At 40.1% G+C, this 60,948-nt stretch overlaps 2 protein-coding genes and 4 non-coding genes across 10 annotated transcripts; all 6 read right to left on the bottom strand.

Moving 5' to 3' along the window:
- Window positions 1-11,988: 11,988 nt before the first annotated feature.
- Window positions 11,989-22,557, bottom strand: ncl (nucleolin). 5 transcript variants are annotated; one of them, XM_031307236.2, is made up of 16 exons: window positions 22,348-22,557; window positions 21,212-21,310; window positions 20,861-20,972; window positions 20,193-20,292; window positions 19,518-19,555; window positions 18,467-18,601; window positions 18,143-18,226; window positions 17,839-17,962; window positions 17,308-17,444; window positions 16,721-16,847; window positions 15,640-15,776; window positions 14,469-14,598; window positions 13,990-14,129; window positions 13,580-13,706; window positions 12,990-13,279; window positions 11,989-12,765 (listed from the first exon to the last, which is right to left on the bottom strand). In XM_031307236.2, exons 1-16 carry the CDS (start codon window positions 22,363-22,365, stop codon window positions 12,701-12,703), a joined length of 1,863 nt encoding a protein of 620 aa, XP_031163096.1. In that variant the 5' UTR covers window positions 22,366-22,557; the 3' UTR covers window positions 11,989-12,700. The 5 variants fall into 5 exon arrangements, with proteins under 5 accessions (XP_031163096.1, XP_031163094.1, XP_035863168.1 ...); XM_031307234.2 differs by having other exon boundaries at window positions 19,518-19,754; window positions 20,179-20,292; window positions 22,348-22,556; XM_036007275.1 differs by having other exon boundaries at window positions 18,467-18,469; window positions 19,518-19,754; window positions 20,179-20,292; window positions 22,348-22,556.
- Window positions 14,226-14,359, bottom strand: LOC116055500. The gene has a single exon (XR_004106303.1). It is a non-coding gene; the product is annotated as a small nucleolar RNA SNORA75 (small nucleolar RNA).
- On the bottom strand, window positions 14,783-14,917 carry LOC116055513. The gene has a single exon (XR_004106315.1). It is a non-coding gene; the product is annotated as a small nucleolar RNA SNORA57 (small nucleolar RNA).
- LOC116055512 lies at window positions 17,036-17,172 on the bottom strand. Its single transcript, XR_004106314.1, has one exon. It is a non-coding gene; the product is annotated as a small nucleolar RNA SNORA57 (small nucleolar RNA).
- Window positions 19,870-20,004, bottom strand: LOC116055501. The gene has a single exon (XR_004106304.1). It is a non-coding gene; the product is annotated as a small nucleolar RNA SNORA57 (small nucleolar RNA).
- Window positions 22,558-27,847: 5,290 nt separating the features above from the next.
- nppc (natriuretic peptide C) lies at window positions 27,848-31,187 on the bottom strand. Its single transcript, XM_031307323.2, has 3 exons — window positions 30,966-31,187; window positions 29,531-29,824; window positions 27,848-27,903 (listed from the first exon to the last, which is right to left on the bottom strand). The coding sequence occupies exons 1-2, from the start codon at window positions 31,056-31,058 to the stop codon at window positions 29,552-29,554; spliced, it is 366 nt and encodes a 121-aa protein (XP_031163183.1). The 5' UTR covers window positions 31,059-31,187; the 3' UTR covers window positions 27,848-27,903; window positions 29,531-29,551.
- Window positions 31,188-60,948: the final 29,761 nt, after the last annotated feature.

Raw genomic sequence — 60,948 nt, 5'->3', positions numbered from 1 at the left:
AAACAATTGTGTACTTAAAAATGTTTTATTAGCAGCTGTAACCCCATCGGTCAAATTTTCTCTGTTGTTTGGGGTGCTGGGGGTCCAGATGGTGGCAACATCTGCGTGTGAATGGGGGGTGACAAGTAACGTATTGGTGGAAATTCTTCAAAGAAACACAAGCTACGCAAGGGCGTTCTTGTGTAAGAAGGAACCAAATTTTACTTCCATTTTGAAATTGGGCTGCATCTCATGGCAGTTAGAAGTTTCTTTTGAAAGGAGATCCCTCCCAGATATTAATACAAAGTCAGTTAACAGTAAGCAAAGTGCCACTGTAGCTCAACTCATTGAAAATGCATTACCTAAAATCAATTAGGTCTTACGGGTCAATTAAAATGTCTATATTCCAAATGTATTTTGAACTTCCTGTACTTTAAGCAGTTCCTGCATACACACATTATGCACGAGTGTTAATGATCAGGGCTCAAGTGTGTACTGTATGTGTGTGTGAGATACTATTTACATATTCATAGTGTTCCCACTTCCTAAAAGATCTGTCTAGAAAACCTGCAAGTAGAGAGGAACCTAAAACCCCATACCCAAAAAATCCCAGCCTTAAAAAACACTGGCTTTATTCAATCTCACCATGCCCTGTAACTGGGTTATTTGGTATTACACCTGAGTCTAGCCATCTAACTAAGGCACAATCTAATAGCATTGCATTTCTTACTCTCGTCGCTAGATGGCTGATTTTAATGAAATGGAAAGACAGCAAACCTCCAACATTTACACACTGGATCAAAGATGCCCTTTATTTTCTCAAACTTGAAAGAATTAGATACTCTTTGAAAGGATCAGTAAATAAGTACAATAAGATATGGGGACCTTTCTTAGATTATGTTAGGGAACAAATCACATTGCCTGACTCCCAGTAGAATGAGTAGCGACATGCTTTATATTTGATTTATGTATTTTTCACTTGTGGATATGTATGGAAGTTCCGTAATGTATGAGGCAGTAGTGTTAACCATACTGCAGTGATGGGTTTGTAGACAGTGGTCACTCCCTTTCCTTCGTGTGTGATTATCCTTTTTCTCTCCTTCGTTTATAATTTTTTTTTTATTGTATCAGTGTTTGTTAGTGGTGTCAATACGTTCAATGTAAGAATGTCTCCTTGAAATGAACAACCTGTCATGTCCATGTTGAATTGCAATAATAATGATAACTAGAAAATTCCACAAGAAATTTTGACAGTATGCCTACTACTTGGTGCACATCCGAATAACACTGGCTAACAGTAAATCTGCTGTTTGACATGTCCTGAAAAGAGAGGACAAAACGGCCTACAGTAAAGAGTCTCCATGATAGGAGGTGTGTGTGTAAGAAGTTGTTGCTATGGTGATTTCCACAGTGAGGGAGTAGCGGAGGGAGGAGGAGTATCTTCCATGGGTCAAACATTTAATGATAATTATACCTCTTAAGTTTGTTTAGTAATTCAAAAACGGTGGGTCCAAACGGCAAAAATATTATCATTACAAGAAAACTAAAGGTCTGGCGAACGCATTGATGTGGTTTTTATGTTTGTGGTGTCAAATATATGCGACACAGAGCAGGTACAACAACAACAACAAACAGGGAACCGTCTGCATCTTTCCAGATATTTTTTTTCATTGTTTCTATTGGCAGTTGGTATAAACAGAGCCAAAAGTTTAAGTCCGGGGAATTCCATCGTTACATGTCTGTGACCGGCACAAGATTTCCCACATTTTGACCAACGGTGATGTATGACGAGTGAAAGCTGTAGGAGGGAGAGCAATGTGTTTGGAAAAATTTCAGAGAATCGTACTGCAGCTCCACCCTCTGTCTTTCCCATTCTGTCCCCATACACACACATTGGGAAATGTGAAACGGTCTGAAAACTGGACGATACATAAACTGTGATTTGGTAGAAACCATGCTTGATGATGCCCATTCAGCCCAATAAAGGCCAAAGTCTTGTCTTCGGTTTAAACTTTTAATTATTTTTCTACATTAAAGTATGGCGATACAGTATGGCCCCAAAGAGGAGTTGTTTTGAGCTATGTTAAGCTATTTCCCGAAGCTTTCCCATTAAAGTCTAAGAGAAATTTTGCGCTGTCTCATCTCTGTGAAAACAGCTGTTGGTGTTGAGGCCTGAAGTCAGTTAGGAGTCAGTCAGTTAGTCAGTTAGTCCATCATGACATCATGTTAGCTGACAAATAATACCTCTTCTCCTTTCTTCATCTCCTCTCCTTTTCTTCTCCTCCTGTGGCAGTATGTGTTACTAAAGTGATTTGTGCACTGAAGGAGTGGAGGATGGAGGGGGAGACTGTATGTTTAAAAGGTGAAAAATGTCCATTTAATGATGATTATACCTGTGAAGTTTGTGCTTTAATTCAAAAACCGTGGGTCCAAATGGAAAAATATTATCATCACCAGAGAGATAAAAGCAGGTAATAAAAAGGGAACCATCTGCATTCTTCCAGATATTCTTTTTTGTTGTTTCTATTGGCAGTTGGTATGAATAGAGCCAAAAGTTTAAGTCCGGTGGATTCCATAGTTACATGTCTGCGATCGGCAAAAAATGTCCTACATTTTGACCAACCATGATGTATGAAGAGTGAAAACCGTAGGGGAGAGAGCAATTTGTTTGGAAAGAAATTCAGAGAATCGTACTGCAGCTCCATTTTTTTTCATTGTTTCTATCGGCAGTTGGTATGAACAGAGCCAAAAGTTTAGGTCCGGTGGATTCCAAAGTTACATGTCTGCGACCGGCACAAAATGTCCTACATTTTGACCAACAATGATGTATGAAGAGTAAAAACTGTAGGGGAGAGAGCAATTTGTTTGGAAAAATTTCAGAGAATCATACTGCTACTCCCCCCTCTGTCCTACCATCTAACTCTCAACATTCCAGCCTCATACACACACATTGGAAAATCTGAAACAGTCTGAAAACTGAACGATACATAAACTGTGATTTGGTGGAAACCGTGCTTGATATCAGAATGCACATTCAGCCAAATAAACGCCAAAGTCTTTTTAAAATTATTTTTCTACATTAAAGTATGGTGATACAGTATGACCCCAAAGAGAGGTTGTTGTGAGCTATGTTAAGCGATTTCACAAAGATTTCCCATTGAAGCCTATGCGAAATTTTGCGGCCTTTTTTGCCAATTTCGTGAAAACCGTGCAGCAAATCTTAGAAAACACATAGCATACCATTACCAGTCATTACACACGTTTTGATGTATTTTGTGTGCACGTGTTGGCAACGCTCGGTGACTAGTATCACGTCAAAATTTGGCAGAAGATGAAAAATAATAACTAGAGAATGCAATTTCTGAAGAAATTGCGGTGTGAATGCTGTATATTTAAAGGCTGACTCTAAACTGGATTGCTGGCTTAATTTTTGTAGGCTTGAAGAAGGAGAAGCATTGAGAATAGTTCAAAAAGTGGGAATGGGTTTAATTAGCATGAATGTCTTTGAAAAGTTGAATAATACCCAGAATGTTTGAAAGATGTGGAATATAATGATTTAATATTTGTAGTTAATTTTAAGATGATGCTAAATGGGATTGCTGGCTTCAATTTGGATGACACACGCACACATTACACAGGACATATATTAATCTTACAGTGAAGCTATGTGACGGAGGAGTGATCGGAATGAAAATAAGAGCTGATACAAAAAGAGACGTTTCTATTGTTCAGGTCTAACATCAGGAATCGCCAGCAGTCTGAACAGGAGGAATGCTGCAGGACACACACACACACACACACACACACACACACACACACACACACACACACACACACACATACAGACGCAAAAAAGGAGGTGTTAATTGTCAGCTAACATGATGTCATGATGGACTAACTGACAAACTGATGGACTCTGATAACTGATAAGGCCTCAACACCAAGACAAGATTCTGGCACACCCTCGATAGTCCTACTTCTAGCTTGAAAACCGTAACTCCTATCACTTAATGTTTAATACTATGAGAGATATAACACCCTGCTGAACATCCTGTGAAAGAATGGTGTGTGTTGTGTAAGAAATGTGAGGACAGTAGCTGTCCAAAAAGGGCCTGTTTATCTTTTTCTCTTGGTATTTCTGGTATGATTTAGTACAGGAGGCAGTGCAGCAGTTGGTGGACATGGCTTCACTTGGAAGCTCACTGTGCCTCATGTGAAAGTCAGAATTGCCTCCCTAAGAACATTGTTAGAAAGGGCACACTATTCCCTACATTTTGATGTAAAAGTAATGTATGAAGAGTTAAAACTATGGATAGTATCGCAAGGTAAAGATAATTTTGCTTCTGCCTCTTTCCACTCTGTCAGTTGTGCCCTGCCCTCTGAGTCTAAGCATTCCATCCCATACACACCAATGTAAAAATGACAGAAAGGCATTTTTTCTAAGCCTCGAAGAAGACTGAATATTTTAAAAGGTAGCAATGGGATTTTAAAGTTGAATACCAACCCTGAATGTATGAAAGATGTGGAACGTTTTAAAGTTTGAATGGAGTTTCTATGTATGAATGAGTAGCTAGCAGTTGAAAATGTATGAAAATGTGTCAACTTTGAACATTCAGTCCATCCGCTTTAATGGGGCAAAAATGCCGGCTAAACGTTGAATATTTCGGAAATTATGAATGTTGATGAATATAATAAATAGTAGCAATCAATTCTGAATCGAGCTGAATGTTTTGACGTTTGAATGTAGTTTCTATGTTGGAAAATGTGGAAGGAGTTAATGTGCAAAATAAGTGGTGGAAGAATAAGAATAAATATGTAGAATAACATAGTTGTGAATGCCTTCAACATTCACACCAACTAGAGAATGCAATTTCTGAAGAATTTGCGGTGTGAATGCTGTATGTTGAAAGGCTGACGCTACACTGGATTGCTGACTTGAATTGTGTAAGAAGGTGAAGTAGTGAGAATAGTTGAAAAAGTGGTAATGGGTTTAATTAGCATGAATGTCTTTGAAAAGTTGAATAATACCAATAATGTTTGAAAGATATGGAATATAATGATTTAATATTTATAGTTAATTTTAAGATGATGCTAAATGGGATTGCTGGCTTCAATTTGGATAAAGAAGCAGTTAAAGGAGAATGAATGAGTTTGAAAGTGGTAAATATGTCAGATTAGGGAATCTCAATCAACTGACACAGACACACACATACAAATGCGCACACACACACACACACACACACACACACACACACACACACACACACACACACACACACACACACACACACACACACACACACACAGGACAGCTTGGCCCCGTTTGGTCTCAGGGGCCAAAAAACACCCTTTTTGGGAAAAGCTTCTGGCCGAATGATGTAATTGTGAATATTAAGGTACTGCAGCTACATAAGTGGTTTATTAAAAGATTCTGGGGATTGTTGCCTTTTTGCTGTCAAATATCACCCTCAACATACCCCAAAAGACAAAAAAATGTCTAGACCTTAGTGGTCCCCTAATACTGTATCTGAAGTCTCTTTTATATAGACCTTAGTGGTCCCCTAATACTGTATCTGAAGTCTCTTTTATATAGACCTTAGTGGTCCCCTAATACTGTATCTGAAGTCTCTTTCCCGAAATTCAGCCTAGGTGCAGAATTACAGCCACTAGAGCCAGTCCCACAATGACCGTCAATTTCCACTGGATGCGGAATGTCTGCGGAATGTCTCTGGAACGTCGACGGAGTCATTAGGTTTCCATTAAAGTCAATGTGTGTATTTCCACTGACTGCGGAACGTCTGAGTACCTACTCCGTCCCAGCTCTGGCGGTCCACAGCACTCCAGAGCAGATACGCAGAGCTTCTATTTTTGCCGGATGCCGGAGAGCTCCGCAGCAATTCAGCACACGGCAGATTGTGCGGGACAGGAAGTCGAGCACAGAAACAAAATAAAAATCTGGTTAATTTAGTAGTAAAGTAAAATACACCGTGCTCACGGCGGATCATATTTCCCTGCACTACACCTTGAAAACACAGCACAGAGTTGTTGCCCCTCTACTCCTCTGGATGGAAACAAACTGTTGTTGGTTTTGTGGTTCCTCGTGACTACAGCTGTCAGTCATGGCCGCAGCTGTGCCGCAACAAATCCCGGACCTAGTGGGTATTGACGGACGGCGGAGCACGCAGCCGTTCCGCAGCGGAGCCGGTCCGCAGACGTTCCGCATCCAGTGGAAATTGCCGGTGAGCTTTCCTTAGGATGTGCCATTTCTGTGTCTGTAGCTATTGAGGAGGTGAGATGGGGCAAGGTGGAGGGTGGGGGTGTGGCCTTGACCAACTGCCACTTTGCTTGTTTGCAAGCCATGATATCTCTTTCTCATGGGTGGGCCAAATTCTCTGGGCGGGCAAAGCAGAGAAAGGGGAGGTAACCTTTCCCCTTATGACATCATAAAGGGAAGATTCCTGATTGGCCCATCTGAGCTTTCATTTTCTCAAAGGCAGAGCAGGATACCCAGGGCTCGGTTTACACCTATCACCATTTCTAGCCACTGGGGGACCATAGGCAGGCTGGAGTGAAATTTTCATGCCATGGGACCTTTAAGATATTGTTCATGTGGCCAGGATTGCTAAGTTGGTAGAGCGGGTGCACATATACAGAGGTTCATGCCTCGACGCAGAAGGTCCGGGGTTCGAGTCCGACTTGGGACAATTTCCTGCATGTCTTTCCCCTCTCTCTCCCTCTTTCATTGCTTTCCTATCATTAAAGGCAGAAATGCCCAAAAAATAATCTTAAAAAAAAAAGATATTGTTCATATGCAAAAAAATATGCTTAATCCCATATGGAATGGTAATGCCTGAAAGTTCTGTTTTCTCCAATTTAAGGTACAGTGGAGAACTTTGGTTATACCAGCTATAATCCTCTAGCTAGAAAGGTCATGTTGGACTTAAATTGAAGCTTATAAACTTGGGAAGTTTTTCATGTACATTTGAGGCAGTGATATCTATAATAAAATGCTTGAAAATGATCACTTTTGATGACAGTTTGTCAGGTGGACAGACATTTCTTTGTCTTTTGGGGTATGTTGAGGGTGATATTTGACAGCAAAAAGGCAACAAGCCCCAGAATCTATTTCAGCTAGTTCCCCCTATGTGTCAGGATACACCATGCAAAATCTTAGGGTTATATGACCATTTATGTAGCTGCAGTACCTTAATATTCACAATTACATCATTCCGCCAGAAGCTTTTCCCAAAAAGGGTTTTTTTTGGCCCATGAGACCAAACGGGGCCGAGTTGGGGGTGGTCGTTATCAACTTGTGATGGCCCAAGGTATAAGATAATTAGTGAATATAATAATAATAATTAGCAAGCAAAAAGCAAAAAACATCCTGAGGAGTGGACCTGGCTCCTGGTCTAAGGGTAGAGACATGACCAACTGCAGTTAAAGGTTGCCATGACGACTCCTGTCTCTCTTCTTCTCCTGGTATTTCTGGTATAATTTAGTACAGGAGGCAGTGCGGCAGTTGGTGGAGATGGCTTCACTTGGAAGCTCATCGTGCCTTGTGTGAAAGTCAGATTACCTCCCTAAGGACATTGTTAGAAAGGGCACAATATTCCCTACATTTTGATGTAAAAGTAATGTATGAAGAGTTAAAACTGTGGATGGTATTGCAAGGTAAAGAGAATTTTGCTTCTGCCTCTTTTCACTCTGTCAGTTGGGCCCTGCCCTCTAAGTCTGAGCATTCCATCCCATACACACCAATGTAAAAATGGCAGAAGACTGAATATTTTAAAAAGTACTGATGGGATTTGAAAGTTGAATACCAAACCTGAATGTATGAAAGATGTGGAACGTTTTAAAGTTTGAATGGAGTTACTCTGTGAATGTATGAATGAGTGATGAACTTTGAACATTCAGTCCATCCGCTTTAATGGGGCAAAATTGCCTGCTAAACGTTGAATATTTCGGAAATTATGAATGTTATGAATATTATAAATAGACACGCACCATTCTGAATCGAGCTGAACATTTTGATGTTTGAATGTAGTTTCTATGTTGAAAAATGTGGAAGGAGTTAATGTGCAAAAATCTGGCGGAAGAATAAGAATAAAAATGTAGAATAACATAGTTATTGTGAAATTTGGGGTGTGAAACGCCTTCAGCATTCACACCAATAAGTATGCAGGATAATAATCATTCTGCCAATTGCTGCTATTGCAGCACATCGGCACACTGAATAAAGAAAATAAACAACTTAAAGAAAAACACTGGCTTTGTGGCTGGAAGAAGTCACGTATGAACTACCAGCCAAAACTGACTATCATCTAGTGTAAATGTCCCACTCCAGTGATAGTTGACTGTATGAACCCCACACCCAGCTTTCCAACCTGCCTGCAGCAGACCAGGAGCTGCATATTTGTTGACACTAATTGGAGGAAGCTTTTGATGTCAGCATGGCCAATGGGGTCGGCTGGAAGGGGCTACAGGCTTTCACACTAGCCCTCTATTTTCTTCAAAGGCCTCTGGAGTATCATCATCGGCATGGCTAAAGATGGGAATGTTGTTGCTTAGGCTTAAATTAAAAAGAACATTCCTCAACCTACAGGCTGCTGGCTATAGCCTCTCTATCAGCTCAGGCATCACAGAACATCTCATACAGCATGATGAGCCAGTTATTACAAATCATGTGTACTGTGAATTACATTACTGCTGATCACTTAACGGAATATAGTGTTCCAGATCACCAAATGTGACTTTACATCCAATATTATCAATAGTTTGATGGATGGAGGATCACACAAATATTCAAACAAGCCAAATTTTGTCCTGTAGAGAAACACATGACAACAAATCTGCTGTCTGGAGGATATGACAAAAAAACAAAAGAAAACACTTACATTATCCCTAAGCAATCATTTGGAAAAAAATGGATTTAGGCTAAATAATCACTATTACCATTAGGAGAGAATGGTGTATGAGAAATGGGGGAATAAGAGGCTAAGTAAAAACATTAATTACAAATGAATAATAAGGTTGTGTCCAATGTACAGTATAATGCTGGGAAACAAACATATACCTCTATGCTGCGGTTACAGAAATAATTTTGCATTTTAGGAAATACACTAATTCTCTTTCTTGCCAAGAGTTAGATGAGAGGATCAATGCCAGTCTGGGTGGTAGTAGCTTAGTCCGTGGGGACTTGGCTTGGGAACCGGAGGGTTGCCAGTTCAAGTCCCCAAACGGAGTTGCCAATTCAATTCCTGGGCACTGCACCCCCAACTGCTTGGGGTGCCTGTCCATGGGCAGCCCCCTCGCTCTGACATCTTTTCATTTAATGCATGTTTATAGGTCCTGTTTGCATGTTTTTCAGGCCTGTGTGTAATCTGTATAATAAAGTCTTAAATCTGCATACTTTAATAAAGTAGGTATTTAATACTTAATCAAGTATGTCTACTTATTCTGTCTTTATGCTAAATATGAAGCTACAGCTTAGCTTAGCACAAAGACTGGAAATGACCCATGACTCTTATAAGAATAGTTTTGGGAAACACAATTTGTTTTCTTGCTGAGAGTTAGATAACAAGAATGATACCTATTTCTAAAATAAATATGTAGCTGGAGCCAGCAGCTGGTTAGTTTAGCTTAACAAAAAGACTGGAGGCAGCTAGCCTGGGTCTGTCCGAAGGTATAGTCTGCAAAATACTGCGTGACAACCAGCAGTTTATCTGCATGGCGAGAGGCCATAAGATGTCAATACAAAAAATATGTGTGTGTAATACAGTGTGTACACAGTAAACATAGGACACTGTGGTTCACGTCAACATACAGTATATCTATAACTCAGACATGTAAATGAACGTGTACATGTGATTTCCTCAAACCAAAACTATCCAGCACAACAAAGGAACTACATCTTACCGGTCATTGGTGAAAACTGATCTTACCATTGGTGCATAATGAAATATTAGGAATATAAACATCGGTTTTCATGTTATTCCACGATAAAACAAAGCACACAATAATGTCTTCTCTATTACATACATCCCAGAAATGTGAAGATAAATTATTATTTGTATGCTCACTCAGCAGATAAGGAGAGTGTAGTGCCCGACTCTCCATATCACACTGGAAAAGAGGCCAAGACAATGCGACTTCATAGTGCATCTGTGCTATAGGACACCATGTACTTGACAAAGATCCATTGTGAAGAGGACTCTGAGCTGTATTCTCCCATTTAAAGAGGGTCCTATTTAGATCACACTAAACAAATGAGATAAAGTATCAGTCCTTGTCCTCTCTCCTCTTCACAAAGCCCCATTGACTCAGCGTCAAAGCTTTATTAAAAGATGCTTATGGCTTGGCATTAGTGGGTAAAAATCACAGCACTCTCACCTACCTTAAACATTTTGTCCTATAACTTTCTATATTATGCTGAAAAAAATAAAATACTTTTCATAGAGCTTCTTCCTTCTATAACTATTCTTAGAAATATTAGAACTCGATGCTGGCTGGCTTGCAGCTAGATACGAAAGCCTATTCTATTGTAAACTCTACTGCGACTGAGGCTGAATGTTGAATAGGAAAACAAACAAGAGAAATAATATACCAATATGACAGTGAGCTGAACTGAAAAAAACAGCAGGTGAACTCAGAGATAGAAAAGAAAGCACACAGGTCATTCTAGACGGCTGACATAACGCCACAGAGAAAAGCTAGTGTGACCTCTGTCACTGTTCAAGGCAGGGGGGCAACAAATCTCTAAATGGAGGTATTCAGTGGTGCCATCATCATCAGGGCCTCCAGCCCAGGCACCTTCAGGAACAAAGATCCCTGTTGAGCTACCAGGGCCAAGGGATGACAGCATACTGCTGTCCCCTGTCTGGTAGTGTCACTGACAAGAGAGACCTGCCCAGCAGCTCAGGGTCACTGTTAAAGTCACACTGAGTCCCATTGCCATTGCGAGATCAGGAATTTAAGATTAAGATTTTACAGTAAGACCTGTTTTCACCATCTATGCTTATCTCCCTGTACATTTGTTCTTGGCACGGTGTAAGTATACCTAAAGTACAGCTACTAACCGCAGTTAAATACCATGAATGCCTAAGCATACATGAACCATAAAGCTTATTCTGATTTTTAAAATGCTGATAGGGTTGTACCAAAATCTTGATTGTTTTCAGCAGTTTTATAGCTCTCTCAGCCAAGTCTCAAAGGTATCACCAAAGCACTGGATATATCAACAATGGCATACAAATAAGAGTTTCTAAAGCCTCTCAATTTCCATTCAATAGGAGTCTCCACAATGTATATGTCATCTGCTTTACTTTTGCACCTAAAGGGTTTTAACCACCGGAATTTACAGTGAATAAAGTGATAGAGCTCCCTTGCATGCTTGATGGTTTTAGAGTTTAACAACTCTGAGGGCAGTTTAGGTCAAGATAGTAGCCTTCAGTTTAGGGAAAGTACCACTAACAATGTCCAATTCAGCATCACTTGATTACTCAGGAGGCAGTTTCCCCATTTAAAGAACACTGACCTTAGTCTGAGCTGTCATTACACCAAAAGGTTACCTGACAGACACTGCCACCTTGTGGAATAAATGAGCTCATCATCCAGCTATTTCCTGCACATAACAGTAGACCTACGTTTTTTTAGGCTTACAAATATGACCTTCCATCCATTTATGTATACATCATAAACAGCAGGTTTCAAATAATCTGTCCATTCCCATTTATGTCAGCTGGGTTGAACATTTTTTATAAACACCTAACTTAATGCAATACAACAGCACCATAAAATCATTCTCCATAATTACTAGAGTAGAACCAACAATTGTCAGTCCTGACAAATGCTTCAAGTTTCACAAAGTTAGAATTTATTGCAGGGATGTTGTATTGCATAAGATTTAGTTAGCTGTAGCGGCTGCCATTCTGACAAGCATTTCAAGCCTCTGGGAAGCTGCCGATACTTATTCAATGCTTCAGATTTACACGGGTGCAATTAGGACAGAAATTTAAAAATCACCACCTACAAGGTTTTATTTAATCACGTGAAAATCTTAAGATTCTCAGATGGGGAAAAAAAAAATGTCAATGCACTACAAATATTTTATGTTACATAGAGAAGAGGTACGTCATCCTCTGTGACACTGACACGGACTGTGCCCCACCAAAACAAACATGACAGAACATCTTTGCCATTTCCATAACATCCAACTCTTGGAGCACTGACTCAAATCATCCATCTATCAAAATATGTTTTGCACATTACAGTAAAACTTGGCAGCTAAAGCAAACTAAATGACAAAGTAAAAACAAAAAAAAAAATCATATGGATACAAGTGTATTTTTTTTTTTACAAAAAGGTAAAATGAAATCATACAAACTGTTTAAATTTACACAATGTATCTGACATAGACAAGCGTATTTTATTACAGCAAACTTGTTTGCCAGACCCGTTCCATTTTACTCCTTCGGAAAAGCAAGTAAACTAATGAGGGACAGGTTCGCATTTGGGACATTCAGTACTCACAAAGCACTTCAGCTGAGAAGGTCAAAAGTACCATTCTGGCACACAAGGATGGGGAAGGTTTGAGGGCTCTAAATAAAGGGCTAAAATGCCCATTAACAGTTAAATATATATCAATGACGCTTTCTGGAATGTCCAAAAGCTCTGAAAAGTGATGAAACCAGAGTCCATTCAAAAAGTAAAATAGACTAAGGATTTAGTCATCAAACTTGATTTTCTTCCCCTGGGGTTTGGCTCCAAATCCACCGCCACCTCTTCCACCTAAAATAAAAACAAAGGCAAATTAGTTCACTGGCCAGCATCTTTAAGTTAAACTCAAAATATTAAGTTAAGTTGGCCAACATCAGCTCCTTAACTTTTGCCAAGATATTGATTGACATTTTCTGATTATGAGAACTATGAAACCTCAGATTGCTTATATTGCTTTTCCCCACGTTTCAACACCTAAACTTTAGCTGCTCAGACATTAGCCGGTGTTTGATTACCTCCAAAGCCACCACGTCCGCGTCCACCTCCACGGGGGCCTCCCCTCCCTCTGCCACCACCTCGGCCGCCAAATCCACCTCCAAAACCGCCGCCAAAACCGCCACGACCACCTCTGCCACCGCCACGGCCGCCAAATCCACCACCACCGCCTCGACCTCCACGGAAGCCGCCTTCACCCTTGGGCTTGGCGTAGTCCAGGGTCACCTTGCTGCCATCGATCTCGCCGTCCTCCATGGCCTCCTTGGCTGCCTTGCAGTCGTCCTCGTTGTGAAAGTCCACAAAGCCAAAGCTGCCGGGGAAGGCGGAATTAAAGGGCTCAGTTATACTTCACTAAAATGGTAACATGGAGACTAATTGATTTGGCATTAGAACAGGAATTCCTACCAACATAGCTAAAATTACACATTGCGATTGGTTTAAATAATCAGATCAAATTGGAAAACTGATTTATACTTCCTAAGAAAGTAGTAATGCATTTCACAATACTTTAAGTTCAGGTCGCCCATATTGTGTTGTTTCACATAAGACATGAGGTGCTCACGAAAAGATTGAACAGCCACAGAAAATATTTAAAATTCTACAAACTTACCCTTTTGATGACCCCGTTTCTCTGTCTGTGACTATCCTGGCTGCTGCAGCGCCCTCAAACGCATCCTTGAGGGTCTGGTCTGTTGTGTCCTCAGAGAGACCCTTGACGAAGAGGGTTTTTGTTGGACCTGATAGCAAAAAGTTTTTTTATTTTTTTTATTATTACAGCTGGTTTAGATTTGATCCACTACACTGATCATCTGGACAAATACTTCAAGCTCAAGCGTCATGCACAGACCAGATCAAGACTTGACTATCTTTTATTGTCATCGTCAGTTTCAGGGGGTCAGATTTTCACCACATCTGGCCATGGTGACAAACTTTCATGCTACCACTTTCTTTAAATCGATTTGGGATAATAATCAACCAGACCACATTTTAAATGTGCCTTGATAAAGTTTGCAGACCTACCAGAGTTTCCTCTGCCCCCGTCCCTGCCACTGTTCTGGCTGTACTCCAGTCGGATCGACCGGCCTTCAATATCTGTGTTGTTGAGGTTTTCCAGAGCGTCCTTGGCATCATCTGTACTCTCAAACTCTACAAAAGCAAAACTAAGGAAAACATGTATAACATTAGTAAAAGGTAAACACTTAAAAATAAATACAAAATGCTGGGGGAGGGTTTAGTGGTAAGATTCCTCAATTTATACTTGTTGCACAACAGACATAGGCAACACCCATATGAGAGTAGAGTGAGCTTGTTCTAACTGTACATTGACTCTGCTTCTCGTGCGAATCCATGCATAATCATGGGTAAGATTAAGAGGAGCTCATGAGAAGGTGTAGCAGTTTAAGATGTAATTCTAGTTTTAAGGATGAAAAATGACATGCCATAGAAAGATAGTAAATCCTCCTTGGACCCATCAACACAGCATCATTACAGACACTTACCCTTTAGGTCTGCCATCTCTCTGTGGAATCCTAATGGAGACTGCCTTCTCAAATGTGGATTGCAGGGCTTCCTCTGTGGCAGTGAAGGCCAGATTATTCACCACCAGTGTTTTACTGGCTGCTCCTGACGCTACAGGGATGAAAAGAAATCAGACCGGTGAGAAAGTTTTTTTTATTAAAATAAAAAAGTTTAGACTGCCAAAGTTGGGACTCCTCTAGACCCAACACACACCAGAGAATCATTAAGTTCAGCAAGAAGGTAAGTGCAAGGCAATTCATTTTGAGAAACTCCCTAAAAAAGCCATAAAAGACAAGAATGTCACAGCGATTGAGGATAGAACCGGCAGACATTAAACACACCGGTACCGAAGACATAGCGCTGCATTTACTTTTCCTCCGTACATTACACACATGAGTACTGGATAAACATGCATGCCAAGAAATGGAGGGTGTGTGGCAATTTTCTTAGAATGTAAAGGGAAGAAATTTTAACCTGCCAAAGTTGACTGCTTGGAACATCCCAGTTTTTACTTTCCTTAACATACATAGATAGCGAGACCGGTAAGACAAGGATGGAGAGGCATTTTCTTTGATCTAATTATAATTTGATGTAATAAATGATTTGCATCATAACCGGCCACAAAGAAAGGCAGCTTCCCCTTTTAATTAAGATACATAACCACAGTGACATGTGAATACATGTACAACATGGTATAGAGCTTTATTATAGTTAAAATAATCCATATATTAAGTTATTAGTCTTGATTTGAAGCAAATAATTAACATTTCAACGTTTTAATTTAATTAACGTTTCAATGACACAAAAACACATTGGAGTCAATTATCAAGCTGCGTGTTTACCACTACAATAGGAGCACAAATAAACATATATGGAGCAATGCAGTAATCATTAGCATAGAGGGCTAACTATGTTCCTGCAGGAGCTGCTTCATAGTCAACCCCTTAAAATAAATACATTTTAAAAATAAAATCTCACCCACACTTCAGTCATGCCCTGCTTCCGATTCTCTACTATAAAACCTAACATTCTGCTATAATCACAGAATAACTTTTATAATATAAATTGCATACAAACTACCACTTTACTTAAGTCTCATACAGTTTAAATACCAATGCTAGCTTCATAGCTTTACAAGATTTAAGGAATTACCTGCCACCATGGCCCCTTTCTGGCTCTTATCTCCAACATAGTCGACCATGATGGACCGCCCCTGTACGTCGGCTCCCTGAGCCTCCTCCAGCATCTTCTCCGCTTCAGCTTCAGTTTTGAACTCGATGTAGGCAATGCTGTCAAAAGGAGAAAAGAGTTTATTTGTCTAGAACAAGTATAGTGTAGCCCCAAACCAACCCAAGTTCTGGTCAACTGTATATTAATAGCAGGTTTGAGTACTAGGAAACAAAAAACTAGACACGTGAATGCTACAACTACAGCCTAAAAGGTATGGACACGCTGAGCCGATAATCGGCCGTTGGACAGTCTGGCGAGGTCAGTGACTCGAGTCTGTTCGGTGTGTTCCGTGCCGTTGTCCGTCCGAGGGGCCGTCAGCCTTTATTTTGGCCGATTTTACATGTATAATCGGCGGGGCAGGCACTGCTGGACTTAAATGACCCATCTGATTGGTTGAGTGCTAATCTGGAAACGGGGAGCGGAATGAGCGTGGCTAGAGTCCCAAAATCTGACGAAAACCTTTTAAACTGACCTTTGTTGATCTGAAATGAAGACAGATTCAGCAACTGCATGGCCTATTTCGCTCTTAAAATGTTTTCAGAAACACGTTTCGGTGAACTATTTTAGTACAATATAAGATCGTATTCTGAACAAGCCGCCATGACAGTCTGTCTTTGAATTTCCGGAGAAACCAGACCCACGTGACGCATTCATCCAATCAGCTGCCTGTTTTCATTTTTGGGCGACAATACAGATTAGCGTCGCCTGCTGTTATGGAGACTTATTGCGTCTCGTCGCTTTGGTGTGTTCCCAAGGCACTTTTTTGACCAATTTGGGGAGACTGATCAGTCCAACTGTCTTTTCTGCCAACATTTGGCCGTCGGCTCTGTGTGTCCACACCTTAAGGGTAAGTCAGTTTCCTACACTGTTCAGGATTTTTCCATCCAAGGTTAGCTTGTAGGGTTCACATGGCACTCTTGTGTTCATTTTCTCTAGCAACATCATCTGGACTAAGAAAATAAGCCAACAACTACTTCTCTATTTAATGCTGGCTTGTTCTTACCCCCTGTTTGAACCATTCTGGCCTGGAGGTAACCTGACGTCAACTGCATCTTCAAAGACTTCCTTCAGGTCATCAGCCGTCGCAGAGAAGGGAAGGTTTTTCACAAACAGTGTCCGTGCATCCCGCTCTGTGGGATAAATGTCAACGTCAATATTGGGACTACCTTTTTTTTGCAATCTTCTGAGAAATTTTTAGACTGCCAAAGTTAGGACTCATCTAGACCCAACACACACCAGAGAAACATTAATTTCAGCAAGAAGGTAAGTGCATGGACAATTCATTTTGAGAACTCGCACTATAAGCCATTAAAGGCAAGAATGTCACAGCGATTGAGGATAGAACCGGCAGACATTAAACACACCGGTACCGAAGACATAGCGCTGCATTTACTTTTCCTCCGTACATTACACACATGAGTACTTGATAACCACATGCATGCCAAGAAATGGAGGGTGTGCGAGTATTTTCTTAGAATGCAAAAAGGCAGACATTTTAAACTGCCAAAGTTGACTGCTTGGAACATTCCAGTTTACTGTCCTTAACATACACTCCGATAGCAGCCTTTTATTATTATTTTTTTTTTTTACCTTTCTTGCCCTCCTGTGAGCTGTCTTTGCTTCGGGCCCTGTCCAACTTCAACTCCTGACCCATGACCTTCTTGCCATTGAGCTCCAGTGCCTTCTGCATGTCTTCCTCAGATGCAAAATCCACATAACCAAATTTCCTGTTGAAGCAAGTCATGCAAGAACCATTAGACATTCCAGTTTCAAGATAGAAAAGATTCCCAGAACTTGCTTAAAGCCAGGTTAAAAGCAATGTATTGGGTTGCATCAACATATCAATTTAATTTTTTTGGGGTGGGGGATACATTGTGAAGTCTGCCAAATTAAAAATGTCTACCAAAAGCTAACTACTAACACAAGGGTCAATTTAGAGTATTCAAAATGTAATAGATAAAACAACTCTTAAGCCAACGTTCTTAGATGACGTCCAGCAGTAATACTAGATTTTTTACCAGTTTAGGTATTCCACAAACACCTCTGTGCATTACAAACAAGTACTGACTGACAGTATGTACGACGATGGGGCTAAGATTTGTTTGGCAATTGATCGCTTACTTGGATCCACCCAATCGGACATCAGCGACCTCAAGGCTGTTCTTGGAGAAGAATTTCCTCAGGCCTTCCTTGATTTCTTCAAAGTCTTTGTTGGAGTTCAAGTTTCCAATAAATAGACAGAATCCTGGTGAATGGGAAAGTACATTTTCATTTAGTTACATTTTGTGTGCCATTTGTTGAAATTAATTTAGCCAGGCAGATTCAGAATAATAAAGGTGACATCACACATCAGTATTAAGTCCCTTGTTGATCATCATAATGAAATATGTTGAAATTTGATTGACTGTCAGTGGATTATTCCTACCGTCCCCTTCTGCCTTTGCTTTCTTGGCAGCAGGTGTGTCCTTCTTGCCCTCTGCCTTCCTCTTTGCAGGGGTCACTGGGGCTTCTGTAAAGACAAGAGTGTTGCAAAATCTTAAATTCAATGACATTGATTCAGCCAAGACAGAGGAAGAAAGTCTGTAACAGGCAGATGGTGTTAAACTGTACTAAAGGGTTAACAAATAATCTTTCAGTTATGTTGATTTCATTTAAGAAGACGCTGTATTAAGTGTAGGTTTCCATTTGCCCTTATCAATATGGCAACTTTAGCCTGGTTTTTGCAGCCTTTCGTGTCACCAAAACTCACCCTCTTCCTCCTCCTCATCATCGTCGTCGTCGTCGTCTTCATCATCATCATCATCAGATTCTTCCTTGGCCTTGACCATGCCGGCTTTCTTTGCCTTTGCTGGAGCAGGGGTGGTGTCCATCTCCTCTTCAGAATCTGGAGAACCACAATTATTGTTGTTAAAAGTTCTATAAGTCATTGTGACCAAATTAAAACAACTGACAACCTGCATCAGATCCATATAAAGGTGACATCACACAAAATCAGTATTAAGTCCCTTGTTGATCATCATGTACTCTATTGGCATTTTTCCAGTACATGGTACCTGCTCGACTCGCCTCTACTCGCCACACTGTGCGTGCGTTTTCCATTGCAGATTTTAGTACCGCCTCAGCGTGGCTGGTCTTTATGCCGTATCGATGCACACACCAGCGCACAAGTATAAACATCAGGCCACTTGAGTTTGTTTTACAGTTCTGTGGAGGCTCCACGCAGAGCTTTCGGCGTAGCCTATGTAAAAGTGGCCTGATGTTTATACTTGTGCGCTGGTGTGTGCGTGGAGTCGGCCATGTGTGTGTGTGTGTGTACGTAGGCTACGGCGAAAGCTCTGCCTGGAGCCTCCGCAGAACTGTAAACAAGTGGTGCCGCAGTAAACTACTGTGACCTAACGCGACACACACACAACGTCGAAGGTGTGTTGCCAGAAGACACATTTTGTTTCAAATTAAGCTGGAGGCAGCAAAAAAAAAAAAAAACAGCTGGCTAAACAGTTTAAAAATAGCGGGTTTGTTCAGGACACCCCCGTCTGTCGCTTTCACGTCACCTTTTCGGATCGCCTCAGCTCGCTTGGAACCTCGACTGAGGAGGTACTAAAAAAAGTACCCGTTAGCAGGTACCAGGTACTTTTTTTCGTAATGGAAAACCAAAAAAGGCGAGTCGAGTCGAGCTGGTACCATGTAATGGAAAAGCGCCATAAGACTGCAGCTCACAAGTCAGTAACTCCAACAGTATCATCAATATAAAAAGATACACTACAAATAAAAGATTAAAGTAATCAACAGTTTGTTCTAACCATCTTCATCATCATCGTCGTCGTCGTCATCATCATCAGACTCCTCTTTGGCAGCCTTTGCAGCTGGTTTGGCAGCTGGTTTAGCTGGAGTAGTCTTTTTGGGAGGTGGGGCCTCTTCCTCTGAGTCATCATCCTCATCAGAAGACTCCTTTGCAGGTTTAGCCTTCACTGGGGGCTTGGCAGCTGGTTTAGCTGCAGTAGCCTTCTTGGGTGGTGGGGTCTCTTCTTCAGATTCATCTAGATATAATACAAACATGAGAATCATGAATTTTAGCAAAAAGGGTAAGTGCATGATAATGTATTGAGAAAATCTGCAGGAGTGAAACCCCTTTTAGACCGAGCCAAAACCCAAGAATGTAACAGCGATTGAGGATAGAACCGGCAGACATTAAACACACCGGTACCGAAGACATAGCGCTGCATTTACTTTTCCTCCGTACATTACACACATGAGTACTGGATAAACATGCATGCCAAGAAATGGAGGGTGTGTGGCAATTTTCTTTAAATGTAATAGTATGCGAGTTGGAATTATTTAATCTAATTCTATGACCAACGGTTACTTTAACATAGCACAAAAAACAAACAAACTTAAAAGCCACTGTACAAAACACAATATATTTTCCTCCTGAAATTAGCAATGTAATGCTGTAGGTCCTACCGTCGTCTTCATCATCAGACTCCTCCGCCTTTGCAGGAGCTGCTTTGGCTGGTGCAGGTTTAGCCTTTGCAGGGGTCTTTTTTGGTGGGGGGGTCTCCTCTTCAGACTCCTCCTCTGTAGAGTGATTGACAAAGCACAATAGTTAACTAAAATCCAAGACAACGCAGGAAGTCCACATTTGTAGCGAGTGTGAATGTGTCCAAATACACCTTTATAGTATTTACTGTGGCAAATGAACAATAGGCTAAGGAATATTGGAGCAAATAGTGTGTTGACCAATACTGTGTACAGACACATGGCCATTGCTTTCAAGTTAAAATCTCAACAAATCACTGGAACTAATTGACAGTATTTCATGTTACATGAGACAAACATTATTTAAACTTCTAAATGATTTATGGTCTTGCATCACAAGGTTATAACTTAGGGAATCACCATTTCCCATACATTTGGATGGCCCACCCAAAAAGGGTAATTTGCACGTTTTATTTATTTTGTCTATAGAAACAACTACCCCCATCACAAACCAGCTTATGAATGCAATAACATTTGTAACCGATACACAGAGTGCTTCAAAGGAAGATTGTGCAATACAATCAGAAGCTCCTAAATGGACCTTGTGGTTAGACTTTTGTAGGTTCTTACATCCAATTAATATGATGTGCTGAATATTATTACTTACCAGAATCGTCATCATCATCCTCACTTTCTGCTTTTTTGGCAGCAGCACCATTTTTAACGACTGGTGTAGCTTTTGCTGGTGTGGCTTTCTTCACCACTTTAGGGGGAGGAGTCTGTAATATAAAAAAATATATACAAATATTTAAAAATTACATTTTTTATTTAGGTGTTAAGAAAGATCCTTTAATAATTTATATTGACTTAATCTCTCAAAATCTTGACTTGGTAACTCTGAATATTGACTAAGAATCCCAAAGTAATGAGAAACTTTAAAATATGGACTTAGAATCTAAATATATTGACTTGATTAAGACTTCAACAAACATAATACAATACAAAAAATATACAATACCTCCTCCTCATCACTGCTGTCCTCTTCACTAGATTCCTCCTCCACTTCTTTGGGGGGTGGAGGGGCTTTTTTCTTCTGTGTTGCTTGCTTGCTTGCTGCCTGCAAGGATAAAATGTAAAAAAAACACTTAAAAACTTTGCTGAGTCAAAGCACAGGTTTCGCTACAGAATTATAAAAAAAAGTCAGGGGTATGGTACTCTGGGTCTCCTGCTTCAGCACGCTTAGCAACATTGGGGTTTAAACACCATGGGGTACTTTAAAGTTAACCCACATCGCCACCAAAAATGATGATTTAATTACTGTACTAAATACAATCATTTTCGTGGGTTAAACATGAGCCACGTTTAGTGTCTGGGCGGTAATCTGGTTTCTCGGTTTTGGTTGTTCACCGCGTGTCTCCGAGCAGGCGCACAAACCACGTGGAGCTAAGGAGGTCGGGCTGCTAGCATGTTGGCTACATTTAGCAGTTTGTAGACGCGGTTCTAAACGCATGCTGAGCAGATAAAGAAGACGGCTGTAGGAAGAAGGGCGACCAACTTTAATGTAAACTGTTAACCTCAGTTAAAGAAAACTCGGTATATTATGCCAACAACTATTAAATAAACTCCGGCTTTGCATTTGATCTTTTAACCACCATGCTAACAATTTACTACACGTTAACGTAAAAATATAGTAAATGTCATGTCTTCAAAATAGTTCATTAGTAAATGTTGGTATTAGTTGGCAAACGTGTGTGGCCATTATTTGATCCGTCTTCTATGCATCGCTAAACTCCATGCTTATCATCGAGAACGCGCATGAATGCCATCTTGAGTAGTCGGTTAAGCGTTAGCAGGCCAGAAAACCAACAGGAAGGCACAAACATGGCCGATCACGAACAAGACAAAACGTTTAATACGTTTTCGATATCACCGTGCATTTTCGACCACTTAGACCCTTTCAGAAACTGTGTAGCTAATTAATGAACATAAAGCATTAGCAGCGAGATATGCGCAGACACATCCCCCCGGTGTCAGTTCCGTTTTTCACACAAACGCAGCAACTTCTTCGTAAAGGCCTCATGCGTAGCACAACACAGCTTTTTATCTCAAACACACACACTTGAAACAATAAAAATTGATGCCACTTGGCCTTACCTTTGCTAGTTTCACCATGGTGCTGTTGTGTGTTTCAATGAAACACAAGTAACTGGACGTTTGGAAACAATTTACGAAATAGCTAACGTATACACGTGGATCAGCCTGCTCTGTGGGACATTGGACAGGAAAGACAGAGGAAACGAAGTCGCGCTCGTTACTCTCCTGCTCTGCGCGTTCACGTCGACCCGCCCACACGACTGTTTCCACCAATCACAAGGTGGAACATTTGCACCGTGCCCGCGCCTCGCCTACATAGTTTTTTTTTTTTTTAATTAACGGTACCTATAAATAAATAAACAAATGAATACACCAAATAAAAACATGAAATGGGTAAACACTTGCTAATTTGTTATTGTCCAAGCGGAATCTTTCGTTTCTGAAGACAGTATGACATGAATTTATTATCTAGGTTATGTGTTGTATGGACACCATAGACTAAATAACAGTCTATGATGGACACACTACCGATCTACTATGGTAGGCTACAGCGCCTCTTTATGTCGCATGCAGCTGTTTAAATGAACCACGTGGTTTGGCCAGTTGCCATCACCGATCAACCACGTGTAGTAGTAAAGCTACTCCTTATTTATACAGTCACTGCTCTCTACCTTCTAAACCCCTCTAGTAGGCTAGCTACCATGACGAACGCTTGCACCAGTTGCATAGAGCGTAGAGTCATGGGTACAGTAGGAGAACCCAACTTGATTAACTCAAGTAGTCTAATTTACAACTTTGAGGTAGCCTACTACTTTAACGAGAAATTAACTAGGCTATTTGCTCTAGGCTACATTGATTTTCCATGAAGTTGCCAGTTACGCCTACCTTGTAGATTAAGATTTTTACTTTTGATACTTTAAGTACATTTTGCTGATAATACTTAGGCCTACAGTTTTACTAAGTAGGTTCTGAAGGCAGGACCTTTACCTGTAGTAGAATATTTTCACACTGTGTCATTGGTACTTTAACTCAAGTAAAGTATCTGAACACTTCCACCACTGAATTTTACATCATAAAATATGATGCATTGTTAAATGTTAGCCTAATCTACTTAACAGTATAAAGTAGATAAAATAGTCCCAGCTCGGCCACCAACAACAATCAAATCTGCTTTTTAATGCATCAGAAATAGAAATAATGTTTGAGTGAATGAGTACTTTTACTTTTGGCAGTTTAAGTAGCCTACATTTTGTTCATAATACTACTATAATACTGTATTTATACTGGTGGTATTAGCGCTTTTACTCCAGCAAAATATCTTAATATGTTCTTCCTTCATTGATAAAAAAAGAAACTAAAGTAAAACAAATATGGGCTACAGAATGGACAGCCACCAAGGCAGGACACATGTTAAAGTAATAGACAAAAGCCTATAAGGTCCATTTAGTCACAGTTCTGGAGCTTGAATGTATCACTCAATCTTCTTCAGCAGATGGTTTGCCCAGTTGTCATAAAATTGAAGATTTTCCATTTTTTAGGACTTGTCATCTAGAGTTGGTTGGCTTAAATGTTGAGATTGAAAGTTCACTCTTGACCAGGGAAACAGCAGTTGACATCTCACCACAGATCCATTTACTAGCTGTCCTTGAACGTTTGATCAAATTAGACAAATTTCATTTCAACAGTCTGTATAGCCTATGTGTGTATGTGTGTGTGTGTGTGTGTGTGTGTGTGTGTGTGTGTGTGTGTGTGTGTGTGTGTAGCATTTCATCTAAGACTCAGTTGAATCCCAGGGGACACCAACAGCACATTTGAGTAATTAACCCTCAACACCACACAGAGGCAGCATTGCATTTTACATCCCTCACAGAGCAGTGGGTAGAGAAAAACTTTCCATTCCAACAGGCTTAATCTCTCTTTCATAGTATGTATTACTGGAGTCTCACAGGGTACCCATCATTTTATTAGTGAGGAGTAATATAACTTATTAGTTTTATTTTATTAGTTTTATTCATTAGTCTTATTCTTCTTTTTTTTAACTGAAAAGACCGGTTGAGGTTAAAGGTGATTCAGGGGAACATTTGTTTGTGTAAAGTGTGAATTGTATAAATAAAGAAATTCGGGATGTACAGCAAGTTTGATTTGGAACCATGTAGTCAACATCAGTTGTATGTTTCAGCATTTCAATTTTATCATCCAACATAAAAATCAGGCCCTGTTTTAAGTGTTTGGATTGTATTCCACCTGGCCATTGAACAGGACATCTGGTTTAGGAGTCCTGTCACCTTCACACGTTTTATTAATATGTTCTTGCTGTCTTTCAAATAAACTATGCTGAATTTATGGAATGGACAAAGCTATTCTCCTGCAACTGTTAGTCACTGCTGTTTTGCATGGATGGATTAAATTGATTGAATCCAACAAAGAAAGTGCAGGGAGAGAAATAGATGCATCCTGGGATTTTAGGTAAGAAGGGATTTCCGTTATCACTGGGAAATGCACATTTATTTCTGGGCAACCACCCAAAACGGAGCCAGAGTAAGATTTAAACAACTGTAAATTGTTGGTTATAGCATACATTGGTAAATCTTTGGCAATTGAATTAAAATGTCAATATTTTTTGTCAGTGTTCGCATCATTGCTGATGGAGTTAAATACTAAAAACTCTTGTCTGCTGTTAAGAGTTTTTGACTTTGAATTCTCAATAGGGTCAACGTGTAATACACCAACATCCCAAAGTCAGTAACAAGAGCTACCCATTGTCTTTAGAGCACTTTCATATTCTTTCCTGGACTTGTATATAGATACTGGTGTATTTTTTCAAGGAAGAATATCCTTGAGTTATAAAGGACATCTTCACACACTCTACCCATGACCTTACTATGAGTGTTCAGACATAAAAAATAACATAAAATCTGTATAAGGTGCATTTTATACAACAATTCAGCCCCAAATGCTTCAAAAACACGGTTCAGAACACTGATAAAGGGCAACAACAGAAAGATAATTGGTGTTGTGAAAAATATAAAGAAGTTTTGTCATGAAAACCTCAACAGAGATGTTCCACTGTGGTGTCAATGAATGAGGCTTTCAGTGTCATCCCATTAATGTTTGGTTTTTGAATTGTCATCAATTAATCTTATAAAATATGCAACCATTCAGAGCAATTGTCAGACTTTATAGCTTCTATAAGACGCCAGGATTTGCGCTCTCACACAAAGTTATTTATCTTTGTATACTGGCCTTTGATGCAACTTTAATGGATGGCAGTCCAGTCACGAACGTTTAACAAAGCTCACAATGTGGAGCATTGGGTTTGACACAGTGGTGTTGATTAAGTTCTGTGGGGCTGCTATATCCTGTTCAGTGTAGTCCCTTTATCCATGTTTAACAGGTGTTATCATGTTTTGCACACTGCTTCCTTTCTCAGGTTTTTGTGACTGCAGTGTTCCTGCAATTTGGACACCAACTACGGTATGTGAGGTGTGTGTGTGTGTGTGTGTGTGTGTTGCCTTTGTTTTTTCAGTGTGAATGTAGCACTTACCCTTTAATGTCACAGTTCTCTGTACATTATTAGTTTTGTTCTTTTCAATTAATTCCTGATTGTGTGTTTGGATGTGTGCTTTTTTTGAGCCACTGACATTCATTCAAAAGGTTTTGCTATGTAAAAAAATCTAACACAGTGGACACAAAGTCTCTCAACTGAGTCACTCAACCTTTACAAATGTAATATTTTTCATAGATTGGTAAATTATGGGGTCCATTGTGTGATTGTGCAACAGGTGTCTTTCCGTTTCTTCGTTTCTTCTCCGTTTCCCTTAGCTCAATGCTTCCCTCTAGTGTGGGAGTATATTAGTGCAAGTCATCTATGTGAAAGTACTTGGTTGAGCACTTTTTTGCATTCTGTAAATATTACGTTTAAGTAAGTTTGAAAAGCGTTTCTCAAAACTATTTGGACCTAAATAGTTACATTTAGCATAGACAGATAGTGTGCTACATGTGACCACAGTAGCTTACACTTGTCATGAAGGGTAACAACTCTTTAAAACACATTCAACACCAAGGTTTGACTCTTTCCCCGAAAGGAATCAGAGCCTACAGATCTTCCTCTATGGCCTGTCTGGCTCTCAACTGCCTTCTGGGTGATTATACCCCGAGACCTTGAAACAACCTGTCTCAGAAACCTCAATTCATTATCATGTTTTCCTTATAAACACACTTTTATGGACTTGCTTTTATATGTTTCCATCTTCTTTCTTTGAATATTTCACATATATATGTCCTTATTTGTACACTTTACTGTTTTCTTTTTATGCCTTTCACTTTGGAAAATCTGCTCTCCATATAAATAAAGATAGGCATTATTATTACCATCATCATAAAACTTAAAACTGTGGAAGAAAAGGCTTGAATTTCTTCCAAGTTCCAAGAGTTACTGCAACAAAACATGAAAACTTACTGCTTTAAGAATCTCTTCAGTTCCTCTGCCCCCTAAATCCACCCATATGTATTCTTCATATTACATTGGATGCTAAAACTCTGGATTACAGGGACATCATGAACATGTCTGCTTTTAAAGGCTTTGTCCCACTGACTTCTTTACAATTAGGGATGAACATGGTTGGTGATTTGGAGAATTAAACCATAGTGTGACTATACAAGGTAATGTTATATTTCAATTTTCTTTTGTAATGTTTGTCTCTATTTACCTCAGTAAACAATTTTCAACTTGGAGTATAACTGTGTCTGTAGGGTACCTTATGTTGATAAAAGAAGCTTAGACAGTTGCTCTGCACCAGCTGTAAAAGTGGCACTGAATAAAGGTAGGTCCTATGATGCCAATAATACTGTACATTTCCAAATCTGTGATGTGTAGGTCCCCTATTGGTGTGGAAAGTTGTGTTACACTCGCTGCCAGGGAAACCTTTCAAAATCTGATCTGCATAGAAATGAGTGGTGGTTGAGCTGACAACAAGGCAGCTTTTTTCTTAGCTCCTGACAAGCTGACATATCCAAGATACCACTCTCTCACCTGCAAGCCATACAGAAAATGTTCAGTCACTCAAATTTACCGACTTCGTTAAAACATAAAACCCTGAGAGGATACATGTAAGTGCACATGGAATGTTCTTTTTATCATTTTTGAAAACATTTACAACTATTTGAGACAAAAGAAAAATGTTACAAACAGAAATGACCTGCAGTTTGCATCCATTTTCAAAATGTTACATAAATAAAACTCATATTTATAAATATCTCTTTTTATAAACATATAAATAGTTTTTTAAACATAAATACATTTATGCACGGGAAGATGAAGTACATGAATGTACAGCAGCAGCAGCAGCAGCAGCAGCAACAATATACAGCTTTGCGGTTTGTAGTTTTTACACCATTGTCCGCCATCTTGTAGTATGCGTCTGTTGACCATTTGTATGGTATACACATATGTATGTATATATATATATATTTATTATATATATTTATATGAGAGTTTTGTAGCATTGTCATCTTAGTCTTTGTTTATGCTGGTCGTGTTGACTTTTTCGTACCGAAAAAGTCTCCCTCAGGTGAGAACAAACTGAACCTTTGTTATCCAACCCATCGTCCAGAGATCTAGAGAAAGAGAGGAAACAGGAAAGGTAAGGTTAGACAGAGCATCCTGAAACAACTCAATTCACACAAGTCCATTTATTCAGTAATTTAGCAGTTTTTATTGACCATGTATTCGTGTAGTGTAGCGTAGCCATCTAGCCTGTCATCATCATTGAATCTCCAAGTGTACTTTTCAGTTTTATGCTTAGTTAGCGTGTTGCCCTGACTCTTCACTTAACCATTTCATCTCAATGAACACTTATCTAACAGATCGCCACATTTACAATACATTGCAGCCCTGGGGAAAAAAAGACAGGTGTCAGCTGATGAAAAACACACACACACACACACACACACACACACACACACACACACACACACACACACACACACACACACACACACACACACACACACGCACACACACACTCAAGTTAGTCACTAAATCACACTCCCCCATCAGGATTTCACAGTTTGTCACAACCGCAAAAAAAGGCCTCAAGCCTCAGGTCTAATTGTGCGTCCCATAGCTTCCTCATTACTTCATTCAGCACCACATCCCCTTTGTTGGTTTGTTAAAATCACTAACGGGTTTCCCAGAAAGATCCTGGCCACCGCAGGGTGCCGTGTGTTTATAATGTGTGTGAGTAAGCCTGTCTGCATCCCTTCTTCCCACCTCCCTCCCTTTTGTCCTCTTTTTTTCTTAAACCTGATATATGTTATATGTTTAAATAAAGCAGATGGGATCATTCATGATGATGTGTGTAAATACAAGAGTGGACTTCCTAAATACCCACTGGATTGTTTTCAATACATCACTTTACATCAGATTAAGTGGGCTTTCCCGCTGTCTTATTAAGGGAGTTCCTGTCTGAAGAGGGAACACTGCTAGACTATAGGTCAAGGTTTGATGACATCACAAGTTTAAGACATCATGTTCTCTTAATATCATCTCAAGTATCAACTCCTCCCACAATGAAGAGACAGTCAGCCAGCTGATGTTAATGACATAGGCTATAGTGGAATGTGTTGTGCTTGATGCGATTTCTTACATCAAGATGACCTTTGACCCTGACTGTAAATTCATCACCTGACAGAATACAACCATGCATGGTCATCACTCTACACTATATTGCTGCCACTCTGATGTGATGTTTATTCTAAACTGGCCTAACTATGGATGCAAAGCACACACTGTCCTGCGACAATGACGATAAACGAGAAAATTACTTGAACATCTTTTCTTTGTTTGTTCTGTCTTTCTTGCTTGCTTGCCTTAGTCCTTTCTGCAACTATACACATTAAGGACGTTGGATGAAACAGGAAGACTTCCATCTGTCACCTAATGGAGTCCTTACTTGACCATTGACAAAAGAGAAAATGTAAAAAAAAGAATGCTTACCTTCTTTCTGTCCTGACATTATCAATTGTTTTTTCCTACTGTCCTATCCATTTTGCACCATATTTCTATACACAGGACCCTCGTCTTTGCACTTTTCTCCTTGTCTCTTTTTCTCTCCCCCACTAGTCTTCTTTTTCTACACATTCTTTCTTCCTTTTTGCCCTCCTGGTTCTGTTTATATGTCAGTATGTCAGGTCATAGTCAATCTAAGTGTGAAGTGTGACCGTGACTTTGAAGAAAACTCACCATCACAGCGCTTCTCCAACCCTAGCAACCCATGCCGCTGATGGTTCCTATCCTGTCCATCTTGTGTCCAAAGCAGCCACTCCGCGACGTGGAACCCCCTTTCTTGTTTCCCGATTTGTGTCTCCTCGGTGCGGGTTGATCGTTAAGGAGACGAGCCCACATCCCTCTGGCCTTGGTGTCCATGCGTAAATCTCGCAGTAACCGCATCCGAGAGCGCACATCGTCTAGCCGCCTCTCCCTCTCCTCCGACTCCAGAAACTCCGCCAGCTCCTCGCCCAGCAAACTTCTAAGAGACTGGAACACAGATTGAGAAAATAAATATCCCTTGAGCAAACACGTTGTGCAAATAGATATGCTTTGTATACAATTGAAATACTCGCTGCCTCTTTGAGCAGAGCAGTCGTTTGGCTAACTGATTTTAACTGTGGGGGGGGGGGGGAGAGAGACTCAACTTGGTGCGTATTTAAACTCTTTCAAACACCACGTGAATTGGCCAAGAGGGAAATTGTAAAAAAAAAAAAAAAATCCCAGTTTTACGCACGCCGCTATATGATTAAATGAGATAGATAGGCTAGTGGTCTTGTCTACTACTACTACTGCTACTACTACTACAACTACTGCTGCAGTTATTCAATTCAAACCTCAAAGGACATCCTCAATGTAGTTTGTGTCCTGTAAGGGTTCTTTAGTTTCATTTTTACTGTTTAACAGTTCAGCTCTGACACACCTCGCTGCCTTCAGTGAAGGGTCATAAGACAGGTGCCTGTAGCCCACTCCTCTGGTCTGAAGGCAGGCTGTGGCATCCACTTGCAGCCATCCTAAATTCTAGCCATCTAAGCTAATAACTAAAACTTTTATTTCAAATGATCATTTCTGAAGTTTCGGTGTTTTTCTAGAGGCGAATTCTATGCGTAATGGAGATTTTACGCACAAACCCGTTTAGTTTATTTTAGTTTAATTTTGTTTAATTCCAAGTTGAAACAGAATATTTTAATCGTGTAAAATAGCTTCGTATATTGTTTTTTTTTTATTGTAATTAAATTGCTTTGGTTTCTTTCTTCATTGGAGAGCTTGTCAAAATGACTTTTTTTGGCGCTTAAATGCTAAAACTGACAAATGTTTATGAGCAAAATATGGGAGTTATAATGTCTAAAGGGGTTAATATTAAACATGCTATCTGTTTAAGAGATACAGTGATAGAATCACAATTACTGGGATGTTTTAGTTTCAGGGTGTGGGAAAAAAGCCCTCGCTGAACTGCTAAGCATGTCTAAAATGATATGAAATATGATGCGTAAAACAACAGTCATGAGCGCCTGGACCACAGAACAGCTGTTCACTTCTGAAGCTGCATTGAGCTCCCAGCGGTTAATAGTGCGAGGCAAATAAACTGCTTTATTTCTCAGTAATAAGAATATAAGTGACTTCTTCTTACCTTCTGCTGCGTCTGAGATAAAGGTTTTGCCCCCATCCTTACTGAAAGCAGGGTCACCATAAGTCCACACGCTACCAAGTACGACAAGTTCATTTTGACAAGTCTTGTATTCTTAAAGGGATTCCTCTGCGCTGAAGTTAAGAAAGAGGGACTGTATTAGCAGCCAATCAGCTGTTAAACATAAGATTCTTCAGTCCGTTCTTTACTCCAAAGCTCCTCAAGTGCTCTTCTAACTCTGTGTATTAGTCCTCACCGCTTTATAGCCAGCCCGTGGTGATGTCATGATAACCTGCGTAATGGTCCTCCTTCCTCGCCAATTCTCTGTTTTCTCTACCTGCCTCTTAGCACGTCATGCCAGGGATGCATTAAATGATAAAAGCTCCGGTCATCGGTGCTTTGGAGGAAATGAGATAGGCTATGAGGTATCAAAATGCCCAGTTTTTTTTTTTTTTTTTTTACTTTTAGACCTCTGGCTGAGATGCAGCGGCTGAAATTGAAGGTGGTTTCAAAGGCTGCGCGTCAAGAGCTGAAGAGCGACTTTGGCAGAAAAATGACTCCTAAGATGCCAGTCACATATTCTACTGTGAGAGTGTGAATGACATATTTTCTTTACAGAAGAAGTGAGAATTAAATTCTGTCACTGGAAATAAATCATTTCTCTCATTGTCAGAGAAGTTCCAGGGAATTATATGGTCAAGTGTGAAGTGTCATTTGCCAAACAAACCCTTTCTTGCACACATCTTAAACAAGTGAAATCGCACTAGAAATACGTAGATATGTTTGCCTCGTTGCAGCCCCGTCATTCATTTAATATAAAGAAAAGTTAAATTTTGCGATGTTTGTGGTGTGACACAAATAATCAGATCGTGTTTCAGATTTAAGTATCTGTGCCCAAAGAGCTCACTGGAAATTTGACTTTATATAGAGCGATGACATCTGTCATCATGGAACATTCAATGTTAAATGGATCTGATGGTTCATACGACAGAAATGATTCACATTAAGAAGGGAGCGTCATTTTTAAAGGAATTATGAATGTGTCTCGATGTGAATGACATGCGCAGAATCACATACATCATTAGTTCATGTGAATTGTGGATTTGTAGACGTGTGGATCTTGGAGATATCTTATAGTGTGGGTTTCATTCAAAGCTGTCACATCGCACCAGGGACTCACAGTGGAACCACACAAAACAGACACATGCTGAGGCTACTCTGAGGCACAGCCCACCATAATGAGTGTTTAGACAGAGGACTCTTACGATGTGTGCGAGCCTCTGTACAGACAGCCACCTGCCCACACTCAAAAAGGAGGCTGATTGAGACTCCTTTGGTTTATAATATTAGGTTACTAATTAGGTATTATGTTATAGCTGCATATAGAAACACAGACAATTGAACCCTAGTTTAACAAGAATTACTACTTCAATGCCAATTCAGAATATATGTTGCCAATTTACCATATTGATTGTCTTTACTGCACAATTAAAATTAAATAAAATAATTCAAGATTATTTTAATGCTACATGATCTCTCTGAAAAAGAAGATATATTGTTTTAAGCTTAAGACCCCCCTTGTATAGCACCAGAAAGGGTTCTTTGGACTAGCCTTCATTTCAGGCTTACAGTATAATGAACCTTTTCAGAAAAAAATATAGTATAGTAATGTATAGTGAAGAAACAATTTGAAACTTAGAGATGGTTTTACCACAGTAGAGCCAAGAAGAAACCTGAAAGAACCATTCTTTAATCCAGTTTTGAGCCTGATGTTCATGCTTAATTGCCTGGTGACATTTAATAGCATTTAGTGTCTAATCTTATGAGATGCATTGCCTATTGAGTTATCTTTTTATTTGATATGGAATGTCATAATTCCATTCATTTTTTAAAGCTTGACTAATGAATGCAGGGATGTTCTAGAAAAGCCACATGTTAAAATAAATTACAGTTGGCACATTACTTAATCAGTGTCAAGAGAATGACATAACATGGAAAAGACTTGAACTGAACTAGTTTAGCCCACAGACAGGTGGTTTCACACAGTTTTAGAAATATGCGCATTTAAGGTGAAAAAAAGTTAGTAAAAACTAATATTTTTTGCAGTGTGGAATGATTCTGGACCAGTCTGTGTGTGCAGAGCAGAGCTGCAATCTCAGGCAGCACCATCTGTTTTGGAACACAGAGTGGCAGTATTTGCTGTGCCGAAAAGGGAATAACCCTGGTTGTCACTTGTTTACTGGATCAATACCATGCTGTGAAGATAACTCATTATTCACAGCAGATCAGGAGTAGACCTACATGAAAATCCCAATAAGACTGTGCAGAGCAGATTAGGCAATGTAATTAAAGATTATCAATACATCCCTGAGTTTATGTGGATTTTTCATATTTATCTATCAACCAGCCTTAAAATGTGCATCTAGAAGGTGTGTTGGATTTGTACTGAATTGTGTAGCAAAGGTGATGTTTGGATACGTTTCGTCACAGCTGACAATCACTTGCTTAAGCCATTGTGTTTATGCTCACATTGCTCTCTCTCTCTCTCTTTGGTTGCACACCAGGGCTTCACTTATATGGACAATAGTCACATTCTGTATGTTACAATAACTGTCTGTGAGCTTAGTGATTTTCTTTTAAAGCAAAAACCTTCAAATGTTTAGTGAATCATTGCCCACAACCATACTCTAATGACTGGGTGAAAGTGTCTGAAACAGCATTTGGTGTTAAAATACAAAATGAGTTTCTGAATTACAAAATAAAGTGTTCAAAACCAATTTGCAAACAGGCCAACATCAGTCACCAGGAAAATGGATTGCTCAAATGGAACACACTCAAAACTAAGAATGCATTCCTTCCTGTAGCCCCCTGTATTGTAAGAGCCGATATACAGAAGGGCTCCATTCAGCCTCTATTATTTGAGGAAAAGCATCTATCTGCGAATGTCTCGCATATGCAATATTTTATTCTTTAAGTCTTACAGCATCAATGGATTTAGCAGTCAGTGTTTCTGCACTGCACTTCTATAAGATAATGTATGAATAAAACAGTGTGGCATCTGCCTTGTAATTCTCTGACTAAGTTTGAGTTTTAGTACCTGGCACTCTTTTCTTCTGTTTCTGCTCAGTCGTGGTGATTATCATTACTCATACCAACTACCCAGTTCGTCTTCTATTCGTGCCTGTATGCTCAGGCATAAGTAGACACATTGCTGGGCAGAATTTTCCCAGGAAAGAGCAACCAGACACTACAACAACAGACTGACAACCTCTTGTGAACTGGAAAACACCATTGTGCTATATCAATATGCAACAGTATGTAGCAAACCAAGCATTTACTGATATGAAAATATTGCAGAGTTTTAATATAAATGATTGTGTAAGGAAAATTTGACTTCCAAAAACTGCATAAACGTGTGGGTCTGTAAGCACAAAAGGGTTCACGTCAAACAGCAGATTAGAGGTGCATTTATTAATTCAGGGAATGTTGACTGAACATGCATGCTCTTTTTTTTCCTATGCTTTGCCCTCTTAACACAGCACGGAGGGACATGTAAGCAGTCCTCTACCTTAGCTTCACCGGGGAAGTTTCAGGGTAATGTGCCTTGCTCCAGGGCACTTTGACAGTCAGTTATGAACATTTTCATTTATTTCTTGGCCAGATCCTCACAATGATCTGGGATTTTAACTAGAGGCAATTGTACTTATTGATCAAAGTGATCCTAATTATGATTCAGCAGATGCCATAAAGATTTTGATGGCTATTGTTTTCTGCCAAAACCGACTGCAATCAAATGAAAGCTGCTGGAGGAAAGTCAAAGGAGAGTGGGCATAGTAATCACTTCTTAATGGGCAACTAAATCATCTAAACTAAACTAAACATGTGCTACCAACTTTGCTTCATGAAAAAACAAACATAAAACGCTATTTAAAGACAACTGTTTCCTCAATCACCAACAACATGTAGCTATCTGACATGAGTTATATAGCCTTACACCGCAACGGCAATACTTTCACTGACACATCATTACTGTACAATGAGCAAAATGTTTTGGCGCATAATTTATCTGATGTTTTTCTTTAGTTTTAATTAAAGGGGCGCTATGCAGTTTGGCCATTTCACTTTTTGCTTGCAGGTTTCTCTATAGAGCTCCCCCTACAGCTTTGGAATAGATATTTGGCAGTTCCTATGTTTACTTGTGTCGGACTCCTCGCTCAGTCAGTCTGCCGTTTCCTCTTTCTCTGTTCCTCTGACAATGCTTTCCTAGCTTTCTGCTTCTTTTTTGCCGGCTCAGTCATGACGATAATGTGAAAAACTCCATCGCTACCTTGTAAGCCGGTTCCTGAATGGGCGTATGTGTGCAGTGCCATGAAGCAATTTGTTACATCGCGAGACCTGATATCACGGGATACTTCCTGATGCTGAGGCCGGCGGCTCGCCGGCTGAAAGTTGCAAGGGTGGTTTTTCCACTCACAGGTGCTAGGGGGGAGCGAGACGACCACCATTCAACTGGAAAAAAAGTCATATAACCATTCCAATGACTCCGAAGCTGTTCAGTTAAGGTAAATTAAGGTAAAAAAACTGCATAGTTCCCCTTTAGCAAGGATGCATAGATGGAAATTTAGTATCTTCCTCAATTACACAGCTGTTATTGGAATCAAACTTGTGACATTTTTGTTACCTAACAGTCTCTTGCAATGCACAGAACCTGCCTATGGAAGCCTTGCTCTTTTGTGCAAGAATATGCTGTTAAAATGGACAGTTTGTCAGTTACCACATTATATCCCTGTACATTTAATGTACTTACTGACGCTCATACTGTTTGTGGCGAGCTGGGAAAATTGGATGCAAAAGGCCAATGAAAAATTCTGATATGTTAAAATTTCCAGACTGGTGCTTGCCCTGTCATCAAGTTTTTGTTTTTCCAAAAATGACAGTCTCCCTGCTCTTTTTCAGCTTTTTGTGGCAATAGGGTGCCGCTATGCCAGCTATCATCAGGAGAGATGCTTTTGTTTCCCATACTTAAGACGAAAGGAAGTCTCATTGAGTTCATTCTATGAACTAATTGAGGGTTTGCCCCTTTCAGTAACTGCAGCTGGAAAAACCCGCTCACACTCTACCTGCAGTGAGAGGGAGTAGATGATGCTGGATCTCGAGTCACTTCATATCTTAACTTATCTGCAGTCAACTTCACTTTCACAACAACAACGTTGTGGAACTGCTGAACTCTGTTGACCTTGTGTCCGTGACGACTTCTCTGGTTTTTGCAGATCATTTTTCTCTGATTGCTAATTCCTTTATTTTGAATTTTAACAAGTGAGCGACACAGTCTTCCTCAATGCCTCAAGTGTTATGTCACAAGTTTGTCTTTCTTTGTATTGTTTAACAATGTTACACACTTTTCCATATGACATCATACGGGTTACTGAGAGCACCTACTTTGCTGTCCTTTTGTTCCCCCTTTTCTTGCTCTGCCTTTCGAGTAAATTCTTATCCGCTTAATTTTCAATAAATCTTTTAGCTTTCATGTGGCTAAAAAAATGAAGCAATTTGACTGGTTTGCATCAGGAAGCTATACAAACCAGCAAAGGGGCCATGTGTTGCAAAAGCCTTAGCAGTGAGTGTCTATGGGAGGATTGAGTGTCTTGGTTCCTCCACTGGGGTTTGTGTAAGACAAACTACAAGGCTGTTACAGTCCTATAAATAACCGTTTTATTGCATGGAGAATTTTAATGCTTTTTACACGAGTGCTCTGAAGGCTTTCACATGTGCCAACAACAGGCTTGCCTTCAATGGCAAGGGAATGGATAGTTCTGTATACACACATAGCAGGGTCAAGGAGGTCAGGAGGTTGGTTTTGCCTCTTGATCTGATGTTTTGTTGCATTATTGCATTATTTTTATGTGGCATTTTTAATAAACTTTGAAATCTTTCAGAGACATTTTCTTTACTATGGAGCAAAATATTTGCATATGTTATTTTTACATTTTATAAGAGTTTCAAATATAAAGGAGGTTTCATGAAGTGAAAATAAATTGAACTGGATCTCTCTGTTGTGAGTTGTACAGATCTTCATTTGTGCATTTGTCAGTATCATCCTGTACATTCAAACCCACAGATGTTTTTTTGCATTATATTTCCACGGGAAGTTGCGAAAAAGTTACATCGCTGTTCCTGTAGGGAATCAGAGAGCAGTGACACATAACCTCCATAGATCCATGAAGATCTCTACATTTCTGCACAGAAATGTAAAATATGAATTTAATCTCTTGTGCACATATATTCAAGCACAAGTGTAAATTGTTTTTTTCACTTCATGTAACCTTGTTTACATTTGTAAATCTTATAAACGCGTGTAAATAACATACCCTATTTTTGCTGCAAACACATTTCTTTCAGTTTTCTCTTTCAGTTTTAGTATCCAGTGTTTGATTTAAGTTATGATACATCACGCATCACAACCCAACCTTGTTTCCAACTTATGGAAAGCAGGCCCAGGTCCTCTCTCTGCAGCAAACCAGTCCATAAATTAATTTTAAATCAAAAAGAAGCTCTTATAATATTGTGATTGCCAGTGACCCCTAACAAACAAGCAAGGATGCCTGCAGATTTTCCACAGAAAGATGCAATCCCTCCAAAATATTGTTCAGCGTTGGTCATGCATGAAGCCAAATACAAAGGACGACGAAGCCACAAGTGGAATATACTCATATGAACAATAGAGTTTTATTGCCCATTCCAAAGCATGCACTCGTGTTTTTACTTTATTGTAATTCCATAACCAAAATATACTCATGATTTTTGAGCAGACACTGAGATGACTCAAAAAACAGAAAAAGTTCAGTCATCTACAAATAATTCAAATTGTCTGTGAGATTTTACATCTCATTATATCACAGCCATGGCATTGCACTTTAAAACTGTGGGCAAATTCCAAGCATGCCATCTTTTTAGATGTCTAAAAAGGTAAAGTGAACAAAAAAATGCCTGTTCCCTGTGAAATTTTTAATATAGAAAATGATGCACTACTTTTAATGGAATGACAATGCTGACCATTCAGCCTCATATATTCAACTCTTGCGCCAGCAATACTCCGCAGATTGTTTCCCGTGTGTAATCTTTTGCTCTCATAGCATATTGCCTCAGTTGGAAAAAGATTTCAATCTGGGGGCACAAGGAAAGAACATATGAAAGAAGCTCTTAGGTCAAAAGCTATTCTTGCACAGATATTTTGTGTTCTGGACCACAAGATGCTGTCTGGGATTTATTTTACTGGGTTTGTGTTGAGCAGTTGAAATGACTGTATAACTGCATATGAACACATTGCTAAGATCACCAAACACTGGGCCAATGATATCAGTGTGACAGCATGTCTCTCCTCAGGCATCATTTCAAAAAATAGCTACAATCATAATAATTATTCATTATGTAAAACTAACTTTAAATCACCCCCATTATTATTGATGTCACTGCCAATGTTACCATTATTATTAAAATCATAAAAGTGAATAATATGCAGACCGTTTTAAGAGCATTTATTCCAGTGTTCACAGCATCACCACACATACTTGGTGGCAGAAATGTTTTTTCTAAGCCACTCTAACACTGGTGTGTCACTTGTGTTTTTCAAACCATGTGGAAAAACGCATGTTTGTGGTTTGGGTAGCACAAGCTGTGACAAAACCACATGGAAACAGGACATTTAATCACAGATATATAGTCTCGAATCACGGTTTCAAATAATTTGTCTGTAAATGAAGAGTCCTATTGCTAGACAAATGCCACTGCACAAAGACACTCCAACACACTGTTTCCCTAATTATTTCTTTTTATTTGAGAACAGTATATCCCCGATATGTAATTTATGGGCAATTGCTTTTAAAACTCACAATGAGTCACAAGGATGTAAAATATGTCATTCATGGTTTTGAAAGTATTAACAGCCATATTATCTGTGCTCTACAGAATGACGTGTTGCTGCAGTACACAACTGCAAACCATTCCAATGATCCTTTAATGGTGGTGTAGAGCATGGTACATACAAGTATACTCATAGACTACTATGTAGCATAAGTTAGAATATTCCATTAAAAGGTTCGTGCACAGCATAATTTCATTGGTGCTCATTTTAACCATTGTTGAGTACTGACAGAGGTCTGAAATAAAGACAGTTGTTTAAAGGAAGGCCACACCTCACATTATGTGGTACAACTGAGTTTAGTCACTTCTGAAGCATCCATTGATACATATCTCCGCAAAACACAATGTCATTAAATGAGAATAAAATAAAGCCTGCCAAGACACAGAGGTGTGATACAATTACTTGAAAAATAACGTCTTCCTCTGTGAGACAAAATATTTTAATTCACTTTTGTCGTAATGTCTGAGGACAAACTGCATTCAGGCAGTGATGTAATCCAACATCAGCTGAACAACATATCCAGAGCTGCAGACGCTTCACGTGAGGTCACTACTTCACTCCACTTGAAAAACAACAAGGAATGTGTGTAAGGACGACCACAAAGGAAATACAAAGGCTTGGTAATGGGTTTTAGGGCATCAAGCTGGTGTTTTTACCCAGGAGCCGCTTAAAATATGCATAGACTCTTGGACAGGACAATTTACCAGGGTTTTTTATGGAATAATGAAAAAACTGGTATTTAAAGATGCTGTCATGAACTGATATACAAATACAGTCGAAGAGTTACCCCATTTTTGTTATCTGAAGAAATCTATCAAGAATGTGAGCCTGCATGTATTTGACTAATGGTCTTATGAAAATTAGTGAGGGGGCTTAGATTTTTTAAGTTTTGCATCTGTCTGAACAGAGCCTAAAACTGATCTACATATGTTATCCACTTGTAAAACTAAATAACAGTGATTCTTCATGTTTTATCCCATTAATTACAAAACACACACACTTGACATGTCAGTAGCAAACATAATCACCCCTGTGATGTCTTTAAATTCCCTTATTTATCCCACCATTAGCCTCAACCCCCAAAACTTTCAGTTTTCTGTCTTGACAAAGAGAAAACTAGAAATCCCTTACCCCTGAGCAGCTGGATGAAAGAATCTTTGATCGACTACACAAATAATCAACTTATCGTTTCGTGATATTTAACATGATTTCTTTGAAACCCCTTATCTGTGCCTGTTATGGCCCTTAATTTGATAACCAACAACTGCCTAGTAACCAAGAAGTTGCATGTTTATTTAGATGCCATCCCTACTCCAGTATCATTTAGCTAGACACCACACTTTGTACCTGCACTTGGGTTGATTTACAGTATACCATGGATGGACAGAAATAAATCAGTCCGAAAATTGAATGAAAAACACTTTTTTCCTCAAGGTGCTCTTAAGCCATGTTTTTCTTAGCTTTATCCTCCAAAAGCAGCTGTATTTACTGAGTTGCCTAGGGTAGATAAGCACATTTATAGGCAATGCTGTGCCTCTGCTAAAGATGAGAAAGATGAAGCATTTCTTGTTAAATGTAGCATAACGGGGGCAATTTCACTGAATAAAATGTTGCCCTTATGTCCTAAATTTCTAAGAATATGTTCAATGTACAGTCAGGACACTTATTATAATCAGTCAGTGTAATCCATTGATGAAGATTTTTCTGCATGTCACCATAACCTACGTTGTCAGATGCCAGATACTCACTGTTGGAAAACTACAAGAATTTTCTGGCTAACTGTAAATGAGGTGCTATTATGACTTTGACTTTCACTGAAACCTGCATTTAGCAGTCTAGCTGCCACTTGGAGCTGTGGTAGTCACTTGCACACCAGAGCAATTTCAAACCAGACGTTTGACAAGTGGCATGGTGACGATATGAGGTCCAACCCAAATCAGACAACCAAGACAGTCTGGCAATGGGGTTTTCAAAATAACTTTCACTCCTTACTCCCATGTGCCTCCTATTTAGTGGCTGATTTCTGACGTCAAGTTAGGTAGACCTGCGCAAAGGCCACACAGGTCTATAATGAGCAAGTTAGCACAGAGCAAAATACAGACTTTTTCTATTTATGTGTGATTTGCATATTCTGTAATTTTTGTTTTCTTTGGTAGAGTGAGTGTTTGTGTTGGTGAATACAACACATTCAAATAGTTTTGGAGTCTGGATTTGGCTCGTAAACATACTTTGCCTCAAATTTCATTAAATATGCATGGATTCAATCTTGTATGAACTTGCAGATGCAAAATTGTTTAATTTTATTTAATTGTATACTTTACCAGAATGAATGCCTCATTTACCTTTGTATGACATGCAAAGGCACTGCACAATGACATGGCAGAAGTCTGGGATCATTACGCATCAAGAGAAACCTGTTGGCCTAAGACCTGAGAAAAAGTCCTTGATGGCAGTTAACTTTACAGTCAGGAGCTAATTCAATAAAGATATTTTTTCAACCAGTACGCATCTACAGCTGAATCTAAAATGAGAGGGGATAGAAGACAGTAACCGAAGTGCTATGCAAGGGCGTCTGACTTGCCACATTAAAGGAAAACTCAGACCGCTGTCAAGCAGCGTTAAGCACCGCTCTCATAAACTCCTGTCACATCCTATAGACTGGCTGTGAATTAACTGCACCATAACCTCTGGGCGACCTTTTCCTCTGTATTATAACTCAGAGGTCAAACACAGTTTCAAACAAAGTGGTCACATATTAATAACTGCATAAGGTCACACTCACATCTTTGGGACAATCCATAGTAAAGGGATGAGTATAATTAAACAGGTTAACTGTGGGAAGCACCACTGTCAACTGCTTGACAGCAGCTGGTAGGCTGAGCCCCAGCAGGGTAACCACTTGGGGATTTAAGTTCGAACTGCTGAATCACAGACGGGCTAGCAGTTACCCAGATGAACAAGCAGCACTGTAATGGCAGCAAATGAAAGGTGAGCACGATAAACGAACAGCAAGTTCATCCATTTTTATTCTTATTCAGAAAGCTGAACAAAACATTAGAAGGTACTGTTGAGACACAAGCATTGCGTGGATATCCATTAGGGTTTTAGCCTTAGCATTAGTTTGAAAGCCATGCATCTGCTCCGGCTTTAGCATCAGGTTAGAGGTACAATATTCAACCAAAGAGGGGCAGAGGGCTGTCTCTGCCTAGCCAGGCCTGACGCCTTAACTAGGCTTTTACAGTAGGAAGGAGTGAAGCACACGGAGGTTTACCACCATGCTGGGATCACCAGTTTAATGGAGGCTCGCCTTAGCCCACATTCAAACCCTGTATCTCTTGGCTCCCTTCCGGCAGCTGGGGTATACTGGGGAGCGTTCCCATGGAAAAGCTGTTAAACTGGCCACTGAAGTGAGGATGAGAAACAAGTTTCCATCATGTTCTAACTAGCTACAAAGAGATTCACATATTGCACTGCCATATAGACTTCTCTACTGTAGAACACTTCTATTAATGTAATTGTGATGTAGTGGGTTTTAGTGGTCAGTTCGAGGTTTTATCTGCATTTTCTTCCTGCCTTTTTCCATTCTTGTCGCTACAGGTGTGTGCATTGTCAGGTTTCCTTCTGACATTATAGCTGACCTAAGAGGGGTCTGAGCGAGCTTGTTTTTGCATCGTCTCCATGTTGCTATGCAGACTGACTTTTCCATTGGCTGGGTTTTACCAGTCATCCTTAAAGACAAGCCTGGTCCTGATTGTTCCGGATCGTACGACGGAATCAAATTAGGGACTGGTAATGGCCATAAAGTCCATGTCTGAGGCATTATACTCAAGGGCGTGGGCCCACCTCACATTTCCAATCCGCATTTCCTTTCGTCCCCATTTCTGAGCGGGATTGTCAGCTTTATTTCATTACCAGCTAATCTGGAGGATTTGTAACTAAAACAACAAACAGATAAAAAAGCACAAATCAATGGGAGAGAGTGATGTTCCACAAATCAACTGTATGTTCATAATTGGCCAGCTCATACATCATGCTTGTTCTTCCATGAGTAGGCCCCATGCTTTGCAGTTGTTTATAAAATCCAATAATGTCCTACATCACAGTGATTCAAGGTGCATGTCCTGCTCAGTTTTTTTGTGTGTGGGTGATACAGGAATCCAACAGCGGTTATCCTGTCAAAAGCATTAGTAACAAAAATAGCAAAAGTCTCTGCATTAACTTTTTAAAACTATAATAACTGTGGACACTTTACAGATGATCTTAATCACAATGTGGGATCATTTTAAACTACTTAGGCTAAATATGTAAACAGTAGCTAGCATACGACAACTAATTACTGCTGCTGATTGGTCCGTTTCATCCTCCTTTACCCTCTCCTGTGGGCATGTGAACACTGAATTTTTGTTTGTTTTAAATAATAGTTATTAAAAAGTGCCAGCAACCAATTTTTAAATATTTCTCGACTCCTACTTGTGAAATATTGGAAGCAGTCTTGTTATCATTACTTTTTATTTCTTTTTTTCCCCTTCCCTACAGGACCCTTAGGCTTGGAAATTATGTTGTGGCATTTTGTTGGCACAGTGATAACAGGTAGATATCAATCTTGCATTTCTAAATATGTATTCCACACGCCTTTTGATTTGTAAGATAAGCACCGTAATGATTACCTTGTTGCTCAACACCAGTCAATCTATTTTAGGTCCTCACATATTCTGACTTGCAGAATTGTCTTGGAAAAAAAAGCAGATATCATCTCTGTTCATTTTGTTATAGCTGAGTCAGTATCTATGCTCATATTGCCCAGTTTACATGCCTTCATTACAGCAGCAACAATGCTCCAACACTTATGCTGTAATCAAACATTCATTCTTTCAGATTCTTCAAAGACAAAAAAATGTATTTTCAATAAGAAATTCAAACACAAGGGAGATGAGTACATTCAGTGCAATTGTTTAGGGTCTAAATTATGTCATGCATTGTAAGATATTAGTTTAATTAATTTACTTGAGAGGCACATTGCACATTAATAAAGGATAATCATTATAGGTCTTGGTAAGTCTGGCAGCTTCTAAACAAAATTTTTACAAAAAAAAGCACAAATCTATTTTTAATTACCATTTCCGTAAGTAATTTCAAAAGTGTGGTCAGAATGTGGCTTAGTGGTTACATCGTTGCTTCCTAGCGAGAATGCAATGCAAATTGTGGATCACAGTAAAATGAGTAGTCATAACTGATTGCAATTAGGGTGGACATCTAGTGACAACAAAAGTGATGCCAATATTGTGTATAATGGTCTTACCCAGTGCACTCTGAGAAGTTTCGTTTTCCCGCATATGTTATGACCGTTTACATAAAGTGTAAGCCAAGAGACCATGTCTGCTTTCATTATTTTTGTTCCAATGTGACATTGAGCTATGTGACATATTATAAAGACATTATCTTCTTCCATCCAAACACACAAGCCTATGTTGTTTTTCTTATTCCTTTACCTAGTTCACAGCTGAACTTTAATTCCACCAAGTATGTCTTTCTCATCAACAAGATGTGGTATTAATGTTCAGTGACAGCATGCGTTGTGATGAATTCTTTTTGCATGTTTATTTGCTCAATGAGTCACAATGCTTTTTTGGGGCCTGACGTTCTAGATTTAATATGAGAATTAAAAAAACAAAAAAACACTTCACTTATTTCAGAGCATGTTAACATGTGGCGAGCAGTCATATCCAGAGTGACTTTTAGTGACTGAGTGGTTTCAACATCTTGCTGAAGGGCTTTTGGCCAGGATGTACGGCTGTTTCTGCAATTGAACCCTTGTCCTTTACATGATGGGAGGGTCACTGTAACCACTAGGCTACCCTACCACCCTGAATAATCGTTATTAGGTTCTCCAAATAAGTAATATATGTGGGGAACGGAAGGAAAACCTTTCAGTGGACGTTAAGTGGGTGGTTGTAAAAGCAAGACTTCTTCACTTGACCTGAAGCTGTCCTCACATCTGGGAGGAGCTTTTTCCTAAATTATTGCGATAGTTTTACGCTGCACTAGCAGCTGGCGGTGAGCACTGGAAGTTGACAGTTGTTTCCTAAAACAGTGCAGCACCGGATGGTGGTGTCAAGCATCAGAGCGGTCAGGTTCCTTTGGCATGTAATTAACCATGAAGCAGTTTGGTGACAGCATTGCTCCTTTGTCACTCGGAGCTAATATTAGCTTACCTTACTCACTGGCAAACCAGCCATGTTGCCTTTTACTGAGTTCACATTAGCATGAAGCTAGTCTGTGACCACCACCCACTGTGTCCTATAAAGTTATCCTATTAGTAGGAGACTAAACCCCCATCTGCTCACTGACTGTAGACAATGTCCATCAAGGAGGACAAGGTCCTCTTTCGTTGTTCCTTTGTAAAATCTTTCTTTTTCAAAGCCTTACAGTCACTGTTACAAAAGTGTAACTGAGCAGTGATCAGTGACAGCTTGGCCATCGTACAACAATCCAGCATCCATGAACTCTGCTGCAGTGAAGCAGCTTCTGCCCTGCAGCTATAAATGTTGCAATTATGATGTGAAAAAACAGGTAATGAAAATATTATCTCCCAAAGACCAAGGGAAACTTATTTAAAGACATCGGATGTGTTTTTTTACGGCTCATTTAAAACTCTTGTCAGAGTTGTCACCTCAGTGATAAATTATGTTTTCCTTAAAATTCACTCAAGTGTGTTTAATTATTTTAAAATAAATATTTGGATAATATAAGAACTCCTCCTTGCTTTGTTCATCGCAATGGCTTAGTTGAGCCTGGGTCATGCATAACATAGAGAGTGGTTTGTTTAATTGTATTTTATGAATATAAGACAATTATTGAGTAATTTGTCTGACACTGCTTTCCCCCATTTTCTGGTTTAGAATATTGACTTTGTTTCTAATTGTCACTGCTCCCCCTCAACTTAACATAAAATGCATTTTAAGGAAGTCATCAGAAGTAATGCCGCAATAAGTCCCCGGAGTCCTTGTAAATGTACCTGTTTATAACCACTTGCAGCAGAAGAAATATTACTGTCATCATTAATATTTCCATATTACAGGCTGCTGTCAGACAACAGCCTGTCAATGGGAAATATTAATGATGACAGTGTAGTTTCAACACATAGTACGGATACTTCATAATCCCATTTACAAACAAACACAGCATAAAACTGTCAGGCTTCAAATAGTGTTTTCCATACAAAACCTTTATAATCAATCTGTTGATCTTATCTTGTCATGCTCACTGAAGAGATATAGCTGCACTGGCTATATGCACAAAGTGTATTGTGTGTGCATTGAGTAAGCAAGTCTTTATTAGAAGCTGTCTAAGGCTTGCAAACGTAGCTTGCATACAGTGATGAAGCACTTGCACATGAATGCATACACATACATGCAGACAAATAAATAAAAACATGTACATAAAAGCATACAAACAGTATTACAATACTTATAAACACACCAACAAAGTCACTTGTACAACACAACAGTGCATCCAAAATCATTAGTGCTCCCAATTGCAGTCTCTCAGATCAGATCTCTCTCAACCACCCATTCATCACACTGTGGATCATCCACTAATTACAGACTTGGAAGTTTGAATTAAAATCATCAGGGACTGTTCATTATTTAATTAAGGGGCCACTGGAGGAGTTTTGGGATCTTTAGTCAAAATAGACTTGGCCCTCCCTTCATCAGCATTACATTTTAGATGACCCTCCAAAATGACTGAAAGAAAAGGGATGACCCTCCCCAACAATTTATTGTACTGGTTTGTACTTGACAAAGGTGTACAGACTTCCATTGTTTTTCTACAGCCATGATGTATGTGACTAAACCTCTGCATTCTCATCTGACGCATCCCACTCCTCTGTTATGGTGTGGTGGCCATTTCAGTAGATTTACTCACTAACATTGTTGTTGAAACACAATAAGCATGGAAACTAAATGCACACTTCATGCATTACTGCATTACTTCAAATACTAAGTTACTCATCTAGTAAACTAGTATTCACATGAAATAAAACAATAAAACATTGAGACCATTCAGCAAAGCACACTGGGTAATTCAACACTGGTTGCTATGGGCTCGTCACTAGCCTTCCTCAGTCATTGTATATTTTAGCACATAGGTAAGCTTGCCGAAGCTGAACATTATCCAAAACTCCATTTCTCAGATGAGCGTCAATCTGGGAGCTTGCATGTTACCACTCCTTCCTTCTCAAATGCCTTGAAAAGGCTTTCGTTTGCACATTTTCACAATTAATCACCTGGACCGAAAGGATATACCTCCCATCTCAAGCCTTCCCGGTTGCCTGCTGGTGCTGTCTGCAGCCTGAGTTTCGGCTTTTCAAAATAAAAGCTTGCTTCTGGTCAGCTATGTTTTCGTACGGTGTTTTGGATGTTTTTGAACTAAGCAGTACGGCAATCATGCTAATGAATAAAATTATGTTTTCAGCAGATAGTTACAACATGATTGAGCTAGCAAAGCAGTTTTGTGTTTATATGTGCGAGCGGGTTTTATTCAGTTTGGGTAATCCCACGGTCTCTAAGCTACAGGTCTGGCTGACTAAACAGGGAGGGACCCATCTGCTAGCGATAGGGGCCGAGACTGAGAGAGCTACATGGAGCTACATGGATAAATATGCACCAAACAAGCCACTTTGAAATTTTGCTCTACTCATGAATACAAAAGTTGGGTGACCCTCCCCCGTAGACAAAAAAAAAATTGGATGACCCTCCCCTCAACAAAGAATAAAAAGACATGACCCTCCCCTGTTTTCCTCCGGTGGTCCATTCCATAAATACAGAATGGTCCCTTAGTAATTAAGATATGATGACCAAGCAGGTGCAGGCATTCTTTGTTTCCCAAAAATTGCATTGTATAACTGTAATTCAGTCATTCGGACCAGTAAAACTTACAATTGACTAGCAGCACAGTCAAAGCGCTGCTCTTCAGTGAAAGCAGCCAGATGAGATGGTTTGAGCATCTAAATCAAGATGCATCCCAGATACCTACTGTACCTGTTCAATGTATCCCAGGAATGTTCAACTAGGAAGAGAATCCTAAACAGAGTCAGGATATGCTGGGGAAGGATTATGTATTTTGTACCATTTTACAGTACCTGCGGACACCTTGGGATCCCCTAGGAGGAGCTGGAGGACATGATTCATGGTTGGCTGGATGAAAGAATCATGTACAGCCTTTAAACAACAGCATATAATCATCTATGACTTTTACACAAGTAAATGTGTGTGTGTGTGTGTGTGTGTGTTTTTAGTGCAAGCCGTTTTTGAATACTGCAAGTGTGTTTTTCGCTAATGTGTGGTATCACTACTACACAAGTACATGTATGTTCATGGTATACTAATACTCTATGTATACATAGTTTTAGTAATATGTGTGAAACTACTTTTTTAGTGTTAGGGTTAGTGTACGGATTATGGTTAGGTATGTTAGAGAGAGGGAAAGGTTTAAAGTTTGGGGAATGAATGCAGTACATGAAAGTCCTGACATGATCACAAGTTTGGGTGTACACTGTGTGTTTTTGTGTGGTCTGTCGAATATGGTCTCTTTTGGCGTGGATTTTGTTTATATTGCAGCATGCCTTGTATTTGCATGCTGCGTTACAAGCTTAATATAGACCTCTCAAGTGTGCACATATTGGTTTTGTAAGAGTATTGTCATGTCTGACTGCATCCAATCTTGATGTGTGTGCACTGTTTTCATGCATGAGGCAGAGGGAGCTTGTTACAGCGCAAAGCCCTGTAAGCCTTTACCAAAGAAAGCTTGTGTGGCTGCTGCAGTGCTGTGTCAGCCAAGGTCCGCCAAACTACTCTTGGCAGTCGGCCATGTTCTTCGAGTGTTCCTGCTGCCTTTGCCATGTTGTCTCATGCCCTGCTGTATCCTCCCTGAGGGAGATTCTCCTCCTCCTCCTCCCCACTCCTCCTCTTCTCTATCTCTACTTCTGACTGACAGACCCGCCGCCGGGCTGCACATTTCAGCACAATCACCATTTTTCAGATACAAGTTTTTGTTATACCATACAAACGTTTTTAAATGATCTCATTGGCAGAGTTAAACCTCAGCCAATGTGCCAAAGAACCTCAAATTCTCTGGTTAGATAATGTCAGATTGGCGTCCAGGGAGTAATGCATGCAGGAGGAGAGGTTGCGAATATGAAGCCTAAGGCTACCATTAAACAAATACAATCTATACTAGGTTAGCTAGTTGGCCTACAACTACTACTACTTTCAAGATCACGGATGAGTGGTAAAATAAGTCACTGTCATTCACATATTCAATTCACACAGACTGTGGTTCTTTGTCTTCGCCTGCTGTGGTTTTGAGATTCAAGTGAGAATGTCTCAGGCTCCAGTTTTGCTTCAGAGAATCATTGGTATAATTAAAACCCATTCTTATTGTTCCCTTCAAATTCAAATTTCAGTTTGATTTAACAAATTTAAATGATATTAAGTTCCATTAAACACATAAGAGCTAGTACTATGTCTAGTATTACTACTACTATTACTACCACTACCACTATTGATAACAAATAACAATTTAGGGGTCATGGCTGTGTTCTTACTTATCGCCTTCCCATAATCTTCTACTACTATAGTAATACTATTGTTGTGAATTTCATTCACCATTTTCACTCATTTTGAGTCAAAGTCAGTTGATCAACCAACTGGACAGGAAACAGCAAAGAAAAACATAAAAACTTTTGATCTGCCTTTGATCCGCTGAAACACTTGACGAGGAGAGGCTCCTCGGAGGGCTTTCAAAGGTTATAGGAAGCACAGTTGGAGACCTGGGCTCATCCTGTGTGATCTGTTTTGAGAGTCATCTGAGGTAGACCATTTGTTCTGGGTGGGGATGTTGATTTGAACTAAATTAAGGGTTGGAAACCCAATAGTGGTGCCTCAAGTAGGAATAAACACCCCAAAGGCGTCTGACTAGTGCAATTTGGCACTGAATAAAAGGCTTGGCGTCATTAAAAGCAAGACTATTAGTTTAGATCATGTGTTTCTGGACTGCTCTGCACAAACATTAATCTGAAGAGCATTGTTAAAGAGGAAATTATCACTGCCAGAGTTTGGATTGATGTCAGTACATAGTGGGTGAAGAAGTTAGCTGCACAGCTAGTCTTTGTTTTGACAGATGAATGGATGCATTGTATGATGCATCGACATGCCGCAGAATTTTCACTTGTTACAATGTTGAAAGACGCGCAGATCAGCAACCATAATTCCAAGCCATTTATCAAGAACTGAAAGGATCAGTTTATTGATTAATACAAATACACTACATTACATGTCATTTAGCTGACGCTTTTATCCAAAGCTATATACGTCAGAGGTCACACGCCTCTGGAGCAACTAGAGCAGGGGTGACCACACTTTTTCAGCTCGCGAGCTACTTTTAAAATGACCAAGTCAAAATGATCTACCTACAAAAATGCAAAACATATTTATTTATACATATATTTATAAATATATTGAAAATCATTTATATGTACAATATAAGTTAGTGTATCTTGCATAACTGCATGAACCCATATTGCACAATACAACTCTGTACATTTATTTGTCATCACCTTACTCTGATGACTTGCACTGAATGGAATCAGCCAGGGATGCATAGTCCGGACAGTAGCTGCTGATAGCCAGCCTCAAGCACATTTCTAAATGATCATCAGTCATGGTGGAACGGTATTTGGACTTAATAATCTTCATGTGGGAAAAGGCTGACTCACATAAATAAGTGGAGCCGAATAATGCAGTCAAGGAGGTAGCACATTTCCTCATATTGGGGTACTTTTCCTCTGTGAGTAAGTTCCAAAACTGTCCATGAGCCCTGGACTTGAGCTCAATGTCAGCTTGTAGTGTCAGGATCTCATCCTCCACTCCAGACGAGTTCAGGTGAAACAGTGTTGCAATTTTTGATGCAAGTAAATCAACCTCAGCATCTTCCCGAAAAGGGTAACACATGAATGTAGCGACTGGTTCCAATAAAGCAAAGTCTTGAAACCGTTTGTTAAAGTCTGACAGACAGTTTTCAATCTGCTCTGTGTAGCGTCCACTGTCAAGTTGCGCACACGCCTTCCCTTGCGTCTCCAGTTCTGATACGAGGTTCTGAAAGTTTGCCAAATCATGGCGTTGCAGCTTTGAGCACAGATGTTGCATTTTTCGTTTGAATGCATTTACTGAGCTGATCATATTGACCACTGTTTTGTCTTTTCCTTGCAGCTCAACATTAAGGTCATTCAACATGTTGGTCAGATCAGTTAAAAATGCTAAGTCTAGTAGCCACTGATCATCATTTAGTTGGTTGTATTCTGCATGTTTAGATACAAGGAAAAACTCTTTAATCTTCGGACAGAGCTCTCGAAATCTTTGCAGGAATTTCCCTCGACTAAGCCATCTTACGTCAGTGTGTAGCAACAATTCAGTGTGGTCGCAGTCTGCCTTCTCCAGATGCACACGGAACAGCCGTCTTTGAAGAGATCTGGCGCGAATAGAACAGGCGATCTTCGTTGCCACATCCATTATCTCTTTCATGTTGAGCATTTTTGCGCATAACGCTTGTTGGTGTATTATGCAGTGATAATTGAGGAAGTCGGGAAAGGCATCATCCTCCCTGCACTTGGCAATAAATCCATTTGAGCCATCTGTGGTGATGGACACCAATTTGCACACTGGGAGCTGAGTTTTCTCGATAAAGTTTTTGAAAGACTGAAAAATGTCCTCTCCCCGTGTGTGTTCTTTCATGGGCAGTACTGTTAACAGCTCCTCTTTGGCAGTTATATCGTTAAACACCATACGAATAAAAATGCACAACTGGGCTGTGTCACTCACGTCTGTAGACTCGTCCAATTGCAGTGAGAAACACTCGCAATCCGCAATATCCCTCCTAAGTTTCTCGGTCACATCCTCGGCCATTGCTTCACAGCGCCGTGTAACTGTACTTCTTGACAGCTGGAGAGATTTGATTGAAGATACTATGTCTGGTTTGTTTTTAAAGTCTTGAAACAACGATTCAGCCGCTTCAACGAATGCCCCTTTTATCATCTCTCCGTCTTGGAAGGATTTCTTATGTTTAACGATGACGTGACTCACCCGGAATGATGCTTTGGTGGCGGTCTTCGCTTTTGTGGTAAGCTGTGAGAAAAAGGCCTGCTGTCCGGACAACTGGGATTTTAGTTCTTTCACCTTTCTCCTTCTCAGTTCGCTTTTCGGAGGGAAGTCAGTGTCGTATCTTTTATGAACAGTCCGAAAATGCCGCTCCACATTTCCCTTCTTCGGAATAGCAATGGTAGATTTGCAGATGAGGCAAACACACTTCGAATAGGACATTGTGAAAAAAAAGTCCTCCTCCCATTCTGTATGGAAGTGGTAGGTTTTTGGCTTCTTACTTGGTCCAGCTCCCCCACTCATTTTTATACCCTTTTTAAGTTTAGTAGAAATTATTTAGGCTAACTGGGCAACTCGCTAGCTTGCTGGAATTTTGCCGCTGCTGTGCACATGCGTGCTGACCCGTATGTCAGACAAGATCAGACGTTAGACTGGTTGTCCTGTATGTCAATCAAGTGAAAATGTCCTAGTGAGGATGGATGATTGGCTGACGAAAGGATCAGACGTTAGACTGGTTGTCCTGTATGTCAATCAATTGACAAATACCATAGTGAGGATGGATGATAGGCTGACATCTATTTTTTTTTAATGTCACGCGATCTACCCACACTACCTTTGCAATCGACCAGTAGGTCGCGATCGACGTAATGGGCAGCCCTGAACTAGAGGTTAGGCGTCTTGCTCAGGGATACATTGGTTGATTGGAACCGAGGGGAATCGAACCCAGGTCTCCCACACCAAAGGCATGTGTCATATCCACTGCGCCATCACCACCTCAAATGCAAAGTGAAAAAGGACAAAAGAAAGACTAAGAAATCAAAGGAAACCTAAAAGGCCATGTTTTGGAAGACGTTTTCTCATTTGTTCTTTGAATGCACAAGTGGAAATCCGATCACCGTCACTTTCCACAAAAACAAAATTAAACAAACAAGTTATGGAGAGGGAGTCTGTGGGCATGGTGGCATTTTTTGCAGCTGAGGAGTCAAAGCATGAGTCAACAAGCACAATTAAAACTACAGAGCATCAAAACAAACCAGCTGACACTGTTTGAAGGTTTGTGGCAGGGAGCTGAAAGATAGGTTTGGATACAGGAAACATGCCACCTCTCAAAGTAATAACCAAGCAACTTCCCTCTCAGTGGTTTGTTTTGTAGTCAGTTTTTAGGTTTAATTCCCTTTACAGTAATTCTTCTATGCCCTTTCCATTATGTTTTTCTTTAAGAGGAGAATGTGTGACGTGTGTGAATAATGCAGTCTACCTAAGATGTTGATGTGGCTATTAGTTGAGCACTTCGGAAGCTCCCGTTGTTTTAAAATGAGTTACTGTAAATGTAGTTGACTTTAATGAGGGTGACACATTTTCCTGTTTGTAGGATACACTCTTCTGTCTCCAGATTCGGGTAATTTGGTAATTTTCCACACTGGTTTGAGTGAAGAGAAACGGCAACAATGTTAGGCAAGGAGGCAAGAAAAATGTCCAAGGGCCCATTCACACCAGCAAAAGGGGATCTGGCGATTTGCTGCAGGGTTGTGTGGCGGTGGGAGTGTCACTGAAAAGGCCCATTTGTGTGACGTCCTGGTGTGTTCTTTAACCTCCCAATGTATCACAAGTAGACTTTATATTTCACAATTACAGATCGTTTATAGATCTTGACATTTCCGTCCGCACTTGAAGGCAGCTTCATTTCACAAAGAAAGAGAGAAAGAAAAGAGACTGAGGGACTGTGCTTTACACAAAGTCCTGGGCAGTTCAGTGCTTGTGTTTTGTTCTTTTTACCCTCATAGTGTATTAAAACTATCTTGTTGCAGTGATAGAGGCAGTGATGTTTTCTGTTTACAGTTCGGTTACATGATTTGCTACCGCAGCGTGACGTTGGGTTGCGTTTCTTCAAAAGATGAATCAGTCTCAACTTTTTGCAGTTTTTCTCGGCACCCATCTGCGGCACCGACCGCCACAAGTAAAACACACTACCTCCATTCAATATGAATGGGCAGACCAGCGTTTTTGCTGCACTGACTGCTGGCTGATGCAGTCAATGTGAATGCAGGGTAAGTCATCACAAACAGGGACTTTAATCAAATGCATTAAAATGCACAGAGATGGTATTCACATATTACCGAACAACATAGAGTATTAGTATGGCATTTAAGTCAGTGAAAAGTGGAATTCAAATTAATGAACAAATCAATTTTAACCTTACTAACTCAACAAATACTAGCCCTAACCCACAAATAATTAGTTTCAGTGGATAGAAAATAGACACATTAGAAGGTATGTACAACAACAGAAGTAAAACCTATTTGTAATCAGTTGGTTAATAGATGTTTGTTATTCCAATGGCTCAAATAAGGCAACCATTAAGGTGCAAACTATAAACCCAACTCCAGTCATCCAAAAGTCCATTACATGTGTGTGATGCCATGTATACAATATCACCATACTATATCACCCACTGCATCAGCAATCTATCTCCAGGTTGAAAACCATTGGTGTATAAATATTATTAACAACTCCAATAGTTTTGAGAGACAGCTGAGATACATCTGTGAGAGTTAACTTGTTTTGTCTATACATTTTTTTATGTTGGTTAAGCTTTTCCTTCTACTTCACAAAAGCTGTAGGCAGCAGCTATGGTAAACTACAGATGCTTCCCAATCTTGATGTACTTACCTTTTGATTTGGTATTCACATGGATTTTGTACATTGGTGGAGTTATTCAATATCAAAATATTTGCTGGTCATCCCTTGCTACTAAAATTGATTGAGAAAAAAAGACTATACATTTTGTATTCAAGAAAGGGGCTATTGTAGGAGAGGAAATGTTAGTGTGCCTCTGCAAATCAGCACGTATTCCGCCACCGCACTCTTGGATGAATATGCCAGCCGGCATCACTTCAATTGACTCAGTGCCTGTCGCAAAGAAATCGAACTCTCTGGTCCCGCCCTCCTTGGTGAACCACAACTTTTAGGCAGGAAAATGGACAGCAGGAAAAACCTCATCAAACTGCTCTTAACATCTTTGGAAACTGTTACTCAGACAATGATATTAGACTAATCCGACTTCACCGGCATCCAGCACATAACCATACAGCTTACCAGAGAGCTTCAGCACTCGATCTGTGAAGACATGGCTGCGTCAGGTTCAAATAATCTGCTGTGACACTAACCATACTTGGCACTATGACTTCAGTGAAACTGGTGTGACTACCACAAGGTCTAGCCACAAGAGGCTAGCCCGACTGGCATGAGCTTAATCGCTACCATATGTGTGTAATCACAAAACGTGTAGCTGCACTCTGGTTTCATGAGCATATGGTTATGGCAGTGATGATGATATAACATGCTGACAGAAATGCACTTCATTTGTTTTTTGTGTCTGTTTGTGCTCATATGTTTAAAAATTCAAGTGGTAATCCACAAGATCCTTATTTTGTCATTCTGGCAGTATCTTTGGTGTAAATCGTTCATTGCTGTGGTCGTGGTGTTCCTGCCATGTACTTCCCAGAGTTCACTTGTCAATCAAGCTTGTGCTGTGATGTCTTTTCACTGGATTTTATGTTGATGCCAATGTATCTTTTGAAGGTGGCTATATTTATGTGGACTGCAGGACTTTTATTTGATGTATTCTTCTGTTTATTGAAAAGAAAAAATACTGCTGCTGAAGACCCAAACAGCATCACTTCCTGGGTGCCACAAGTTTTTTTCTGCACTAAAGGTCTACCAGACACCTGGGTGTTAAGGACAACAAATCAACATGTTTTAATAGCCTTGGCTAAATCGCTATTTTGCCATATCAACTGGCGAGAGTGAGAAAGAAACCAAATGAAAATCGTTTTGGAAGACAGTATTATAGGTAAGACCACACTGTTAAAATATCCCATCCTATTCCAATGGTATTCTGGTAGGTAATATGGTAGTCTAATAATAAGATGGATTTACAATTTTATTTCATTTTATTATTCAGTCTAAAATTGTGTTCCCGTTCTGCGTTTTCTAAGATTAAGACATACTTTATTGATCCCACAAGGGGAAATTTATTTTTTTAACTCTGTTATATATAACTATATAACTCAGTTATTACACACATTACACACAGGCCCGAAATACACACACATGCCCAGGACCTATACATGCACAAATGGAGAGATGTCAGAGTGACGGGCTGCCCATTAGTCAGGTTGTTTTTTACTCTCATCAGTAAGTACCAATGTATCTACCCATGTCATTTTCAAGTAGAATGGAGGTTGTGGTGCCCATATGGCTCCTCACAAACATTGGCAGATGACAATATGTCATGCGGCCATATAGATGCGTAGTATAAATAGAAGTATGAATACAATTGTCTGGAACCAGGCTAGACTAAAAGCTGACTGGAAACTGACAAAGCATTACACAAAGTTTGGAGTTCTTTGGTGGAGTCATTGATACTAATCTGTAACCAGGTAGCCCTTATTGATGCCACACGTCTGAAAGATGAAGCCTAAATGATGAATATGCACTGTTTGCTTTCAGAAAAATATTATCACTATCAAAGCATATCCATCTTCCTTTTAACAGCTAACACCAAATGGAAGTCAAACCAAGCTGATTTACATGCCGACACTCTGCAAGCCCTTCAGGCAAAGAACACTAAAAGATCAGTCTGTCACCATTTCTCATGTCTCATCAAAACCACTGAGTCAAGATGGATCTTTTGTTGTTCTTCTAGCATGCTGTAACAGTCCCTCAGTGTAGGACAACAGAAATTCCATATACTGGCTGAAGATCAACTTTTTTTCCCATTGGATTCTTTGGGTCCGTTTTGAGGTGGTCCCCGATCATGGTTGCAGTCCTTCGTCCCACCAATCACCCCTCCTTGTTGTTCAGTTCAGACGTTTCTGTTTTGTATCAGCTTGGTTTTCCATATACCTGTTTTTGCGCAGCTGTGTTCTGTGGAACCTGGTACACTGTGGGCTCTGTGCTAATGTGCTTCAGAGAACTGTGCTCAACACACAGACACACACATACACACATACAGTGGTGGTAGCGATGGTGGGCGTCAAGGAGGGTGAATTTGGAAATTCATTGGTCACTTGGTTGGTTTACTTAGCGCATAAAGTGACAGTATTTAGTGGCATTTTGTTGAACTTGATTATTTATCCGTCGGTTAATAAGAACACCAAAATTAGAAGACAATTTAATGTTGAATTTAATGTTATTTTCCCCCCTTTATATTCACCATACATTTGAGGGGGTATGGCAACTTTTGTCAATCAGTAACCAGAATAGTGTAAGATAACAAAAAATGAATAACTCCCTAAGATTGTTGTCAGATTCTATGTGGAAAAATACGTTTTTTTCTATTGTATGGCCCTGGCCATTCTACAATCAGAAAAACAAGAATGTCCCACAACCAAATGCAACAGTGAGATATACAAATTATTAAATTTAAACACCGTAAATATATAGAAAACTGCTTAAGCTTTTTAAAGGGAAGGAACACTGCTACCACTAGCCAAGCTGTGGTGCCTGCAGCAAGTCACTCTAGTCCCTACACTCTAAATCTTTAAATCTGCAAACTAAATAATCCAACTCTAATTAATATTTGCTGGGTTTTGAACCATTTCAGAAAAGAAAATACATAGGCTAGTCCCCAGGAAAAGGTCAACTTGACTCAGATAAGTTGGTGCTTTCTCACTGGGAGTGGCAAGGATTTGATTTCACAAACAAAGGACATGAGCTGTGTTCCTGTTAGATCTTAAATGAAAGTGGAGGGAAATGTCCGCATGAGCAGCTTCCTGTACAGTAAAACCTATTGCTAAATATTCTATCATACTCCTTAAGTTCAAGGATGTTATTGTTTTGTTTCAGAGGAAACAGCTGTGTTTGAATCGCTGACTCTTATCTCTTAAGGTCATTTATTTTAAGTTAAATATGATTTCCACTTAGCTTCAGACTTAATGAATGCCCGTCCTATCTAATGTCTTGGAAGCAGAAAGAAATATTGATATTGGTTTACCAAGGCCTTCTGATATTTCTGGACATTGCAATCATTAAGGGCGATTATGGGCTCAAATTTAGAGGCCTTTGAACCTGCTGAGCTAAGTGACAGCATATCATTTGGGTTCCTTAAAAGATAAAGTCCAGGGAAAGCTCCACCAAATCCTTACACATCAGGAACTTCAATGTTTAGGAGGTGGAGGACCACGGGCCTCTTTTATGACTCCCACCCAACAGTAGCCCTTATCCTCATCCTGCCACACCTGCTTTTTGTTGGTTTTTGTCTCCTTACTCTTCTCCTGACTAGCACTGTTGTGTGTGGTGACACACATTTTGTACACCACTAAAAAAGGTAAAGGAATACTGATTCTTTGGCTCACTGGCACACCATAAAATGCACCATTTTAAAATCTGTCATTAAGAATAATGTCTCCAAATGGCTAGGCTAGTTTCATAATTTTACTACACCTATCTAGTCACAACAACAAATTAAAAACACATAAGACTTCATCAGAAAGAAAACAAGCTCAGCTTGCAATTAGTAACAGGAACCACGAGAATTTGTAACAGTGACAACCTCTGTTTCACATTTTCCCTGGTGGCCTTGTTGGATTGGGGTCTGCATTCAGAGTCAATTTAATCCTATCAAAATAAACTTTGGAGAGTGCTCTGACTTCTACAGCACCTGCAGCATTGTAAGTATGACTGCTCCTGTCATTCCAGATGAGGGTTTAATTGTCTCAAACCTAACACCACCCATGTGCAGTTTGCACATTGTTTCATTTTTGGGCTTGTCCGCATGTTTACATGTCAGACCACTGAAAAAGTTATACAAATTGTCATCTACACAAACCCCATTTGAGAAGAAAAAATATTCTAATTAATACTTTCTCCATTACAGAATTGTGTACGGAGAAATGAAGCTTAACGCTGTGAAATTGGCTAAACCTTGAGGGGAAAAAAGTACACATCCGCAGTATGAAACAGTATGACACAACATAACAAAAGTTCTTTAGGCTTCAAAATGACACCAAACCATAAAAACAAAGCACTTGTCATTTAAACAAATGGCCTGCACAGATATTGTCTGTAACAATCTGAATAATACTTTTATTGGACACTCAGTCGGAATACAACCTGTGGGTTTGTGTCGTAATAGATGAATGCTATTACTTGTCCGGTTGCTTCATGTGGAAATGGGTGCAGGCATTGGAACGAACTGGACTATTCAAGATATAATCTGTCGAAGAGATGAGATGTTTTAATGGAGTAAGAGGGAGGGGTGCAGCTCTAACTAACCTGCCTGTGGTGATTTTTGACTCCATAAGATAAGCCAAGGAGACATAATGTTTTTCCTCTTCTCCTTTGAATGCAGCATAATAGCCAATATTTACTTGGAGGCCATTCTACTTTTGGCTTGACACTAAATATTGGAAAAGCAATGAAATGGAGGGTTTGCAAATCACATCATAATGGCCATTATTTGATCTAAGTTGCAGATGCTGTATAGTTTTTTGCCTTTAAACATTACATTAAACAGTTGTAATCTCCTACTGTACGTGTGCCAAATTACCCACCCTATTTAATGAACTTAATCACTTGAACAATCTTTTCCGTTCATTTTTTTTTTTCATCAATTTTTAATTTTTTTCGGGCATTTCAGCCTTTAATGGAAAGAACAGCTAGATATGAAAGGGGAGAGAGAGGGGGATGATATGCAGGAAATCGTCCCAGGACACATCTTTTTACTACTTTAATAGTGCACTGTATGTTTCATGACATCCATGTTCATTAGACAAATGCAATGCAGTGTGAAAACCAAAATAGTTTTTCTTTGTCACAGCCCACGTGATGCTTCTATTTCGTATAGGCTTCACCCTCTAAGAGCTGCTGCTATTGGGCATGCGCAGTTGTGAAGATTTCTTTCGCACCCTTGTGCCCCGCATGGGCCTCTATTACGTCCGCAGTTACTGTATATCACAGCTGCGCGACCATAGATCTGCTTCCTATTTTTCTTCAGCGACAAGCAATTTGAAGACTTCGAAGAACAGCGGTGTCCGCCCGTGTACCGACTGACAGACTGGCTACATTCTGACGCCAGATCTCCACCCGAGCTGCGAGGCGTGCCTCGGCCCCGTTCGCCGGGCTGGCACCCCTCCGGCCGCCAGCAGTTCTGCGCCCGCTTACCGACGGAGGAACCGAAGCGGCAGATGATGGCAGCCGGCCGGACAGTCGGGTAAGGTAAGGATACGACCAACAGCGACACCAAGACATCCCGGAAGGGACCTCTGTGGCGGGCACGAGTCCGCTGACTCAATCCCCCCAAAGACGGTTCTCTTGCCAGCTCTCCCTCTTCCCCGTGGGGAGAACTGGAGCCACTCGGCTGTCTCCGTCTCAGAAGGGGAGCACCTTTTTTCTCCTCCGCAGCGGGCGGGCTTCCTGCCCACCGCTAAGGGCTTTGTTCTCGACCTGTGTGAATGCTGAGTAGTATTCCCCGAACCTGGGAGACGGGCGGCTCCGATGTCACTGTTCACCAGGGCTCAAGGACACGGAAGTTTGGCCTCCATCCCGCTCCCGAAGGCCACTTTTTTCGACCGACAGAAGCCCACACCACCATCTCCCCGAACAAGGTCCATGCTTGCTTCACAGACCGCGCGTACCTGTGTACCGCCTAGGTGACCGCGGCACAGAACAACATTGCTCTGCTGTCTCTGCCATGACCGCTAAGCTTTGGCTGTTCCCCGCCAAGGCTGGGACAGCCATGAGCTGTAGGTAGTGGAGGGGATGTGGAAACACACCTCCTGGAGAGCGGCACCTCGGTCACACCTAGATGTCAAGGAGACGGCGCCCCACAGGCTGCGGCTGCGCATCTCCAAGCCCCGGCTCCAGCTCCACCTACCGACGACGCAGCCATGAGGCCCGGCGGGCAGCA

This window comes from Sander lucioperca, chromosome 11 (assembly GCF_008315115.2).
Source record: "Sander lucioperca isolate FBNREF2018 chromosome 11, SLUC_FBN_1.2, whole genome shotgun sequence".
Taxonomy (NCBI): domain Eukaryota; kingdom Metazoa; phylum Chordata; class Actinopteri; order Perciformes; family Percidae; genus Sander; species Sander lucioperca.
Note: the sequence above shows the minus strand (reverse complement) of the source record. Positions and strands in the feature narration are given on the sequence as shown.

What these genes read in the sequence shown, in the direction of transcription:
- ncl (XM_031307234.2), bottom strand. An exon ending in CGACGATGATGATGAAGATG is followed by an intron (nt 18,602 to 19,517) that starts GTTAGAACAAAC and finishes GTGGTTCTCCAG; the next exon opens with ATTCTGAAGAGGAGATGGAC. An exon ending in GAAACGGGGTCATCAAAAGG is followed by an intron (nt 13,280 to 13,579) that starts GTAAGTTTGTAG and finishes CTTCCCCGGCAG; the next exon opens with CTTTGGCTTTGTGGACTTTC.
- nppc (XM_031307323.2), bottom strand. Translation starts at nt 31,058, where the DNA reads ATGAACTTGTCGTACTTGGTAGCGTGTGGACTTATGGTGACCCTGCTT. An exon ending in TATCTCAGACGCAGCAGAAG is followed by an intron (nt 29,825 to 30,965) that starts GTAAGAAGAAGT and finishes TCTGTGTTCCAG; the next exon opens with TCTCTTAGAAGTTTGCTGGG.